The sequence below is a fragment of the Coptis chinensis genome, chromosome 6 (genome assembly GCF_015680905.1).
Source record: "Coptis chinensis isolate HL-2020 chromosome 6, ASM1568090v1, whole genome shotgun sequence".
NCBI classification, from domain to species: Eukaryota; Viridiplantae; Streptophyta; class Magnoliopsida; order Ranunculales; family Ranunculaceae; genus Coptis; species Coptis chinensis.
In genome coordinates, this window is record NC_141461.1 from 8042172 (window position 1) to 8103119 (window position 60948).

The following is a 60948-nucleotide window of genomic DNA, read 5'->3' on the forward strand; positions in this document are numbered from 1 at the left end:
GAATGGAAATTAGAATGTGAATGTGCATTTACAACCAAATTAAAACCTATAATAGGTAATTCTCTTTGCATTGGCTGCAATGTTTAACTCCTACATTGGTTGCAATGTGCGTTCGCGAAAATTCACCTCCCTCCAAGCCCGGTGATTACCAGAAAGGTGCATCCGCTCCTGTTGTAGTCTCCACTTTGTTTGCATATGCCACGCACGGTACCTTCCCTGTATTGAAAGCAGTTCCCGCTGCAACAAAATCGGTTTCCACCCATAAAGAATGCCAACTTCTTATTACTGCCTCCTTGGTGCTTTCCAATATAGCCGAGCATGTTGCAATATAATTTGCTGTGTTGTCAATTTTTCTGTTGTATACGAATAAGAATCTTTCACTGGAGTCTCTGAAGGTAGAACCCACCCCAGGTTGCCGGGTTGCCTTTTTCAGCCCGTCGGTGTTTATCTTAATGCAATCTCCAACAGTGGCGGTAGCAACCGGTTACAAGGCTTAATTCTGTCGAGGTCCCGCTTGAGGTCAAGGCCCCCCGAGTTTTCATGATGTGTTTATCATCGCGGGAATTATAAGTATACCCGTTAGATAGGTGAGCGGTTGTGTTAACATCGCATATATAAATTTCGGCGAAAAGGTATACTCTTTTTGGTGTGTCAAATGGCAACCATGCCACTTCAATTGCTGCCACCACAAATTACTTATGAGAGGAAGCTCTTCCCTTTCGCACATGCTTCTTTGAGGTTTCGAAAGTTTGCTGTGGTTTTGAATTTGCTTGAAATCCAATTCCAAATAACTTTGGCAAGGGGGCATGTCCACAGTAGATGTTCCAAGTCTTCCGTTTTTGACTGACAGATGCAACACTTTGACACTAAGTGAATGCCCTTCCTTCTTACTGCTTCCTGTATTGCAGCGCAGCCATGGCGTAACTTTCAGGCTATTGCAGAGAGTTGAGGGGTGAATAAAGGGTCTCTTGGAGAGTATAATCTTGGTAAGAAAACCCTTTTCCCAAAATTCAAATCTTAGTGCGCTCAGTACTTTGGTCACCAAGCTAGACGACAAACTACATGTTTTTCCGATAGGTAACAAAATCAAGCACAGTTTGGTACTAATGTACCATAGATAGTCACAATAGAAGTAAGTGAATACATTAAACAACGGCAGAAAATAATAAATTCTGAAAGTTTTACCAAGGAATATTTAAAGCATTGAAATCCTCATCAGTAAAGTACTTAAGACCAACCATATCAATCTGCAGAAGATGCACAACAGTTAATCAGTAAAAAATAACAACCGCTATAATGGTAAATGGTTTTGTATCGGCAGAAGGACATGGGGATAATTGAGAAGGTTGATATTGAGGAAAAGAATAGCTTGTAGGAACAGAGGGTTTAAGGGGTTGGATGAAATACCAGAAGAAACTAATTTGGTTTATGGATTTTTTGTTTTTTTTTTAAAAAAAATTTGATAAAGGTATGGAGCTTTTGGGTTTGAGAGAAACCGAAAGTATTAAGAGAGGTTTTTTTTTTCGATAACCAAAAGTATTAATAAGAGAGTTGGTTTGGGTTATTACGTCTTGTTATCCTGTTTTGGGTTTTAAGGGAGATAATAATAATTTTGATAAACACGAAGGAGAATTAAACAAACACAGGGAGGTGTTTCTAATTATTAGGGTCTCCTCTTTTTTAGGAACCACTAATATTGTTTGGGTTAGAAAATAGAGCAATATGGTGAGGAGAGAGAATGTGTTTGTTTTCAATCATCTGAACGCCTTGTTTTCAATCGGTCGCTACGGTTGGGTGTAAGTAACTCTCTCTATTCCATTCATTGTTAATTATTACTTTTGTTTTCGTACTTAATGATAAGATATATAATGATGCAGGATTGATGAATGTAAAGACCCTTGTGAAGAAGCTTTATCTGGTGCTAGAATGTTTCTCTCTTTTTTGGGTTTATCTCAATAAGTTCAATTTTCGTAGTTACTCCAAAAATATGATTTTTTTTCCCATAGGTTTTGTATTTTGCCACTTGCAAACGCATTCGTTAAAGCCGCTACTCAATCAGTAAGAATCAATTCACATTTCGTTATTTGCCACGGAAGTCTTTATTATTAACTTTCCTCATCCCGCTTTTAGATTAATCTTGCAGCTACATCCGCCGTCAAAGTGTTTGAAAGGCCAGATGAATTTTCACCCCAGGCATTACAAGCAAGTTTAAATTATCGGTTTCAGGACTTACTGTCATCATTACAGAAGCAGAATTTCAACCCTTTCAGTCCTAAAGGGAAATCTACACTACTCTCTAGTAGTTGCTTTTGAGCATGTCCATGTGGAGAAAAATGATTCACAAAGTGGCTCAAGTTATCATTGAAAAACACGGATTATGTATTTGAACTTGGTGTAATTCACAGAGCAATTTTAAGCTGTTTTTAGTTATGTACTTGATGACTTGTATGACGAGCTATTAGGAGATGAATCATCAGTCCCTAACTGGGACATCCCTTCTACTGTGCGCTTCCAGCTCTTCTGAATTATGAGAGAATGCGTGTTTGGCTTCTTCCAGAACTGAATCAACTGGTACATTTACATGGTTTACAGACGATATATCCTTGACTAGATTACAACTACAAATTGCAGTGTGATTTCCATAAAATTTAAGCAGATATTAAGAAATGCCAAAATGATCAGACGATAAAAATTCTTTGTAGGCGGCTACAAATGTTACAAATCTAAGTAGTATATTTCCTATTGATGAATACTAGAGTATCATTGTGCAATAACATCAGTTTAACTTACAAAGAAAAAGAAAAAGGCATTTCTAATTTAGGTTTTAAGTTGCAGATACCCCTAGAACTTTCATTTCTCATAATGAACAACTTTAAATCTTATTCTAATTATGCTTAACATCTTGATTAACTCCTGCTAAACGTGTATTAGACACTGCTTAATTAGAGTAATGGCCATAACAGCTTCAGTCTTTTTTTTTGGGTAAAAAAACAGCTTCAGTCGTTGCCCAACTCTAGTAATCTTGTACTTGCACACGCAAATGATATTATTTACTTCCAATGTTCAACTAAATTTGCAGTAAACAATTTATATTCTGTAAACTTATTGTACTTAATTAACATATGTATAACAAGTAGAATCATTATTAATTGGACGAATTCAAGGTACACAAGAGTGAAGATTATATTAGATTAGTAGGTTAATCTTTCTTTCTTTTATAACCAAAAAGAGTGGGGATTAATGGATTATATAATTATATTAGATTAGTTTTGATGCACAAACGGTACTACTCTATGTTTTTCTATTAAGCCATTAATAGAGGATACTACAATAATAACTGAGGAAATAGGCAGAACGACAGAGGTGGTGGAAATTATAATTCCAGAGAAAATTATCAGTTTAATAATGGTGGAAATTTCAGAGGCCACAGTCCTACAGAGGAGGTGATAATTACTACAAGGGACAAGGCATGAATAACAACTCAACTCAAGGGGTCAATTTCAACAGAATTCATATAATCATCAGGGTAACATGCCTATTTGTTACAAGACAGGACATCTTGCTATAAATTGCTATCACAGAATAAGTCATTCATATGCAGCATAATTCCTCCAGCAAAGCTTGCAATGTTAGCAAGCATAGCTGATGAGGGAGCTTCATCAAGTTATCAGAATTAGGATTCTTCATGTGTTGGTTATAACCCTTTCGCTGATGGTTCCAGTTCACTTCCTAATAACTATGGTGATTTTTCTTATGGTGCATCAAGGTCAAGTCATGTGGATTTGTGGACTATGATGATTTCTCTTATGGAGGTTTAGGGTTTAATCCACAAAGCTTTGCTTCAGACTTTCCTAATGCTCGAACAGCTAACTATGCATCTCAGGCTTTTAGCTCAGGATCTACACCTACTTGGTATGCAGACACTGGAGCTTAACATCACATTACATATGATATATCAAATATCTCAGCTCCTACATCTTACAAAGGAAAGGACAAAGTGTTGGTTGGCAGTGGTCAAGGTTTGAATATTCAAAACACAGGATCTTCTTTTGTTTATCCTACAAATTCAAAATCATGTTTCACTATGCATAATATCTTACATGTTCCACGAATCAAACACAACCTTCTATCTGTTCATAAGTTTGTCACAAACAACAATTGTTCTCTTACATTTTACTACCATGGCTTTATTGTCAAGGACAATGCAACACAGAGAATCCTTTTCAGAAGCTGAACAGAAAAAAAGGACTCTATCCATTCACTTTCACTTCACAACCTTCTACAATGTTGGCTTTATCCCTCACATGAGGAGGAAAGAATTTCAGCCTGCGCGGGAAAGCTTGAGCTCACCCTGCGCTTGGTTTTGGCTTGCTCGGAGCGCGACCTGCGCTCGTGCCTTGATGGACTTCCAGTAGAGTGAGCGCACCCTACGCTCGACTTGTGCTTGCTCGAGGCGCACCCCGCGCTCGAGTCTATTTTCAGAAGAAGTCTAATTTTGTGGACCGCGAGTTTGCAATAAGAGTTAGAATTTTTGGCAAAACCTAACACCCAGAAAACACACTAGAGGCAGCACAAAAGTCAGAGAAAACCCAATCTTGAAAGCTATCAAGATTGAGAGATAACATTTACAGAGAGACAGAGATAAGAGTGATCTAGTAAGATGAGAGACTGAAAGAAGAGATTGTAATCTTTCTTCCCACTTTATAAAGAACTAGCTCTTGTGGAAGTAGGCACCATTGGCCGAACCACGGTATATCTTTGTATTGTGGTATGCGTTTAATTCTGCTTTACATTATTATCTGTTGTTACTAGTTGTTTAGCGAGTTGGGCATGTTAACATAGGTTGTAGTTGATATTTAGAATTTGTCTAGAGTTGAATTGTGTTCAAATACAAGTTATTGATGTAGTGGGGGAATCGATTGGTATTGGTATAAACCCCAACAAGTGGTATCAGAGCTAGGTTCGATTAGCCTAGGGTATTATCCAAATCTTGGTCGGAAGGTGTTTGACAAAATTCCTGAGAGAAGATTTGAGTTTAAATAACTTGTAGAAATGGATCATTCCGTGAACACTCGCATGACGAGTCTGAATAGGAAGAACTACACCATTTAGAAAGCCAAGATGGAAGACTTGCTTTATTGCAAGGACTTGGCACAACCCATTGAGAATGGAGGAGAAAGACCGGAAACGGTTGCTGCAGCTGAGTGGAGCAAGCTTGACAGAAAAACAATTGGGTACATTCGACAGTGGATTGATAATAATGTCTTTCACCATGTATCCCAAGAGACAACAACTTTTGGCTTGTAGAAGAAACTCGAAGACCTTTATGAGAGGAAGTCAGGCAGAAACAAAGTGCTGGTCGTTAAGAAGTTTGCCGACACGAAATACCAAGAAGGTTCTTCAATGTCTGAGCATATTAACGAATTAAAGAATACCATCAATCACATGCATTTGATGAAGATTGATTTGGGAGACGAAGTTGAGGCTTTGTTTCTATTAGGCTCTCTACCCGAAAGTTGGGAGACATTAGCAGTCTCTCTACACGAAGCAGCCAAGGATGGAATCATTACCATGGAAATGGCTACCACGTCTTTGTTAAATGAGGAGACTAGAAGGAGTTCAAAAGGTAGCTCCTCATACTCAGAGATCCTTGTCACATATAAACGGGGGAGAGGTAGATACATAAAACCATCTCGTTCTAGAGATGATGACAGAAGTAAATCTAGAGGTGAAGCTAGAACTCCTAAGGTAGAGAGGCAATGTTACTATTGTGCCACCAAGGGCCACTTCAGATATGAGTGCAGAACACTGAAGAGGGATGAGAAGAATAACTGTGTTCATGAAGACATGGTGCAGAGGAACGAAAACACAGGCAGAGATACTACCGTACTAGCCAGCAACCTAGTCGGAATTGTGTCAGATTGTGGTGTGTGCTATCTTAGTACCTCATGTCAGGATACAGAGTGGGTGATAGATATAGGAGCATCCTATCACGTCACACCGCACATGGGATTCTTCACTACCTACATCTGTGGTGAATATGGTGAAGTGAGGATGAGTAACAGTGGCATCTCGAAGATTATAGGCATTGGTGATGTTCATGTAGAAACCAATGTCGGCTACACCTTAACACTCAAAGATGTAAGACATGTCCCTGACATTCGGCTAAGCCTAATTTCGGCTGGAAAGTTAGATGATGATGGCTTTGTAAACTCGTTTGGTAGCGGGTATGGAAACCGGCGAGAGGTTCCATTGTAGCGACCGAGGGAAAAAACTTTGCTCTCTTTACAAAACACAGGATAGTTTGTGTAAAGCAGAAGTGAATGCGGCAGAAGAAGAAGCTTCCTCCGAATTGTGGCACAAGAGACTGTGTCACATGGGCATAAAAGGGATGGAAGTTCTTGCTAAGCAAAAGGCCTTGCCAGACATTAAAGGTACACATTTAAATACATGTACTCATTGTTTGGTAGGAAAGCAACACATGGTGTCTTTCCAAAGGTTCCCGTCTCACAGAAAGGACAATGTCTTTGAACTAGTGCACATAGACTTATGTGGTCCTATAAAAGTGAAGTCCCACGGGGGAGCTTCATACTTCATGACCTTCATTGATGATGCGTCAAGAAAGATATATGCATATAGTATGAAGACAAAGGATGAAGTACTTGGCGTGTTTGAGAAATTCCACAACATGGTGGAAAGAGAGACTAGGAAGTTGTTGAAGTGTATTCACTCAGATAATACATTGGGCCGTTTGAAGAGTATTGCGAGAGTCATGGGATTCGTCATGAGCATTTTTCTGGGTTTTGGAGATGAAAAGTTTGGTTACAAACTCTATGATCCGATTAACAAGAAGGTAATCCGAAGTCAAGATGTTGTGTTCCTGGAAGACCAAACCATAGCAGACTTTGAGGAAGGTGAGAAGCTACATGCTTTCATCAATGATCTTGTTGATTCAGAACCAGAAGTTCCTTCTGTGGAACGTGCAAAAGGCATTGAGAATGCAGAGAAACCATGAGTTTGAAACTCATGATGAAAATCATATTGCTCATGATGGGATAGAACCTATTGGTATAAAAGATGCAGATGAGATGCATGAACCACCACCAGAGAAAGTAGAAGTGCATCCTCCTGAGGCACCAGCAGATGGGGCAAGGAGGTCAAACAGAAAGAGACTAGCTTCAACCAGGTATCCACCACATACGTACGTGCTACTATCGGATAGTGGAGAACCTATGTACTATCAAGAGGCACTTGAAGGTACAGACAAAGAAAAGTGGTTGAAGGCCATGCATGACGAGATGGATTCTTTGCATAAGAATCACACTTATGAGTTAGTTGAGAAACCACAAGGACGAAAAATTCTCAAGAATAAGTGGATATACAAAGTCAAGCATGAGGAGAACAATCCTCACCCAAGGCACAAAGCTTGCCTTGTTGTGAAGGGATTCGGTCAAAGGAAAGGGATTGAGTTTGATGAGATTTTCTCTCCTGTAGTGAAGATGACTTCTATCCGGGTGGTATTGGGTATGATCGCAAGTATGAACCTAGAGGTTGAGCAGCTAGATGTTAAGACAACTTTTCTTCATGGAGACCTTGAAGAAGATGTCTACATGGACCAACCATCGGGGTTTGAGGTCAAAGGCAAGGAACACCTAGTATGCAAGCTGATAAAAAGAGCTTGTATGGGTTGAAACAAGCATCGAGACAGTGGTACATAAAGTTTGATTCCTTTATGGCGAAGCAATGATACAAGAAGTCTGCTTCCGATCATTGTGTGTTTGTTCAGAGATTTCTAGATGGGGATTTCATAGTGTTATTGCTGTATGTGGATGATATGTTGATAGTTGGCCCAAACATCAACAAGATATCAAGCTGAAAAAAAGACTTGAGTAAGTCTTTTTTGAGATGAAGGATTTAAGGTCAAGCAAAGCAGATACTTGGGATACGGATCACTAGTGATAGAAAGAGTGGAAAGTTGTGGCTTTCTCAAGAAAGCTACATTGAGAAGGTGTTGAATAGATTCAACATGGATCAAGCGAAGCCAGTCAGTTGTCCGGTTGGTGGTCAGTTCTGCATGACCAAAGAGATGTGTCTAAAGGGTGAGCATGAGCATAGTCAGATGGAAAAGATTCCTTATGTATCCATAGTGGGCAGTTTAATGTATGCAATGGTGTGTACAAGACTAGATATTGCTTTCGCCGTGGGTGTTGTAAGCCGCTTTCTGTCAAATCCGGGGAGGGAGCATTGGGAAGGTGTTAAGTGGATATTGAGATATCCCAAGAGCACTTCTAAATAGTGTTTGTGCTTTGGTAGAAGTAAGCCTTTACTTGAAGGCTACACTGATGCAGACATGGCAGGTGATGTTGACTCGATGAAGTCCACCTCTGGTTATCTGATTACTTTTGCAGGGGGAGCAGTTTCTTGGCAATCAAAGTTGCAAAAGTATGTTGCCCTCTCCACTACAGAAGCCGAGTATATTGCAGCCACTGAGTGTTGCAAAGAGTTGCTATGGATGAAGAGGTTCTTCAACGAACTAGGGCTAAAGCAGAAACAAATTGTAGTTCTATGTTCTATGTGACAGTCAGAGCGCCATCCATTTGAGCAAGAATCCGAGTCAGAGCGCCTCCTAAGAGAATCTACTCTTCAACTCCACCAACTGGTAATCTATTACAACATTGAAAATATCAACGTGGTAGTGGTGCTCAACTGTAATACAATCATTCTGTTGGCAAGAACGACGTGTACCCATCATATGACGAGAGCTCATATTAGGAATATCAATGTCATGCTTCCTGCAAAAAGAAATCACATCCCCAAGGAAACTATCCCAACTTGTTTATCTAAACTTTTGAAAAAGCTCCTTCGTACTTGAGACTAAACCCATGGCATTTAGAATGTCTTGAGACTTCACTTGCAAGGTTTTACAAAGTACATTTGTGATTCCCATAGTCTTATGCAATAAATGAAACATAAAGACAAATTCAAAGTCTCTCATAACAACATAAGAACCCTTGGTTTCCCCATGCATGGTGTTACTATACCCATGCTTCATGATGAGTACAAGAACCGTACAAATTACATCATACATCTCCATCAAGATACAAATGGATTCATAGTGAGAACTCCATCGTGTTTCTCCAGCTCGTTGCAATGTACAAACTTGATTAGCACCTCATCCACTATTAAGCTCACCAATTGCTAACAAGTTTTCAATTTCCTTTTTTCGAGCTTTCTCCAACTCTTTCTTCCACTTAGGTGGAACATGGAGATTAGCAATGGATGCCAACTTTGAAAAGAATAACCAAACATTGGAAACATCTTTAGAAGCCGCAACTAATGCAAGTTGTAGTCGATGCACAAAACAATGCACATAATATGCATAAAGACACTTTTAAGAAATAGTAATTGTAATCCATTCCATTGACCACACATATTATTAGCACCATCATAACCTTGGCCTCTCATATTTCCAATAAGCAAATTCTTACTAGCAAGAACTTTGGAAATCTCTTTTTTCAAAGTTAATGCACAAATGTCTTCAACACCAACAATAGCAAAAACCCTCTCTAACAAAACCATCATGATTAATAAATCTTATAATAATTGCCATTTGCTCTCTCCGTGAATTATCTTGTGCTTCATGCACAAGGATACAAAACTTCGCATCACCAACATCCTCACGTACTTTCTTTCTCACATTTTCGACAAATATATGCAAAAAGTGCCTTTTGAAAATACCATGTGAGGTATACATGCCATTTCCAGAACAATTACCTACTATTTTGGCAATTTTCTTGTTCAATAATTTTGAAAACTCGAACATTGCAAGGAAGATTCCACAATTCTTTCATTTCTTTGACTCATCATGGCCTCTAAAAGAAAACCCTTGTAGTGCAAGCATCCGAATACATTGAACAACATTACGGAGTAAGATCCGATTATTTGCAATCGCTTCATTAGAAAGTGTATTGATAACACTGCCTATATGTCAAGAAGGATTCATTAGATTCTCATAATACAATGTTGCCGACCTATGTGGAGAACAAAGACCACCTTCATGTTTCAAAAAACAACATTGTTTCCCACTGTTAACTTTCCTCCAATTTTGAAACCCATCAATGGTAACCGGATGCTTCAGAGGATTTGTTTCAAAGAGAAGACAATAGAAACAATATGCTCTATCCTTGTAGAGTGAGTACTCTAGCCAAGGAAATAGTTTGTACCAATTAGCGTTGAATCGACGTCCTTGTTTTCCAAACATAGTCAATGGATAATCTTTTTCGTTCTCATGAGCCGGTCGACAAGGTCCCATTCTAAGATAAGCTACTCGGACTTCATCACGTTTGTTAAGCAGATATTCATATATAGCAATACCTTTACCCGGATCACGTTCAAATGGAGAAGTGACATCAACTTCCATAAGTGTAACATCTTGAGCTTTGGAAGAATGTTCAACTCCAACTCTTTGGACTCGAGAAGAAGGTTCAACTCTTTCAATTTCGACAACTTGAACTTTTGTGAACGTTGCTCATCCCCATCAAGTTTTGAAGTATTAAGAATAGATGTTGAAGTTTCGCCACTTTCCGATTTATCATCTTCTCGCTTATAGAACGATAGAAGAGTTAATGGTTTTTTGGGAGCTTGATGATGCGACATTGTAACCTAAGATATTAAATAATTATCAATATACAATACATAGAGAAAATAATTATCATTGGGCGTTATCACATTATCCACACAATCCAAAATTTCTAATGCATAAAAACAAAATCCAATTCAAACAAATAGCTAGTTCTATTGGTGTCACTAAATCCCTAGACAAATAAACGAATTCATATAAACAATTTAAATAAATTGGTGTCTTAACTAAACTAATGTCTAATGCACAAACATTTAAACAACTAAACAAGCTAAGTATCATAATAATTTAATAAATTGAGAATAATTAAACTAAAAATTTTACTTTATGAGAATAATAAGAGTTTGCAAAAGTCGAAGAAGTAAAGAACTGAAGAAAGGAATAAGCAATTTCTCCCAAAAGGCCAAGAGCAAGGAAGAAGAATCAAGAGTGTGAGATACTACCCGAGAGTTCAGACTTCAGAGTTACCCGAGAGTTTCTACTTTCTAAGGTTCTGTTCATTTAGTATTTCTAATTTCTAACTTTCTAAGTGACTGGGCTCATGGGCTAAGTGCCTAGAGAACTAAGTGTAAAGTGTCTAAGTGACTGGGCTCATGGGCTAAGTGCTTAAAGAACTAAGTGTAAAGTGTCTAAGTGACTGGGCTCAATGAGTCAATGGGCTGGGCTAAGTTTGTTGGCTTTCATTTTCTATTTTGTAACACTACTACTTTTTTTTTTGAAGAAAGCTTGGGTGTGCTGCAGCCCCCCCACCCCGGATCCGCCCCTGGGACCTTTACCTATATGTTCAGTTAGTGGTTGTAAATATTTTGCAACTATTATTGATGATTTTTCTAGGTTTTGTTGGATTATTCCTCTTACAACTAAATCTGATTTTTACAAGTTTTTTGTTTCATTCAAAATATACATTGAAAATCAACTAAACTCGAAATTGAAATGTATGAGACCTAACTGTGGAGGAGAGTTTATTAGTTATAAGTTTCAATCCTTTCTTACTTTTGGAGGTGTTCAAACATCAATTTTCTTGTGCCTACATGATAAGTGCTCAAAAAGTGTATTTTAACCCTCAATTATACCTCTTATTTTCCCCTCTTAGTGGACTAATTATGCTTGCAAGTTATGTTTTATGACTTTACAGGTGAAAAAGAGAGTTTTGTATAATATTAGAGTTAAAGGGTCAATTTGGAGCATTAAAGATCACATGGGAGCTTATGGATAATTATGGAGAAGGCCCAAAGTTCTAAAGCTATGAAAAGATAGGACTTGGACATGTTTTAAAACTTATTTGGAAGCCCAAGACAAATGAACCCACCCACAAAGAAATAACAAAAGATGAAGTAGAAAATGAAAACAAATCCATGGGTATGGTCTTGGACGCAAAATCCTGCAAAGAAAGAACAAAAGATGTAACATAAAAGGAAAACAGACCCATGCGTCTGGGACACATGGAATTACACTAGCACACATGAAACCGACCTACAACTACACATCTTCAATGTTTTTAGAAACAGAAGTTGGAATCGGAAGGAGGTCAATATGTAATAGGAAATTAGATGCAAAAACCCATGTTTTAGATGTTTATAGAGCTCATTGTAACCGCTATATAAGAAGCACCTCAGTGCCAGTTGTAATTGTCAATTCATATTCATTCTTCTAGCTTGTCTCCAGAACTTGAGGCAAAGAGAGGTTAATAATAAAAGATTCAGTTTTCACTAGCCAAGTCTTAATAAATGAATCTCCCTAGTATTATGTTCTTCTTTTCTTCATGTTCTTCCTTCTTCATAGAAGGCTAATCTTCTCCTTAAAGGGAGGAGATGAAGCCGGTGCTAGCTTATGGTTCGGTGATTCTTTTGGTTCATGGTGTTCTCCGATCAGGTTAGTTCTTTAAGTTTTTAGTTATTAGTCTCATTGCCTACATCAGGGGATGGAAGTATATAATAGGTTTAATTTTATGTTTTGCAATTTAATATTATGTTAGTCTTCTTTACATTTCTTCTAGTAGTATAGTTTTTTTATAGTTAGGGAAATATTTTTTGTGTTGCTCTAGAAAGGGTAGCTTAGTGGCTACCCAGGGAAAATATTCTTTGTGTTTGCTGTTGTATCACCTTTTCTCTCTCTTCTCTTCTTTTCTCTACCTCTCAGTCTCCACCTTTTCTTTTTCTCCTCTCTTTCTCTTTACATCTTTTTCTCTTTATACCCCGTCTCTTTTCATCCTAGATGTCCACCTGTCCCCTCATCTCTTGGTCTCCCTTTCCCCACGTGTAGTGTCTCCGCAACATACCTACAAGTCCGCGGACTGATCATGTACCATGCGCGTTCGCTGCTTATCTTGCATCAGGCTTATCCCACCCATGATCTACGATACGCCGGATTCTACCACCACATTTGCCTTAAGTGGTGATTCATTGAATGACTGCCTAATTGGGAAACACTCTTTGATGTTGCTATCGGTAATACATTGAATGGCTACCCGAGCTTACATGAAATGAAAGAAGATACTAATAGCATAAACATAGGAACAACTTTAAGTAGAAATATGATTAAAAATTTGTTCAACTTTATGGGTTTGACCCGTAATATTACTGCCTGTGGTTAATTCCTTCGTGTTTGTTCATCTCAAAATTTTAGTCTGGTGGTATATTCAGTGATATATTGCGGCTTGCCTCTTATCTCGGTGTTTCATCATAGTCCGATAGAAGTGTATCATCAGTTTTGCCCTACTAAAAATAGCTAGAAATTTTGTATCTAAGCACTTATGTTTCATTTATGATCTTCTTGTCTGACCGAGTTATCCAATTCAATTAGCTTTGTTTTAAGATCCGGATTTGAGATTGTTTAGAATGCAATTGAGCTTGTACTAACTGATTTATAGCTGTGCCTGGAAATGAATATTCTTAATGTGGTGACTAGTGAGTCAATTCAAATTCAGGAAGTGTCAATGAAGCTATATGATTAAGAACTTGTTCAGCTTTATGGGTTTGACCGTATATTACACGGGCTCATGGTTAATTTCTTCATGTTTGTTCATCTCAAAATTTCAGAATGCACTAGGTATACTGCATGTACTAAGACGACCACTGATTGTTGAAGGGTCTTTTCCTCCTCCAGGCTGATACAACAACAAACATTAATACCCAAAAAAAAAAATGGGGACACGAGGACTTGATCGGGGTCCTCGTATTCTCGCAGTGGGGCCTAGGACACTGCGAAGCCAACTTATTAGGCTACGTCTCCATCAGATTTTTGCAAATTAAATCATATATATCTAGACTCTAGACACGTTTTCCAAACCGATTTTTTAAAGGCCCAACTACACAAGTCCATTTGCTTTATTAGTCCTTCTCAAAACCACTGGGTAATTATCACAGGTCCATTTTCGCATGAGTTGCACAGTCAAACGGTGTTGCAACATTAAAAGGGGGTGCATAGTACAACTATTCAATAGTATATTCATTTTTCGGCGTTGTATAGAGCACATAGCACCTCTCTATCAACTTGATACTATACTGAATATCAACTTCTTGAACAATGATTCGTGGTGAAAAAAGTAAGAGGCTAGTAAATAGAATAGAAAATGTCTCCCTTTTCAATGTCCAGGGGTGAGCATCGTTAGCTACTACCATTATCTTGTGTCTTGAATGTGTTTTTTTATTGTTGTACATGTTTTTCTTTCCTGTCATATATTAGAACTGGTGTTCCTAGTATAACTGGTGTCATTTTCGCTGCCTTGGAAAATTCGGGGGCTAATGTTATATTGATATCTAAGGTACTCACTTTCCCTAATGGTCTATTTATTGGTTTTTGCCGTTTATCAAGATGTTTATTTCTTCAGACTCTTGTAGGCTAGCAGGAACACACAATGTGTTTTGCTGTTCATGAGAAGGATGTAACCGCTGTTGCTGAGGCTTTGGACTCTGGAAATCATCAAGACCTGGTTGCTTTGGGTCTAACAAAGGTATTTAGATGGACTTTACCCTGTGGTGACTCAGGTGGGGAGCATCATTGGATTAATTAACACCCCATTAAATGAATAGAGTCACCTTAGTAGGGATGAGGAGCAACCGGGGAACCATTGATTATAAAATGAAATAAATATGGGAGGGGAGTCAACAACTAAGTGGACCTCTCGGTGGGTGTTAAAGTGCTTTATAGAATTATATTGAAGTTTCCAATCTATTCATCTTCTCTAGAAGGATGGAAGTTGGTAGATGGGATTGTATCCTTGCATCGTGGTGTTAGAAATAACCTACATGATGATAGAATATTAAGGATCGGTGTGAGTAACATCGATCACACACACACACACACACACACACACACACACACACACACACACACACACACACACACACACACACACACACACACACACACACAGAGAGAGAGAGAGAGAGAGTAGTTTCTTCAAGTTAACACCAATGGTGTGTAGAACAATTTATATAGAGATGGAGACTTCACACACAACACCAATGGTGTGTAGAACAATTTATATAGAGATGGAGACACCTCTTCAAAGAGTTATGTCTTTTCCAAGCGAGATCTGTGTCTCTTCCAACAGTCACTTGTGTCTCTTCTAATGGACACATCTCTTCAAGAAGTTGTCTATTAGAAGAGACACACCCCTTCATACAAACCTACACATCTCTCTCTCTCTCTCTCTCTCTCTCTATATATATATATATAGTGTGGGAATAACCAACTCACATTATTCCAAATATGATCACATAGATCACTCATCAGTGCACCCATGGTCCAACATTTCCCACTTGATCTTATTTGAAATAAACATGAAATATTTTCTTTAGTTAATGATTCTTTGGTACCATAACTTATTCTATCATTAACTCTAATCCAACAAATAGATTGTCATCAGAACACAAATATTGGATTAATGTGTATACATATTACTTGTGCATTTGACCGCATCTTGTTCCATATACATTTATATGCAAGATGACTTCGACTCACTATATCTCAAGTGATTGGCATCGTAGTCCCATATAAGGTTACAGTCTAACACCTTAATACACTCGATGTCTTCAGCCATATACATCTTTAAATTGATGTACTGACCTACATCAAAACTTAGATCAAGTACTTCTTCATTGGTCTGCTATAGAAGTTCTTCCTTTATCACCTTATCGATGACTTAATATACACCACGTGCCTTGGGTAACTATCCAGCTTATTCTTAGTGCTTATATATATTCTTTGGACTTTACACTCATGATACTACAATATTACCCGGCTTTTCTTGCTGGTATCCTCTACCTTTTCTCCTAACCAATCTTTTATCTCTTATCAGGTAGAGTCCGCATCTTCCTTAGGTGTCCTTGGGGTACCTTCGAAGATACGCTTTGGTCCATGTAACTTAGATTAATTAGACATGTCTTAATCCCATTCTCGTTACATGTTCTCTGAATTTCTCCTGAGACAACCCCTTGGTCATTGGGCTGGCCACCATCTCTCCAGAGGGAATATAGTCAATTGTTATTTCACCCCTCTCCAATATATCCTGAATATAGTGATATTTAACATCAATATGTCTGCCTTTAGAGCTATTAGCTCAACTTTTTATCAAAAAGATAGCGAACTTATTGTCACAGTACATATTGACTGGCCTTGCTAGGTATACCAATCTTTAAACTATTGATAAAACGTTTTATCCATACAACATTTCCAACTGTTGAACTTCAGGCTATATATTCGGCTTCCATTGTATGTTTTTCCACACAACTTTGTTTCTTGCTCAACCAAGAAATTGTTGTTCCACCAAACATAAATATATGACCACTTGTGGATTTCTTATCGTCGACGTCTCTGCAAAGTCGCCGTCTGTGTATCCAACAAGTTCAAGGTCATCCAAGCCAAAACACTCATATGCATTGTGCCTTTTAAATATCTAAGTATTCGTTTTACTGCTTGCCAATGTGCCTTTCCAGGATTTGATTGGTACCTACTAACCAATCCTACTACATGACAAATATCTGGTCTAGTACTTGTCATTGCATACATGAGACTTCCAATAGCTCTGGCATAAGGGACATTTACCATTTCTTGTTCTTCCTCATCTGTACGTGGACACATCGTCTTACTCAAAGTAAGACCTTTACAAACAGGTGTACTTAATGGTTTGCAATTTTCCATTTTGAACCTCTTAAGTACTTCCCTTAGATATCGTCGTTCTTGATCAAAATACAACAACTTGGAGTCTCTATTTCTAGTGACCTTAATTCCGAGTATGTAGTTTGCCTCACCCATATATTTCATTTCAAATTTGGATCCCAAACGAGTATTTTGTAGTTTTCAACATATATTGGGAATTGGAAGCTAATAATATGTCATACGTAAAGTGACAAAATGGCAATTTGTCATGGTATTTCCATATGTAACCACAACGGTCCAAGGGATTTACTTCATATCCCATGCTAATGATTATTTAGTGAAATTTCAAATACCATTATCTTGCGGATTGCTTAAGTCCATATAAAGACTTCTTTAATTTGTAGACTTTTTCCTCTTGTCCCTTCAAGTTGAGTCATATAGATGTCTTCTTTTAAGTCTCCATTTAGGAATGTAGTTTTGACATCTAACTGGTGTAATTCAAGATCTAATCTTGCAACTATAGACATGAGGATTCTTTAGACGCAAATTTTTCCACTGGCAAATATGTGTCTCCAAAGTCTACTCCGGGTTGTTGAGTGAACCCTTTCACTACTAACCTTACTTTCAAGTTATCAAGAGTACCATCGCTCTTAAGCTTTTTCTTAAGAACCCACTTGAAATCAATGGATTTTCTACTTTGTGATAGTTCGGTTAGTTCCCAAACTTTATTAGTTTCTATTGAAGCTATTTCATCTTTCATTGCTTCAATCCATTGAGTTGCATTTTTAGATTCCATTGCCGCTGCAAAATCCTTTGGAGCATCTTCCAATGTTACTTTGACATTGTCATCTATTTGAAGAGCATAATAATTCTTAAATCTTATCGATGGTTCTCTTGTCCTCTTTCTAGTACTCCCACTATTTCCGAGATCACTCCCACTATTCTCAGGGTGTGAATCCCTTTGACAATTAGAGTAATTACTCCTCCCACTATTCACAGTCTGAGAGTAGTTATCAAGTGGGGTATTGTTCTCTTGAAGATCATTTTGTATATCTTCTTGTTCAATCGATAATTCTATTTGCTTTAGAGGAGTTATTTGGTTAGTAGTCTCCATGAAAACAACATCTCTGCTTTCAATCAATCCGCGATCTTTATGGAAGAATCTGTAACCACTTCCATTTTCAACATAGCCAATAAACTTGCATTCCCAAGTTTTATGGCTCAACTTATCCCTGTGAGGCTTAGGAATAAGTACATGCGCTTTGCACCCCCAAACTTTTAAATTTGAAATATCAGGTTTCAAACTTGTCCAACATTCAAACGGTGTAAGTACTTTTGACTTTGTTTTTACTCTATTTAGGATATATACCACAATAGAGAGAGCCTCTCCCCAAAAATGTAATGGCAAATCTGCATATGCCATCATTGATCTAGTCATATCCAATAGAGTTCTATTTAGGCAATTCCATTTTGTTGTGGACTATATGGCATTGTATAAACATGCCGCATACCATTATCCTTACAAAATGTGTGAAATGCTTCATACTCACCACCTCTATCACTATTCAAAATTTTTATTGGTCGTCCGAGTTGGGTTTCAACTTCTTTATTAAATTCCTTGAATTCTTGAGTTTTTCAAGTGCTTTAGACTTATATTTTAATAAATATATATAACCATACCTTGAATAATCATCCATGAAAGTTACAAAATATTCCATGCCTTTATGGGTTTTGGTTCTTAGAGGGCCACAAATATCAGAGTGTACAACTTCTAACAAGTCCTTAGACTTCCAATGTTTACGGAAAGATTTACGAGTCATCTTTCCTTTAAGACATGGTTCACATTGATTGAAGTCTATTTTATTCATACCAGGTATTAAACCCGACTTGCTCATACGAAGCAACTTATCTTTGTTAATGTGACCTAGTTGTAAATGCCACATATCCGAGTCAACATTAATTGAAACATGCATCTAATCAGAAGAAGCAATTTTATTGATATTTGTAATGAGATACATATTGTCAATTCTCACACCCTCAAACACAAACTCTTTCTCCTTGCGGACAATTACAGAACCAGACCCAAACATTACATTATTGAAACCCCTTTTGTGAAGCATAGAAACAGATATGAGATTTCTACGGATTTTTTGTGCAAATAACACATCCTTCAATATTACATCGACGCCTTCCAGTTGAATTTTGCACGTTCCTTCCCCCAGTACATCACAATATATGTTGTTGCCCATGTATATCTTATGATCTCTAGGATTTCTTGTTGTCATCATAGTGAAGCTTTCCTTGTTTTTAGCAATGTGGCGTGTTGCCCCTGCATCTATCCACCATTGTTCATTGGCGGAATCAGTAAGCAAGACTTTTGAGATTGTCATTTAAACTTCCTTACCTTTCTTTTTCACCCAACAATCCTTCTTGTAATGCCCTTTCTTCCCGCAGTTGAAGCATTTTATCTTTGGGTTCTTTCCACTTCTTTTTTATTTAGAACCCTTACCCTTCTTCTTCCACTTCTTGGAGTGTTTAGAAGAATCATTACCTTCTTCCTTCCTTTGGTTGTGATTTTGAACTATCAACAACCATTAAGCCTTCAGCACTCTTTGCTCTCCTATTTATTCTTTCTTCCTCTATGGCTAAGAGTGCAGGCAAGGTAATCATTGTTAATTGCTTTCCACTGCAAGCAAGGGAGGTTACTACATTATCCCATGATGGTGGAAGACTATTTAGGATTGTAGTAACTTGAATTCTATCTATTAAGGGGTGTCCAACATTTGACATTTCCTTAGCAAGTAATTCCATTTCAAGAACATGATCCACCACCTTGTCCCCTTCATTCATATGTTTCCAATTATAACGGTCTAACATTAACTGGATGTGAGTATCCGAAATGGGACCATATTTGGCTTCAAGGATTTCTTTTGCAGTTTCGTATTCTTCGTACAAAGGAATCAAACTGTCATTCATGCTAGCAAGTATGGAGGCCTTAGCAAGACTATTGCCGTCCCCCCATTTTTCCTTTGCCTTTGCTGGATTTTTAGGTTGATATTTGTCTTTTTGCTACGTTAGAGAATTGCTTCTCTTCTTTGGTGAAAGTGCGAATTCAAAGTTTTTCCTTACTCACGATCTTCGTGTTCATATAGTTGGAGTAAGGATTCGAACCAACCTAAAGCTTAGGACAAACTACAACTTGGTTATTTTACTCTTTAGGGAACTAGTGAGTAAGTTTAAATATGATTATATTAATACTAAATACTTGGTTTCTTTACTACACAAAAATTAAAAACATTAAGTTACAAAAATCATGCAACTAAGACACAATAAAATTTTACTAAAAACAAAGGTGGAGAGTTAATCCTCCTCATGTGAAGATAACATTTGTTATTTGATTTTAATAAGTTCATTATTATCTTCCTAGAACTCATAGACAAGTCCTAATAAAAGAAAACTTGATCCCTAACATATATGACTCATCTCTAAGCTTATACATGCTAGCATGTGGAACCAAAGCAATGACTTATCTCTAAGCTCATCACTTTGATCCCTAACTAGACACTACACCAACTATCATTTTGGGATAGGATGTAGGCCTAGTTGTTGTTCCTAAACAACTTACCAAACCAAACAACAAAGATTTTCCCTCACATGAGTTTTATTAACTCCCCAAAAAGGGTAAGTTAGCTCATGATCCTTGGGAGAACACTAAAACAAGTGTGAAATGTAAAGAGAGAGAGAGAGAGAGAGAGAGAGAGAGAGAGAGAGAGAGAGAGAAAAAAAAGAAAAAAACTATTTATTTATATACTCACTTACATGAAGAAGTGAGAATTTTTCAAGAGGAACACAAGGTTTCCTCCATTAAAACTATTACAAGCTATTTCTAACCAAAAATAAAAACTAAATAAAAATCTAAGACTAAGGAACTAAAATAATACAAGGTAAGGAAAATAAGTCAAGGGAGTAAATGGAGTGTCCCCCCCTTGTTTTGTTTTCTTCTCCATTTGAGAGAAATCTCATTTCCTCCCACGTGAAACATCAAACCACATTTACTTCATTTTATCCACCACATTAAAACAAAGTGACACCTTGCATTTTTTTTCACTATTAACACCTAATCTAATTAATTACATGCAAGGTGTCAACTTTGTACAAATAATTTGTCATTTTTGTCTTGACATGCTCCATGATTGATGACTCATCCAATCTTGCGGGCCCGCATAGTGGGTCCATGTGCAGTCCAGTGGGGATTCGGTCTTTGGGCAATTTTACAACTTCCCGCCTATGCGTAGAGTTCATCGCCCTGATTGTCTGAGCAGCTCACTTGTCGCATTCGGAGTCCTGGTTCAAGAGGTAGGAGCTTCGGAAGTTTGATGCTTCGTATGGATTTGGAAGAATTCATATATACGTGCTTCCCGTGCTTTATCACGGGTTTAACCAATATTTCCATGTTTCTTTTCGAATACCTGCAAAAAGTATGAAAACATATTTATTTAAGTGATTATTAAACACATAATTAACCAAATTTATATGTCTCAATTGGAGTTTCATAATACACTTTTGGGTGCTTATCACACTACCCCCCCAACAACACTTTGCTTGTCCTCGAAGCAAAGAAGAGACATAAAAAATAGATAAGTGGCCAAAATGTGTAGTCCTAACTAATTCTCGTTTCGTAGAGTGCGGTTGCATTGACCATATGCAACAAGACCTTAAACCACTAGGAATTTCCTAGTGGACAAGTTATAGCCTCGTGAGAGTTTTCTAGAGAAGATACTCACAAACTTCATTTATACTACAACGACTCAGTGATAAAAACTCGTTTCCTAAATTAATCTCAAATATCCATACATCTCCTTAGAAGGGAACGAGGATTGATTTCTTTGAAACTTAAGTTAATATGCATTCAATAATTAAAACATCTATATATGATAATGCATACAGTGAACTTGCATTGAAATGTACTAGCAGGGCCGTTTCTGGATCCTTTGGAGAGCGTACCTAAATGGGTTCTCACAGGTATGTGTCGAAACACAATTCCACTCAAAATTTTACCACTCAGGTTTTGTTAACTCCAGTGTGCAGTGAGCACACATTTCCTCACATCTCAATGACAGTTAGAGGAGTCGATGTCGATCAATCACGTCTACTACTTATTATCACACCACCCTACTCCTAATTGAGCTAAAGGTCTTTATTAGGTATTGTAGGGTTTAGGTGATAGTGTACAAGAAAATAGAAATGGATAATCAAAATTTATGAGTATGAGAGAATAGGGTCTTTAAGATATTTATACTAGAGAATTCCTTGTTTTCTTTCCTTCTTCTAACTGAGTTTTCCAACCTTGTTCTTAAGCCTCTGGATACTGATAATTTTTTTTTTATTTATTTATTTTTTTTTTTTTATTGCTTAAGAACATGATTCTATTTTTCTTTCCTAAAGCAAGTAATTGACTTTTATTTGGGACAAGTCTTTCTCTTTATTTTTTCACATTTCATCCTATTTCTCATACTCCTCACTTAGGTAGGTTCTTTTATTTGGTTTAATAGATGGGTAAGGAATTTTTGGTGAAAGTGAAAGGTTTGATGAAAGGTTCAGTGGAGTAACCAGCGGTAAAATTTGTAACAGGTAAGAATTTTTAGCTATGTCTATCCAAAGAATTGTGAAGGCCTAAATTCTCGCCTAGGGTTCGGGTGGTGATCAAGTAAGTAGACGCGTGATTTTCTCTAATCGGAAAAACTACTCCTCTGTGTCATCACACACAAATCACTCATGTCAAGGCTTTTTGTTAGATTCTCACAGGATTTATAGTTTAAGTAACTAACCGTTGGTTCCAGAAACTTATTGCTATGACAATCAATGATACTCAGTGCATGAATGTTCATGAAAAGATGTATAAACTATTGCATACATATTATCTTAAGTTTCTTAAAACAAATCCTAATTCGGATACTAATGTGAGATTTCTAGACAATTTTCATCATTGAAAAGGAAACAAGACTTTGTCACTAAGTACAATTATTAACAAGAAAATAAAAACTATATACAGGTTACAATATGCCTAATTTTTGCTACAGGTTTAAAAATACCCCCAAATAGAATGATGCTTAGTCCTCGAAGTATCAATAAATAAAGAGAGAAATTACCGAGAACCGTGGAGCAAAAATTAAGGCCGATTAACGAACAGAAAGGTTAGAGAACATAATATATTATTCATAAAGAAACAATAAAATGTTCAATAGCACACGAAACATAGCACACGGAATAATGAAAGACAATAGCACACGAAACATAATTTTTAGCTAGATATATGTACAATGACAAGCTCAAATTTACCATCCAGCGGGATGTGTAGGTCTGGCGTCCTCAATAAGGAAATGCATTTTCTTAGCATTGCACCAAAAGATAATAGTCTGCCAAATTTCTGCCCATTCTTTGTCTCCGGATTTCCTCAAATGTTTCTTCATATTTTCATCCTTCGGGTAACAACGAACATGCCTCAGGTACCGAGCGGGATGCTTCCATTGCCTAAACCTTAATGAACGAATAATTCTGTTTGCTGGGCACATAGAATCTACCTTGACCCAGTCATGAAAAGTAGCTGCAAACTGTGGGAAATGTGTCTTCATGATTCAACAAGCGGTTACAAGTAAAAGAATATACTGATCCTGAAAAGTGCTAGCTCGTTTCAGGTTGGAGATAACACAACCTAAGATGTTAAATAATGTATGACCTTGAGCGATGCAATGAAATACTACGCGAGCCTCATTGGCGATAGAAAAATGCCAATCTCCCATGATGTTCGGAGTACAAACAACATCGCAATCCCCATGTTCATGGTCATGCTTGCTAAGGGAATGGTGATGTCGCACCATGGCACATGGCCAGCTTCTTCTCGTTTAATCTCAAGACCATCACCATAAGTTTCGCGAAACACTTGCCACTGAAAGGAACGGTAAGAATTATGATAGATGTAATGCCATGATGGGGCGGTTATGGAAGATCCAAAGATCAAAGTTAGGGCGTTGTTTAGAAAAAATATGATGTGTGTCACCAACTAGGATTATGAACCCGTCTAAAGTAGAAGCCATGTGCATGATTGAATGCTGGTGTGTCCTCCATATTAGCATAAAAGTATGCGGCCAAACTCGGAGAATAAGTCTGGTCAGGTTGAAGAACTAGGGAAGACCACCCAATGTTAGTGATGTAGTCACGGAAGAGATGACCATAAGTATTGGAATCCATCATAGACTGAAAGGATTGCTTAGGAATGAGTTTTGGAGGTGTCATGTTTGATGAAGATGCAATGATTGATGAAGATGACATGGTGGATGAAGTAAAGAAATGGGCAATGAGAAAGGCAACTGGATGGATAAATGAGTATGGAAGAAAATAAACCCTCCTGTAATGACATTGAAAATCACATGTTAAAATTAGTTAGTAACTACGTAAATGATTCTAGCAAGCATTTCTTACAAAAGATGACACAAAGATAAGAACAAAATTAATAATACGACGAAAAACATAATAATATATGCGATTATTTATTTATTCACTTAATATTATTATTCCATTTTTATTCAATAAGAAAATCATGGATTATTATGATGCTACTGGAGACGCATATCGTGCACCACAGTGTTTAGTTCTTCAATTTGTTGTCTAAAGCCTGCAATTTGAATGTCCCCTTGGCTGGCAGAGAGTGTAGTTTGATTCTCCATTAGGAGAGCGTGATTTTGCAAGGACTGAGAATGATTTTCCAAGATTTCCTCCTATTCATCATCATGCATTGCTTGACGTTCTTAGAATTCCTTAAGAGTTGTAATGATGATATTTTGACGAGCGTATAGTTCCCGCATGCCGTGATGAAGAAATTGAATGCCTTCCATGGGATTAAAAAAATTTAGCATGACAATTTCATCAAAGAAATGGTCAGGGTTTGAGCTTGGGTCGTTCTATTCATCTGTCAGAGTATCAGGAGTCCAAAAATCAATGGAGTAGTCTGTTTGGAGTACACTAATATGTGCTATTTGAAGTGGTGTTTCTGGAGAAATTACTAGATAACCCCAACGCATCATAATTTGCGTGACTAAAGTGGGTAGAAGTAGAGGTGCTAACTTTCTTGTTTTCCTGGTGATCACGTTCCAGAGGTGTTGGATTAGACAAAAATCATCCCTTTGAGTCTGCAAAACCCAAAGTAGGTGAAGTTGAGACTTTGTGACTTCTGATTGGTGAGATGTACCTATCACATTGTGTCCCAACCAAAATGGAGCACAACTTCGTTGATTCTGTTTCAAAGGCGTTGAAGAACAACGTGATGTCTATTTCCCACTTCATGCATGAGATCACGGTAGCTCTTAGTAAAGTTTTGTGAAAATCAATTGATGACTCGGAAAAAGGAACTCACAGGAATTCATTGGGATCCAAGTATCTTGGGAGATAATTTCCCTAGTCAATTCCAATCGTTATCCATAAGCATTGAAGTAGAATTTTCCATTCTCAAGTCCTATAAATTAGTAGAACATCAAAACCAATTCTCGGGAATAACCAGCTGCTGAATGATATAGAAGATGTGTCCATCCCTGACGTACAATTTCGATGTCAAAATAAGGAGAAAACCGGCCATCTTCAAAAACCTTTAGGTAGTCTTTCTCAGACATTATTTTTCTTGGTTGATCCATTTGGTACTATTACGGAGGGAAGGATAGTGAAAATTGTTTGAAATGAGAATGGCTGAAAAGAAGAGATTTATAGCCAATCTATGAGTCTGTACATCTGGATTCCAAGTGTAGTTAATGACCCATGTGATTATGAACAGCAACAATGGGGATCCATAGTAAGTCTTGTCATGTTAGATTTCCAAAAATAATTAATGAGATGTTTCAATGTTAGAAAATACGGAGGAAAGTTTCACAGAGTAGTTAGACTTACACGTAATTTCAGAAATGATGATCAGACCTCAGTAATAGCATATGGATAGAATAATCAAGCTGCATGTGTGACAAGTGTTATGCGTACCTTGTAGTGTGCGCGATCTTCTCTTAACACCATGCGTATCGATTTAATTATTTTGGTGAGTTTTGGATGGTGTTTTCTTTGTTATGGTTTGTTTTATTATTATTTTTATTTATTTTTATTATTTTTTTAGAGGAAAAGACAACTAATATACACAAATATTTAATATGAAACTTCTCTATTTAATACGTAACCCGTACAAATGTGTGAGAATTATTTAACACACCATACTAATATACAAAACGACAAACGGAAAGAGAGATGTCGGTTACATAGATCTAGATGTTCTGGATCATGTTATGCATGAGTGACAGTAGAACAATGATAAACACTGTTATCACGAATACTGTGATAGCCCATTCGTGTTGCTCCTTTTCCCATCGCTCGATTGGATTCATTATGTTCAGGAAAATGAGAATTTGTGAAGAGTGAGAGAAGTGGATGAGTGAAAGTGGAAAAGGAGAGTTGTATTTATAATTAGAATTCTGACCGTTGGGCATCTAACCGTTTGGATCAGTCTGTTGGGTTCTGACCGTTGGGCTTTGAGAGTAGGCCCAATGCATCAAGGAACAAACTAATATATTAAGAAGTACAATAATTGCATAACATAAATAATTTCTCATTCAAACCGTCTGGAGATACAAAATTATGAGAAATCAAACGATATATAATTTTTTATCACTATAAAAATAAAAATGCAATGCATAAGGGCAATAAATGACATAGTCATTTCTAAGCCAATGGAAATAAACAACTATTGGGAATCCTCAGGGTTAGCAGAAGATGAACCAGAGTTTCTACTTCGTCGGCTACGACGAACACCTGGCTGAGCTGACTGGTTTGGAATGTGGCCCAAAGACTCTAGCAGTTGATCTTGGAATTGCTGCTGATTTGCCATCATCATTCTCTTGAAACGGCCTTGGTGATTACGCATTTCTTGCTAGAAGTCATTTTGGGAAGTAAGCAACTCTTCCTGACGAAGAAACATCCTGCGCATGCTGGTATTCATGTGTTTTAAAGCTTCCATGGGAGTGCTGATTCGGCGCATGATATCCTTATTAAAATAGTTGGGTGGTGAAGGAGGAGGAGGAGGTACGTTATCTCAATATCATCTCTAGCTACTGGGTCCCAGTGGTCCAGAACACAAGTCTCGAAAATTCCAAAATTCTCGAAAGACCTTGTTGGAATGAAAGGAGTAGCAGACTGGAATCCTAAGTTAAGCATAAGCTGAGTAACAAGTACATCAAGAGGAGTTGACCTGTTTGATGCAGTCGTAAGAACATGGCCCAGGAAATGGACCATACATAAAGTATTCTTCTTCTCCTGGAGGATCCATAGCAGGTGCAAGAATGTCTTGTTCACGTCAGACGTCTTTGAAGTTCTAATAACGTTGTAAACCAGCCATTAAGTGACGGCTAGTTGGTTTTGTTTGAGTGAGTGTTGGTACACGCAGTTCGAGCCATTATTGTACTCTCCCTCGAAACGTGTCAAATATTAAGTCCATCGTAGTCGGATACTCTGATAACAATAGGGTCGGACTATCTGAGTTTATCGAAATCTGTGTTGTATTCAATATTAACTCCAGCATGAGTTCACATTCCAACCCATCTGCCGTAATCGAAAATTCATCACCCCGGAAACCACCATTGTTGTAAAACTTTAAAACCAAATCTTCCGAGTAATTAGCCGGCACCTTGTGCAACAGATACTCCCACTCCCTATTTGCAATTTCATCATCGAAAAAGGGATGAAACATGCCCAAATCGAATAGATTTTTGAAATTCCTCTCAACTGTGATTCGTCTTCGTGCTGCCATAGAGGGGTCTAGATGATTTTATGAGGGTGGAAATTGCTAGGAGTGTTGGAGGAGATGGTGTCTTTGGAAGCGGGGTTTGAATTGGTGGAGTTGTGCTGCGTCTCGCTGGTGAGAATCAGGCCTGGGAAGCCGTGTCATGCCCCGAGACCCAACACACATCCCGAGGACGAGGAGTGAATCTCGAGGCCGACACCATCCCAATTCTAACGAAATTTCGACAGAGTTTCCTTTGTTTAATCGATATTTCGTATACAAAAACCTGTCATAACCCCTGGACATCCCATAATTCATCCTTCCAACCATATATATATCCAACAACCATATATACTACTCTTAACTTTAGATACTACAGGGATATGACGGTATATCTACAAAACAAAAGAGAACCGTTGCCAAATACATCGATTATTACATCAAAATGACCTAGCTCTCTATATATACAACAAAAGAAACTAGTCTCTCTCTATACAACCAAAAGAAAAGAGCTATGCTCTGTATATACAACAAAAGAATAAACTAGACTATCTCTATACAACCCAAAATATGAACTTGACTCTGTCCTCGTCAAGCATAAGGGAATCCTCCCAAATCCCCATAACCATCATCGCTAGGGTTAGGAAAAGCCTCCTCCACAACTGGCTCGTCTGAAATGTTAAGTAGGATGAGCAACAACTATGCCCAGTAGAAACGCACATAACCAATAAATAGTCTACTTATAGAAAACATTTAAAACATGCAGGGTTTCCATAAAAGTATTCAAATATCGTGACTATATATATATATATATATATATATATATATATATATATATATACATCACTAACTAGCAGAAATCATCTCGACATGCTTCATTGATATACAAAATAGAGTTTTTCACAATCATCATACAACTATTGTGGCCGCTGCATCCTATTAGAATGGTGAGGGTACGACTGGTACTCAGCCCCAGTCACAGGCAAATCTCGGTTCAGTACTTTCCAGTGTGAACCATGCACCGTTGTTTTCCTGATTTTACCGGCAGGGGTCTGAAATGCCGTTGTTGTTCGTGACACACAAAATCCCCAAAGCTTTTAGGGCTCGGTGGGCCTGTGACCCACGACCCCCATATACGGGCTATCACCTAACTTACGGTGGTCAACCGTTCGACGACGCAGACCGCTTAGGATCCCGACACACATCCGTGAGTGGACTAAACTCTTTACTCCTCGCCTAAACCTCATCGAGGTAACATGTAACCCCACACAAGCTAATCACCATACAAATAAGTGACACGCATAAAGCATGGTTATCTAGAAAAGTAGAAAGGAATTCCCGACTACATCCATTGATGCATCCCTTTAAAGGTGGCCCACCACCTCGAAAGGTGTACACCACGCTTGGAATCTAGAGTTTAACGTCTCTCTCGAAATTTCGACAACAGTTCCTTCTTTATAGAATTCACAATTCCTTTTCTAAATCCCTCGTGAAAAGCATAGTAATATCTATATATATACTCAGATAACGTTATTTCCAAATACTATAGATACATATTTAGTTTTTTTTTTAAAACTTAGTTTCAGATGTGTGAGTTCCTGGATTTCCCACAATTGAGTAAACGCAACCTATGACTCCCAAATGGGCCAGTCATAGTAAATGACAACCGATGATTCCCAAACGGCGAATCATCGTAAATAACAACCACCATCCCTGGGACAATCCAGAACATCGCACATAGTTACAAACAACCGGGTAATCCTTACCCGCATTACAAAATCCATCTCTCTGTCTCCTTACTGAGACAAGAGACGAGAACCTTTCCCCAAACCAGTTTTGCTATTTTAATAAAGAAAATAAATCCCCGCTACCCCGATTTCGCAAACTCATTTTTCACACAAAAGCTATCCGTATATTTAGTTTATATCGCGGAAAAATACAAATGCAAAACATGAATACCATATATACATGCATGGTTGATACGCAAACTATCTCTTAACAATTTAAACAAATCAAATCATGCATGGAAATAAGCATGCTATATATTGGTATGTAGGTTCCTACCTTAGCAAGCTCCGTTCTCCTCAAGCCCACTTAACCAAATCGAGTCCACTTAACCGAATCCACTCGAATTCACTCCTATAACATCATATATATACGTCGGTCGTTAGAGTTTATCAAACTAACGAGGAAATTCTTATCTAATGTAAGTCGAGAAGAAATCTCGACGCCAAGAATTTGGTTTCATAGTTAACAGAGATACATGCCATTGCTAGCACTGTTCCTCTGACAGGGCTCTGTAGTCATTTACAGCCACTGTAGGACCTTATGCCCACACCACTCCTATCCATTCCAATTTTCCAACTACGACTACTTCTACACCCCTTCGATTCATATTAATCTATTCACAAACTAGGTGTGTGTTCCTTCTCCTTCACTCAATGATCGACATGATCTTAAACAAGCCTAGAACCAACATCAATTCTCTAAAATAGATTGAATATACTAAAATCCTTACCAAATCGGTAGAATAGCTCCTTAGCTTTCGGTTCCACCAATTTTCGCTCACTCTAGCTTCTCCTCCACCAATTTCGCAAGCTCTACATCTCCAAACAAGCTACTGCCGAATACAACACCACCCCATATCAATTATCTCTCATCAATTACAACCAATTAAATCGAAATCGAGTTTACACTATCGATTTGAGAGGAATTAACTCACCTGTAGCTGCGATTTCACTTCGGTACGCTGGAAATTCGAACTCCCACACTTGAGGTTATGGTTTCTAAGGATTGGGTGTGAAGAATTCTTGGTTTGAATCGATGGAATTGGGCGAATTTGGATTTTCTCTCTCTTAGGTTTTGAAATTGGCGAATTGGGGAAAATTTTGGGTGCGATTTGGTTCTGTGCGATTTTTGTTTTGTGCGATTTCTAATTCCTTTGCTAAATGACCGTCTTACCCCTTACCTTGTAATTTAGCCTCAAACAAGGTTTTTAATCTCCCACTCTCGCGTGCAATGCCCAAGTTTGCGCACGCAATACCGAAATTACGACGCTGTCGTCGAATGACTTGTCCAGTTTTAAAGTTTCCGGTTTACAGGCGACAGACTCTTATTGACTATGCAAGTATTTAATTATGCGCACGCGAATTTACCCGGTATCGAATTATTTTATCACGTATTATTTATCTTCTTTTCGATTTTTCAAATATTCTAAGTAGCCAGTTATATGAAACCTTAGAATTTTTCGAGAGGTTTTCCTGAACTAACTTGGTTTTCTCGGTCGGTGTTAAATAAATTTACGTTACGCCGGGCTAACCGCCTATCCGACCGCCCAAGACGTAATCCCCTAAAGGTTCAAGTGTCTTTTACTAATTTACCCTTAATAATAATTCAGGACTTTATATCCTACCCTCCTTAAAAGAAAATTTCGTCCTCGAAATTAAATCATACCTTAGTTCTCGAACAATTCTGGATATTGTTGCCTCATATCGGCTTCTTTCTCCCATGTTGCTTCCTCCACGTTGTGATTTCTCCATAAGACCTTTACCAATGGAATGACCTTTGATCTCAATCTCTTCTCTCTGGTATCTAGGATTTGAACTGGCCCTTCCGGATAGGTAATGTCTTCTTCTAACTCCAACGATTCCAAATCGACAACATGGAGGGGATCCGGCTCATACTTGCGTAGCATCGAAATATGGAACACGTTATGGACACGTGATAACCTTTTCGGTAACTCAAGCCTATACGCCAACTCCGAGATCTTCTGAATAATCGGAAAAGGTCCCACATATCTCGGTGCAAGTTTCCCTTTCATCCCGAACCTCTGAATGCCCTTCTTCGGAGATACTTTCAAGAATACCCTGTCACCTTCATAAAATTCCAAGGGACGTCTACGCCTATCTGCATAGCTTTTTTGACAACTCTGGGCTGTGAGCAACCGATTCTGTATCACTCTAATCTTCTCGGTGGTGTCACTAACCATCTCTGACCCCAACATAATACTATCTCCGGTTTCAGTCCGGTGAGAGAGGTTTCGCAAGGTCTACCATACAACGCTTCAACGGTGCCATACCAATACTAGATTGGTAACTGTTATTGTAAGCAAACTCAGCCAACGCCAAATGAGTCTTCCAACTACCACCAAAATCAAGGACGCAAGCCCGAAGCATATCTTCGATGATTTGAATGACTCTTTCCGATTGCCCATCGGTTTGCGGATGAAATGTTGTACTGAATTTCAATTTGGTTCCCAATTCCCTTTGAAGACTTCTCCAAAATGAACCGTAAATTGAGTACCTCTATCTGAAATTATCGATAATGGTGCCCCATGCAACCTCAGCATCTCTGACATGTAGATTCTACTTAACTTTTTAGCAGAGTAAGTAGTCTTCATAGGTATGAAATGGGCAGACTTGGTCAGCCTATCAACAATGACCCATATAGAATCCATTCCCTCACTGGTCCTCGGTAACCCGGATACAAAATCCATGATTATATTCTCCCACTTCCATTCCGGAATCTCCAAAGGTTTAAGAAGACTAGGTGGTCTATGGTGTTCAGCTTTCACCTGTTGGCATGTGGCACACTTCTTAACATATTCCGCAATGTGCCGCTTCATTCCCGGCCACCAAAACTGACGACGCAGATCTCTATACATTTTGGTACCGCCAGGATGAATGGTATACTTCGATCTATGTGCTTCCCTCAAGATATCATTCCTCAGAGAGTGATCAAATGGTACCCAAATTCTTCCTCTGAATCTGATACTTTCGTCTCCGTGTTTTTCCCAATCGACATCCTCGGCATTCTCCACATATCCTCGGTACCTAGGTCCATCCTTCGATGTATTCTGGGCATTCACAATCTCCTGGACTAAGGTGTTTTCTGCCATCACTGTCATCTGTGCTAAATAATAGCACTTCTGAGGATCTCCACTTCCATTTCCCGTGATTTCAAAACCATAAGAAGCAGCAGACTCCAGCAATTGCCACTCCTTCATCATCATCTGAGCACAAACATGTTCTCGCTTTCTACTCAATGCATCGGCAACTACATTTGCTTTACCCGGATGGTATTGCAATGAGAATGTATAGTCCTCCATGTACTCAACCCATCTCCTCTGCCTCATATTCAAATCTTTCTGCGAGAACAAGTACTTGAGGCTCTTGTGATCAGAGAATATCTCAAATCTTTCACCATACACATAATGTCTCCAGATCTTTAAGGCATGAATAATCGCAGCTAACTCCAAGTCATGAGTAGGATAATTCTTCTCATGGGCATTCAATTGTCTTGACGCATACGCTATCACTTGGCCTTCTTGCATTAAGACACATCCTAACCCGGTGTTAGAGGCATCAGTATAAATCACATAACTCTTCTCAGGATCTGGAATGGTCAAAACTGGCGCTGTTATCAATCGCGTCTTTAGCTCTTGGAAAGCTTTTTCGCATGCCTCCGTCCATTCAAACTTCACATCCTTTTGCGTCAATCTAGTTAAGGACGATGCTATGCTAGAGAATCCTTCTACAAAACGACGGTAATAACCTGCCAATCCCAAGAAGCTTCTGATTTCCGTCGCTGACGTCGGTCTCGGCCAATTATTCACTGCCTCTATCTTTGAACGATCAACTTTTATTCCATTCTCCAATACAACATGCCCTAAAAACTTCATCTCATTCAACCAGAACTCACACTTGCTAAACTTGGCATAAAGCTGATGATCAACTAAGGTTTGGAGAACAATCCTCAAGTGTTCCTTATGTTCAAATTTCTAGTCTTGGAATAAATCAAGATGTCATCTATAAATACGATAACAAATTAATCTAAGTATTTCCACATCACTTTCGGTGCATGAGATCCATAAAGGCAGGTGGTGGCGATTTGTCAAACCCGAATGGTAACACCAAAAACTCAAAATGCCCTAACCGTGTTCGGAAAGCTGTCTTCTTTATATCTTCTTCTCGAATTCTCATCTGATGGTAGCCTGTTCTGAGATCTATCTTCAAGAAATACTTGGCACCCCTTAACTGATCGAATAAGTCATTGATCCTAGGCAACGGATATTTGTTCTTGATAGTCACATTATTCAGCTTCCGATAATCCACACATAGCCGAAAAGACCCATCTTTCTTCTTCACAAATAACACCGGTGCTCCCCAAGGTGTCGGCTTTCCCTTATAAACCCCAATCTTTTCAATTCATCTAATTGGGACTTGAGTTCTCTCATTTCGAGAGGAGCCATTCGATAGGGAATCATCGAAATAGGCGACGTTCCCGGCATTAGGTTTATGACAAAATCTATCTCACGCCAGGGAGGCAATCCCGGCAATGTATCTGGGAACACTGCCGCAAACTCACGGACCACGGGAACAAGCTCGGAAGATTCGAACTTCGGCCCTTGGAGACTAAGACCAGCTAACAATCCGTATCTATCAGACTTGGCCTTCACAACCCGAGATACCGTATTTCTAATCCCCTTAAACACAACCTCAGGCTACCCCGGTACTCTAAAAGTCACCGTTTTTGCAAAACAATCTACATGGGCATGATATTTTCCTAACAAATCCATCCCTACTATGATATCGAAATCTTTTAGGTCCATCACCGTTAGATCAACTACCATCTCACTTTCACCTATCTTTATTACATAATGGTGACACACTTTGAAGAACATAGTTTTCTTTCCCAAAGGAGTGGATAAAAAATAAGCTTTCTCCAAGTGTTAACTACATCCAAACCAAGAATTTCCACCATATTTTTAGCAATGAAAGAATGAGTAGCACCCGTATCAAACAAGATATGCACCTTATGTGTAAACAGACATATCATACCTTCAACCACTTGATCGGTAGAGCTGATATCTGCCCCCATCGCATTATATACCGTGGCTTCCTCTTGGACTGATGCAGGATCCACAACTTCTTCCTCTGGCACTAGATAATACACCTTGCCATGTGGTCTCGCTTCCACCCCCGAATTGGACTTGGGACAAAACCGATATGCCCAAATTTCACCGCAACTATAACAAACCACACTCTCCCCTCGACCGTGTACTTGTGGTATTACAGATTGCAATCTAGCTTCGACCACGAGGCCTCAAATTCTGACCGGTGATCCGGTCGAGAAGGAGCAGTACCCTCGGTGCCATCTCGTGATCCACTCATCGGTCTCATGAATCGGTAGACTCGTGCTGGCCTAACCACATTCAAACCCCTATGTACAGCTGGTGCCCTCCACTGTTTTGCCTGCTGGATGACCGGCCTATACATCTGTTGCGACCCGAAACCACTACCTTGATAAACCTACCTCTTTCCCATATCCTGTCTGCCCTGAAATGTCAACTGTCTTACCCTTCTAACCTCTTGCCTCTGGAGCAATAACTGATCATCAACTCTTTCAATGCCTTGAGCCCTTCTCACAGCCTCAGCATAAGAATCGATCTGAAGGACCGACATCTTGCTCTGCATATACGGTTTCAGCCCGTCAATAAATTTCCTAGCCTTAGCTTTTTCTGTGGAAATCAACTCTTTCCCGTATCGTGAAAGAACAGTGAATTTCTCTTCGTACTATCCCACGGTCATGTTTCCTTGTTCCAATTTGAGGAATTTCATTCGCTTCTTAGCTCTCGCCGCCTCGATAACATACCTCAAAAGGAAGAGTTCCTCAAATTTAGCCCAAGTCATAGGAAACGTCTCAACATCCTTAACACTGATCCACCAGTGTTTGGCTTCACCTCTAAGCATGAAGGCAGCCAAAGTAACCCGTTCCACATCAGTACACATCATGGAGTCTAGCATACTCGACATGTCTAACAACCAGTCTTCGACTACTTTAACCTCAGAAGATCCCACAAATTCAGGTGGACGTAACCTGATGAAATTTGCAAGCAGAAAACCTGATTGACTTTGCACTGGTGGCCTGAACTCCTTAACTCCCCTACGGTTGGCGATACCGAAATTATGACGCTGTCGTCGAATGACTTGTCCAGTTTTAAAGTTTCCGGTTTACAGGCGACAGACTCTTATTGACTATGCAAGTATTTAATTATGCGCACGCGAATTTACCCAGTATCGAATTATTTTATCACGTATTATTTATCTTCTTTTCGATTTTTCAAATATTCTAAGTAGCCAGTTATATGAAACCTTAGAATTTTTCGAGAGGTTTTCCTGAACTAACTTGGTTTTCTCGGTCGGTGTTAAATAAATTTACGTTACGTCAGGCTAACCGTCTATCCGACTGGCCCAGTACGTAATCGCCCCTAAGGTTCAAGTGTCTTTTACTAATTTACCCTTAATAATAATTCAGGACTTTACAAGCCGCGTGCGCGAGTTGAGTGGGAGGGGGACCAAGATCCGATTTGGAAGAAAAGTGAGGGGCTGACGCGTGGTGTGCCCTGCGGTTTTGTTTTGTGACCAGATCCGTGATTTTGGATCAAGTCCAATTTTTGGCCCAAGCCCAAATGATTTCCAGAAATTCCCCTTATGTCCCGAAATGTTCTGAAATTTCAAACGTAGAATTTCGATTCATTTTAACTCCAAATTGAACGAATGAGATATCAAAACGATCGGCATTAAAAATGTCATCCACTGGAATATGGCATAATCACAATCAAACATTTTTTTTTTATTTTATTTGGGGGGTTTGAATCTTGGAAAAACAGGACGCAAACCCCCATTTTTTTTAAGGAAGTTTATTTATTTACAAATTTTATATACAAATGTACAAGGGGAGATGAACGTGTTAACAACATCGGATTTCAAGAAGAAAATCATTACTGTAAAATCAGGCAACTGTCATGTCGGCTCTGGGACGAACCCAATCCAGCGAGATTGTGGCTTAACCTTTATGTTTTGGGGGCCTAGGGTTAGGACGGTACCATCCCTGACCAATGTGCAATGGTCTAATAATAATATTACCCTTAGTACATATGGTATAACCTCAAACCGCCCCGAACTATCATCAAATAGAAAACTATTCGGGGTTGGCCTAGTGAAATCCATGGCTCGTGTGAACGGAGGACCATCCGATGTTGCATATCACGACTCTCTTTGTGCACAACACTTAGTGCAAAGGTGAAAATAAAAGGCACGAGTATAAACAAGTTGAGTCTTTTAACGTCAAATCCTCAAGACTAATGTGAGTCTTTTAACGTTAGATCCTCAAGACGAATGTGAGTCTTTTAACGTCAGATCCTCAAGACGAATCCCAACCTGTGGGAGCAACGGGACGACGACAAAGTTTATCCTGCTGAGCTAGTGTCAGACAATAATATACCTTATAACGGCTCATATCGGATAGTAGATCAAGACCTGGACAGAAAGGTGTTTAACAATTCATACACCACCCCATCCTTTTCGCCCGTCGCTTTCGAGCAAAAGTACTATGACCATTACCTATTCGAGATGGGTGATATTTACACCAAATGATGAGCTGAAGTTCACGAGGAAAAGAATAGAAAAGGGAAGAGAAGGAAGGAGTTGAAATTTTTGGTACCCATTGTTTACCGTAAGCACGCTTTGCTTTCGATTAACGTAAGACATTTATACTCAGTTATGAAGTAGAGTTTTTGTGGACTAAGGTTTCAGCGCTTGCAACCACACACTCTAGGGATTTTTAGAAAAGAAATAGAAGAGGGCCCGACTACCCTAATGGCATACTTTCCCTATTTATATCACATGGAAAGAAGTACACTAGTGAATTTATTAGTCTATGTAGACTGGATCTTTGAGAAGAGTCTCTTCGACATCTGGAAAGCGCAACTCATGATAATATTTTACACGTTGGCCATTTACTTGAAATTCGCTTTCATCATTTTCGTTTTTCAAAGATATAGCCCCATAAAGGGGTGACAGCAGAGACAATGAAAGGACCAGACCATCGAGTTTTAAATTTTCCTGGAAAAATGTGTAATCTTGAGTTGTACAACAAAACTTTTTGACCAACTTTGAAATCTTTTCTCAATATGTGCTTGTCATGCACTCTTTTCATGTTGGCTTTATAAGATTTCGAGAGATCATAGGCATCACTCCGAATTTCCTTGAGCTCATTTAACTGCAATTTTCTCTTTGCGCCTACCGCATTAGTATTATAATTGAGGCTTTTAATGGCCCATAGAGCATGATCCTCAAGTTCAACCGGCAGGTGACAAGGTTTTCCAAAAACGAGGCGATAAGGAGACATCCCTATAGTGTCTTAAAAGTCGCTCAGATGCCCACAAGGCATCGATAATCGTAGAGACCGATCTTTTCTAGATGGATTAACAGTTTTTCCAAAATGGATTTGATCTCTCTATTAGAGACTTTTACTTGGCCATCGGTTTGAGGATGATAATGGAGTTGCCACTTTGTGCGCGCGTGACTCCATATTTCTTTACTAATGATTCAAAAATTTTATTACGAAAATGTTTTCCCCATCACTAATAATAGTTTTTGGAACGCCAAATCGAGAAAAATATTTTCTTTTACTTAAAAAAGCGACAGGTTTATGATCATTAGCACGACATGCCAATGCCTCAATCCATTTTGACACGTGAGTCGATTTGCTACCGGTATGTAAAGGAAACCATGAGAATTTGGAAAGGGATCCATGAAGTCGATGCCCCATATATCAAAGATTTCCACAATTAAAATGGAATTTAAGTGCATCATATTACGTTGAGTAATCGTCCCTAGTCACTGGCAGGTGGTTGCATGCTTTGCAATGCTCATGTGCATCTCTAAAACAATGTTGGCCAATAAAATCCACATTGTAGAACCCCCGGCGCCGCTTTTTTACCACTAAAATGACCATCACAAGATTGTTCATGGCGTAAGGATAACACGCCATTGTGTTTCCAATGGGAATGCAACGATGGATTAGTTGGTGAACAATACTTGAAGAGGTAGGGATCATCCCAGAAATAAAATTCACAGTGGATAAGAACTTTTTTCGGTCATTACGAGACCAAGATGAAGGGACTTCCTCGGTAACTAAGTAATTTACTATGTCAGCGTACCAAGGGGATGAAAAAATGGAATATAAGTATTCATCCGGAAAGGAATCACAGATAGGTTCGGTATCAGTATCAATATCACTGACAAGTCTTGATAAATGGTCTGCAACCACATTTTCGCAACCTTTTTTATCTCTAATTTCTAGAGTAAATTCTTGCAAGAAGAGAATCCAGCGGATCAACCTCTGTTTTGCATCTTTTTTCGATAATAGGTAACGAAGCGCCGTATGGTCAGTGTAGACAATTGTGGAAGAACCCACTAGGTAAGGATGAAACTTATCCAAGGCATATACAACGGCGAGAAACTCTTTCTTAGTGGTTGTATAGTTACGTTGAGCTTCATTAAGGGTTTTACTCGCGTAGTAAATGACAATTGACTTATCTTCTCGGCGTTGCCATAGTACAGTTCTAATAGCATAGTCACTCGCGTCACACATTAATTCAAAAGGTTTAGAACAATCAGGTGGTTGAATTATGGGAGCGGTAGTTAAGGCGGATTTTAAAATCTCAAAAGCTTGTTTGCAAGCTCGAATCAAATGTTATGAATCCTCCAAAATCTCCACCTTTGATGAACAGACATCCAGTAAGACAAGTGGATTATGATAATAGAAGAGAGTTTTCTAGTAGAGGCAACCGTTCAGAGTCACGCTACTTTGGTCAGAGGCTTCAACTAACCGCTTCCATATGATGTTGACGAGTCAAATGTTATGTATCCTCCAAAATCTCCACCTCTAGTGAACAGACAGCCAGTAAGACAAGTTGTTTCTGAAAATGGAAGAGGGTTTTCTGGTAGAGGCAACCATTCAGAGCCACGCTACTTTGGTCAGACTAGGTCACACCCCGAAGGTAGGCGAAGAATGCGGGTGAGTTTGGGCACCTGATGGTGTATCTGGTCGAAGTATACGCCAACAACCTGTTACAATTATTATTTTTTCTTTTTGTGCTACTTGTGCTTGAACAGTTACATATATAGCTTCCTGTATTGGATGTCCATTTGATGCATTTAACTGTTAATTCTAATCATTATGAAGAGATGAAGAAATGACGAGTGAAAAAGAAGTTTGAGGCATTTCTAGTGCAAGGAATGCGCGTCAAATAGTTCGTTTGGTCCCTTCCTTTTGTGTCCCAAAGCTTAGATAACTGCAATCGAGAGTATCCTGTTTCTTGTTAATGCCTGTCAATAATTTGTTACAGCTAAATATCTACAACTACAATAATTTATTAGCATAATTTTCCTGCTGCAATCTATTTGCTTAATAGTTTTGTTTTTGGTAACTCATTTGCTTAATAGTTAATACAAGGTGCGGACGTAGTCGTGGAAAATGTGTCATCTGTTTCAGGACGTATTTAAGCCAGAGTCTACAGAACGTATCAGGCTATCAGTGCACTCCAAGTTCCAATTGTGATATGGTTAGGGCGAAAATTAATCTCTGGAATACCAATAAAACATTAATTTACATGTTCTTTTCAGTTTTTCAATCCCTCAAATCACAGCGATACTGTTAAGGGACTTGTCATTATAATTTAGTGCAATCTTTTCACTAAGAATTATCATACAAAGAGTTCTTCCAGGCCCTCCTTTCCATGTCACAGCTCTGAAGTTTTGTACAAGACTTGTTCACGGGAAGGAGCTCTGAAATTATCAAGGCTATGTTTTTCCTGGCAAATATAACCTCTCCTTGTGGACTGCTCCCCTTATGTACTAGCCATAGTTGAGTGTGTTTTTGTAAGATTTATATTTGATACAGGTTATTCGATATTTTATTTTTAATAGAAAGTTGAGGATGTTTGATAATTGTTACCACTAGCTTTTAAGCCCGAACTACGGTCGGGCCTGTTATATTGATAGTTAATGATCCAAAAGCCCAAAGTTCATTTGAAAAAATAATACATGTACATTGATTGTTAATGTTAATAAATAATATATGTATTGATTTGATTTTTGAATTATAACTCTTTACTTTTAAATAAATAATAAACAATTTCATGTATAATTGATTTTTGGTTTTAAAATTATTTTTGCTTTTTAAACCCAAATAACGTAGTCTTTTGTTTGATTTTAATGCATAAGCCCATTTGTTAACCTTCGGGCAAAAGATGTGCTGCATATGATAGAGAAGTTATTCCACGTTAGCGACTTCAAATCAAAAGCTAATTTAATAAAAATAACTAAAAATCAGGATGCAAGCAGATCAAAATACAACCCTGACCTAATAGAGATGTAATCATGTATGCAAGTGAATCTGTGAATCCTTTTCAACTCCACAAACAAATCAAGATGAACAAAGATGAGTCCAAGTAAATTTGATTAATGAATTTCCTTATGGTAACGCTTCTCTCTTCAAGAATTTACTATCTTTTCTCTTCGTGATCTACATTTGGCATCGAAGGTAAGTCTGAGGGCATTATAACATGTATGTTTGCACGTCAAATATATCCACTGGTTTCCTAAATCCTGATAAACAAAAGTTCGGATTTTCTGCTACAACACCAAGTGCTATCCAATGATAATGAAACCATAGCATCCATATCAAAACTAAGAAGCTATATTCACCAAAAATGCATCTCTGACATGACTGGTCATACACTTCACTAAGCATCTAGCTCAAATAATCAAAGGAAACAAAAATAACCTTTGGAGATACCTATGATTTGAAACTGTTTTACAGAAGCAATAACAAGGTGGGGATCATCGATTCCATAATTAATTGGCTCCACATTGTAGAAAATCAAATGCTCTTAAGCATTAAGATATTGGACAAAATTTGCAATGACTGTGAACTCACATTGATTAAATCTAGAAATGCGAGTTTCATACAATGAGTACAAATGCTTTTCCAAATCCAAAGAGCACCAACCTTAATATTGATAGTGCTAGCTAAATTTTGGATTTGGGTATGTTTAAGCAATCTGCAAACAACCAAGAAACACGGTAATGTATGTATAAGGCTATAAGCATTTGAAGTATCAAAAGTGTTCCAAGTTCAAACTTCAACTGCAAACCATTTAGCAAAGCAATCCAATAGAAATCTAGAGCTCTCCTTGCCAAATTTTCAAACATCTTTTATCTATACTAATAAAATACAATGAAAACATTGCTTCAACCATGATTTAGTCACAAACATGACCATCCTTATCAATTTGGCTGCGTTATAAGTAAGATTAGAGGAGCCCAACATTTTTTTAGAACTTGGACACCAAGCGCCATGCGAGAAGTACACGGACTTGCTACATGAATTTGTTTTATTCACCAATTACGATTACAACCAATGATGTAGAGTATTAATTACAACCACCATATAGTTTTAGGTAAATAAAGTGTTCCAAGCTTTGGATACGAATCAAAACCGCTTCCAATACTTGAATGGCGAAGATCGCCACCCTTGATTGGATATCCCAAATTCTACAGACTAAATCCAATCTACGTCTAGGCTAAGAGATAAATTACATATCTAAGAGGTAATATTTGGGTTGTCCCAAATTCTCAAGGCCTTATGCAAAACGTGACCCTCATTCTCCAGTTTCAACTCCAATCATCAGTTGGTGCTAGCTTCATTGAACCTGGAGGATCATCAGAAGACCCACGCCCCAACTATTTTCTTAAAGGACGACGACAGTGTTAACAGGCTTGTTACCCGTAAGCTACTTGAAAAGTTGGGTTGCCATGTCTCACTTTTGAATTTCGCCTTAACCGCTGCTAGGCTAGTAAGAAACGGATTCTAAAAGCCAAGGTTTTAGCCTATGTTCTCTTTCTCTGCTCAAGAGTGGTCAGTCCCCTATAAAAGCTCACTGTAGAAACAACACACATTCTGTTAGAAGCCTATGAATAAAGAACGGTCATGAAACAATGAACAATAAATAGATATAAGCAAACATTTATGATAAGGTGATGCCTTTGTTGATATTAATGATGTTTTATCATGATGGAGATTCGAGATGTACCTGCCAAAGATGTCTAGCCTAACCACAGAGTTTGCTGGAATGCCAATGTCATCCCAGTAAGCACTAACAAAGAGAACTTCGGCAAATCGAGAGAGGGCCCATCCCAAAACTGTAAAATGAAACTCAATCTAGAGCTACATCAGTATATAAAGCAGAAAAGAAAAAGACAATAGATCATTTATAAAGAAATTGTGGGATGTTCCTTTTGTACCTCATGATTAGTTTCCATTCCAACCTTCTTTGCTTTGACATCAAGTGAATCTGAGAACTTAACCGACATTAATGATAGCAAAAAGTGGTTATGTCCGGGCTATATGGCTGATAACAAATGGCAAGAAAAACTTGGCAAAGCTTCAAGAATAGATCTCAGTATCAAATTCCAAAAATATAGTGCTAAATTTTAAAAAGTACATGATTTTCACAAACAATTCAAATTAAGCCCAATAAGTACCTGACATTGTCCAACAAAGACTAATATAAAAAAGAGCAATAATTCAATAAAGTAATCACAATAAATCCAGATACTAAGAATGCAAAAGAACTAAATGAATGCACGCGACTACCATTTTATTAGCTCACTTTTTAACATTTTTGCAAATTATGTTGCTTTTCAAGTCAACCATGATATAAAGAATTAACAGTGGCAATTTGCCTTCAAAGTTCCTCAACAATGGCCAATGGGGATTACATTTTGAAAGAACAACTAATGAGAAATAATTACCTTAAATAGATATACTGCTTTCAAAGGATTCCAGGGGTGGTTCACCATTGATGAAAGAGAAACCATGAAAACTTGCTAGAAGAGGTTGAAAGACTAAAAGCTGACACGCCTTGTGATTCTGGTCATACTGGAGAAGGTCAGTGTAAGAATTATTCAGAAAGCCAAGGCTTTAGCGTAAATCCCATGAACTCATGTTCATGTGCACTTTTACATCTACTTCAGCGGTTAAGACATCCACATCTAACAAAGAAACAAAGAAAACTATTTAATAAAACATTCCCAATGCTAAAATTTATTCTTTTCACCATTTATTAAAGTTGAATAATTCGTTAGTCTACGGAATTCCAAGAAACTATTGCCAAGGAAAGATTAAGAATGGTCTTTTAACTCATTTAACCCTATAGACTAAATAGAAATAACCCGTTTAACCCTGAGATGGTCTTTTAATGTTATTTCTCAATTACATTACTGCTTTAATGGCGAATTACATTAGTGCTTTAATGGTCGAAGATATCATATATTAACAATAATCATTTATGTTGGTCTTTTGAATTCTAATCTATGGGTAGCGAAATGAGGCATATAATCATTGCAAACATAATAAGATTGATTGACAAACTGTTTTTACTATTAGAATATGGGAAAATAGTAGAACAATCACATAAAAATACAAAGTACAGTTAGTTGAGGAAAAATCAATGTCAAACAACTTTTCTTGTGCTTGTATTGAAAAATTTTATAGATAATTGATTAATTTCCATAAAGCCAAAATGAGGAAGAACGTGTTGTGAAGAATCCAAAATAGTTTTGAAGCAAGTATTATTAGGAAATTGAAAACTGACACACAAACTCATGTACTGAAATTGAAATAGTCAATAATGGAAAGGAATAATATGAAATGGGACAATATATATCTGGAGAGCCAAAAGGGATTCATTCTGCATGAGGAGCCATACAAACACACAATCCAATAGAAAGCCTAGGTTTTCAAATTATGAAAAATCAAAAGTAGAAAGCACATATTGCATCTCCTAGTTATGGAATGGGAATTCATGATACAACTTTCACTAAATATGAAACAATAACTGCATTACCTAAGATAAAGTAAGCTTCCTTCAAGGTTGATTTGCATTTGTGCATTAGGCACTTACATGTTCTTCTTTCGACTTTCGTAGTAGTTTCTCATGATGCAAATAAAGCAGCCCTCCAAATCCAAGTATTCTATCAGTTTGTTCACTTTTTTGCAATCAATTTGATCCTTTATTTCACTTTATGAAAAAGAGCATCAAGTAGAGGTGAACATACAAGTTAAAACATCTTTGTGGTAGCAAAGACTTCTATTCGGGTGAACATATCAATTAGAGCATCTTTGTGGTAGCAAGGACTTCTATTTGGGTGAACATACCAATTAGAGCATCTTTGTGGATCACACTGAATCAACATAAAATTGTTAGAGTTACATGAGTCTAGTATTATGATTACACGTAAAATGAAATGACTTGAAGCTATTAACATAATATGAACACACTTACTTTCTATGACTTTTGACATTTTTATATATAGTGTTATAATCTCTTGTGAGTTAGGTACTTGTCCAGTAAGTATAGGAACTGCAAAACCTTCTCAGTTATAATCTTCTTGTCAGTCTTCTCTTGACCTTCACCAGTGCAACTACGCTTACTTGCAAGCGTATTCAACAATTTTAGCATCTCTTGAATTGGGGTTCTAACCATTAGACTTCTATAAGCATCATTATCAGATTAATAAAATGGTGCACATGCTTGAATTGGGGTTCTAACCATTAGACTTCTATAAGCATCATTATCAGATTAATAAAATGGTGACATGATTAACATATATATTTTTTTTTTTGGTGGAAAAACTAACATCCTTTATTATTTATCAACCCCTCGGGATACATAAATAAACCCTCAACAAATAAAAGTCAAAGAAAATATTATCTATCGTATTAAAATATTATCAGAGTAAAGTAAAAGCAAAGTCAAAGGAAAATGTATCGGTTAATCATGTAATGTAATAAAAATAAGTCAAAGAAAAGCTCATCCAACGCCATGCTAGCGAGTATGATCTTTTACTTGGGAAAAAATTTCAAACTACTTTGAACCATCTAATAGCCACAATCAAATTAAATTAATGACTGATAATTAGCAGTCATAGTTAAATTAATGAATTGATAGCATGCCCTATGAAGCACGAACACTCCTCTATGGGCAACGTATCCATGTCGGACACATATCAGACACCGACACTCCCCGACACGTGTCCGATACTCGATTTGGAGTGTCGGATTTATTAATTAATTTTTAGAATTTCTGACACTCCATGGACACGCTAGGGACACATGGGGACAAATCTACATTTTATTCCTATTTTTTAAAAAGTGATTAAAATACTTAAAAGAATACACAACTTGGGTAGGGGTTTTATTTCACTCTTGAAATAAGAAAAATGAGGCACAATGCACTCCACTCACGCTTTGATGATTGCCAAGTCCTTTTTATATATATTTGTTACAAATCTTCTGTAATTCTTATTTCTTTCTTTGGCATTAACTTGCATTATTGGACATGTATGTTGTTGTTTAATATTTTAGAGTTGGACATCTTCAAAACTAGTGTTCATATTTTGATTAAAATTTGGTGGAGAATGTTAAATTTCAATTATATATATATGAGCATATGGCTATAATGTGCGCATAAGAATGTGGGTGTATCCCTCCTATATATATATAATTCTTTTTAACGTGTCCATGACGTATCCGTGTCCTCCTTTTTTGAATTATGTTGTGTTTGCGTGTCCGTGTCGTGTCGTATCCATGTCAGTGTCCGTGCTTCATAGAGCATGCCCTCAAAGCTACAACTTACTCACTATTTTGAGTAGTTATACCCTTCCCTATCCTAGCAGCTAGATGGTAGCTCTTCTTCTTTCTTGTCAGTCTAACGTAACTCAAGCTAAGATCAAAGTGAATGATACTTTTAGAAGTTGGTGTGCAAATTAGGAGCTTTGTTTGAACTTCGGTTGATTTGCTTCCCCTAGTGTCTTCTAGTCTTAGTAGTTTCCCTTCCTTATCCTAGCAACTAAATGGTATTAGCTCTTCTTTTAGAAGTTGGTGTGCAAATTAGAGAGCTAGTTCAGAACTTAGTTGGCTGCTTCCCCTAGTGTTTTCTAGTCTGAGTAGTTACCCTTCCCTATCCTAGCAGCTAGATGGCAGCTATTTTTCCTTCTTGTCAGTCTAATGCAATTATGCAACTACTGGTAGTTTGGTAGTTGAGTAAGGGTAGTGCAGCTCGGTCCCCCTTTAAAAATAGGTATCAATCCAGTAGAAGAGAACCAAGTGGCTATCGTAGCTTATTAGTCTGAAAGTAAGTCCCTACTTTGCTGCCCAGTGAGGCGAGCTTTCTTTAAGAAGCTTCTCCTTCAGGTGTACAATATAAGTAAGTAGGATTCTCTTGTAGCTTTTATCCCTGCCCATCAATGAAAATCAATATGAAAGTGGATTGATTGAGTGTTCTATTAGAAAAGGACATTCGGTAGACCCAATATCTATCAGTACTCGCGATTTTGGGAGCATAAGAGAGCCAAGCGGCTATCCTAGCTTATTAGTATGGAAGTAAGCCCCTACTTTGTTGCTGCCAAAGAGGCGATTTTTTAAGAAGCTCCCCCCAGTACAAATATAAGTAAGTAGGATTCTCTTGTAGCTTTCTTCCCAGCTCGTCAATGAAAATCGATATGAAGTGGATTGATTGAGTGCTCTATTAGAAAAGGCCATTTGGTAGACCCAATATCTATCAGTACTCGCAATATTGGGAGTACCCAGGGAAATCATAAGGCCTCTACATTGAGGAAAAACCTGTTCTGTGTCTAGCTCTGTCTAGAGGTGCTACTTTTTAGTCTGTCTTATGATCCCTACTCCTAAGATGGAATAACTAACGCGGACGAAGGAGGAGCTATACATTATTACTTTTTGTAGTTGGTTTCCATTATGCTTATACAATGTTAGATATCTCTTACTGTTTTCAAAGTTTTGAAATTCAATATTGAAATATACGCACAATATAAGTATGAGTTGGTTTAAGGAGAAAACTCTAATTACGAAATTGCATTTAATTTCCTCGTTTAGTTACCGTACAAATAATATGACTACCTCTCAACATTAACTGAAGAACGGAACATAGCAGAATGCAGCATAGCAAAATATTGGAGGCAACTTAGTGGTCAAGACCATTGGAGGGGTCCATTGAACCCTCTCGCAAACGAAATGCGGCCATATATACCTCCTTCACTATGCCACTTACTCTCCATCTATGGTTGGTTTACAAACCAACGTCTGAAGTACAAACTAACTGCATAGCAATTAAAAGTGTCTATATAATGACTTGTACTAAACAATGAAAGAATCAGCTGCTTTGGACAATAATATGAAATCATTCAAAAGCGGATTCAGTTACAAACAATCACCGAACAAATAAAAAACAAATCTATTACAAATCCAACTAATGGAATAATCAGAAAGAGATAAAAGGAAAGAAAAAAAATCTTACGTTGGAATGTTTGTTTTGCTCTACTTGCGAACCTCCATTATTCTTCGTAAATTATTTATTTACTTTTGGGATCAACCTCCATTTTTGGAGAAGAAAGATCACTTCTTTTTAGACGAAGAAAATAAAGAAGAAAAAGAGGGAATTGAAGAGTTTCATTATTAATGAAACTTTGCCCCTCCCCGTGTTTGCATTAGTTTATATTATTTTAATCTTTGATGCTCTATTCTTTCTAGAAATTACAACCCACCACTTTTTAGTATTGGTTGTGAGCATCACACCCTAAAAAAAACATAGCATATTAGTATATACTCCAATTAATATTATTCTCCAGTTATAACTCGTCTACCGAAGTCGCAACTTAACAATCACATTTAGGCTGGTCTTAATATGAAGGCTTCCATAAACAGCCACATTATAAATTTAAAATCACAAATTTCATACCTTCAGATATGCTAACAATCAATGGAAATAAATCTAAAACAAAAATAAAATATATGAACACCATCACACTGTGCAATTTCTAATGGCCAAACTTAGATATCGCTTTGACCAACCAAGTCATCCTAATAGTTCATTTGGCACATTAGTCCAGCCAAGTCCACAATTCTTCAACATCAAAAGAAAACAATCATACTCAATCTATAACGTGCTGCTAATGCTAAATTAATCCAAGACGATGGAAGATGATGTAAGATTTTATAGTACACAATGATTCTCCTTTTAACTGTTTAATAATCAAAGAAAAAAAATTAACATAATCAATTGAGGGGTCTAATTTAACAACCAAAGTTAAAGGTGAAGAAAGTAGGGATTTAATCAATTGTGTACCTGAATCTTTTCTCTCCCAATTAAAACAATAGTAATGGTGGCATGCATGGAAATCAATATATAAAACATCGACAATCTTCGATTTGGTGATTAGTGCATTGATTAGCTAATGATTTGGTGCATTGATAGCTTATATGACAATACGACATTGGTACAAATACACTCAGAAATAATCCAAGCCCTGAATTGAAATTGGATATATGACAAATAAAAAAAGGACTCGGAAAATCAACAAAGGACTCAAATGAAAAAAAGGCAAACAAAATTCAGAAATGAATAATTCTCATTGTAAAGGTACTAACTCTTATAGAAAGAAAGAGGACCTGGAGTGTATTGGACTTGGGAAAATGAGGCCCCAGGAAAGAGAGAACACATGAAAGTGTTTGCATGCCCTTTGTTATCATGAAGAGATTGCACCTTTTGAACCAAAAATACCTGAAAAGTGCAATGCTTTAGTAAGTTAGTAACATATAATTCAAAGTTAAAACTAAATTATTGAATGAAATATTTAATTAATATATAAAAAAAAAAATCGGCATTTGGACCTTAGAGAGGAGAATTCTTGCTCCAACATGTTTGTTATCCAAGCCAAATGTATTATCAGACTCATCAACACCAAGTGTTTGTCCATTAACTTGAATATACTTCAAATAAGTTGATTTTTAGTTGCTTTGTGCAACCATGCAGCACCCCATAACAACTCATCGTATCCTTCAATAAATTGAAAAACTAATCAGAACAAAACCCTTCAAAAACTACATTCAATAAACTATGGATGGATAGCTGCTTACTTGGTAACCATAATAAGAGCAGTAAAATGGGCAGACATATGATTTTAAACCATCACTATAAGCTCCTATGTACTTATCAGAGGATCCACATACCTATGAAGCCCACATTGAAATTCAACTTATAATGAGTAAAGTTTTAAAGAAAGTCAAAAACAGAACAAAAAAAAACATAGAGAAAGAAAAGACATTTTTTCTTACACCGATAGCTTTTCTGCTCAGAAGCCTGGAGTAAGAGGGATCAGTTTTCCTAAAGACAAATGAAGCAGTTGCTAGTGTTGTAGCAGTTTCAGCAGCTACATATGACCCAAGACTAATTTTGTCTATCTTGAATATTGATCTTCATGTATCCATATCTTCTGGTCTCTCTCAGCAAGCATGGTCCTTATTAGCATCACCAACCTGCCCAACATAATTGTCCAACAGAAAACTTAGTTCCTTAATAAATAAATAAAAAACATTGAGCACAAAATAAATTTCAAACTGGGGAGAAATTTTCCATTTTTAGGACAAAATTGTTCACAAAAAAACCACATTTACTTCAAGATTTGAAAAGTAGAGCAGTGTGGAAAATGTGGAAATGAGAATAGTAGAGTTTATGACTATTTAGTACCACAAACTTTCACTCTTTTTCCTAAATGGTACCCGAACTTTGTTTCTCACTTATTCGTATCACGAAGTTTCAATTTGTTTCAATTTAGTACCTCAGTTAAATTTCCATCCAATTCCGTCCAATTTCACTAATGGCGTTAGCACTATTTACACAACACTATTCATATGAACAGTGTTTTCACTGTTCACGTGAACAATGTTTTTTCAAAAATCAAATTTTGAAAAATAAAAAAACACTATTCACGTGAATATTTTTTTTGTAAGAATCTTAAAAATAAATTCTTGAATGAAAAATAATTAAAAAACACTATTCACGTGAACAATGTTTTTACTATTCACGTGAATAGTTTTTTTTTAAAGATTGATTAAAGATTATTACACAAAAAAAAAAAACGTCCACGTGAATAGTAAACACTGTTCATGTGAATAGTAAACACTGTTCATGTGAATAGTATTTTTTATTATTTTTCATTAAAGAGTTTATTTTTAAGATTCTAAAAAAAAAACTATTCATGTGAATAGTGTTTTTTTGTTGTTCAAAATTTGATTTTTGGAAAAACATTGTTCACGGAATAGTGCTGTGTGAATAGTGTTGTGTGAATAGTGCTAACGCCGCCGTTAATGAAATTGGACGGAATTGGATGGAAAATTAACTGAGGTACTAAATTGAAACAAATTAAAACTTCGAGGTACGAATAGGCAAGAAACAAAATTCGGGTACCATTTAGGAAAAAAAGCGAAAGTTCGTGGTACTAAATAGTCATAAACTCAAATGAGAAAAGAGTTAAAACCCTAACATAAATGGTTCCAGGATAAGCAATAGCAGTGAGAAGATAATCAGTAGCCCAACGAATAGCTTCTTTTGCATTATGCTACTCACTCTTCATCAAACCCCCAAACTCAAGAACACTCCAAGGAAGCATAGTAGTAGTGAATACCATAGGCAAACCAAACTTCACATTATCCCCTATTCGTACCTCAAAAATTAGGAAGGAACAAAAATAGATTACACATGAAGTTCTAAATTGCAATTCCACGCTTGGGACCTTACAACAAATTCTCTCTTATTTTAATATCTGGTTCAAACCAACAAAAGTTCTCCTGTTTGGGCATTGGCCATATACATCCCACTTTTTGCCAACTCCATACACAAACTTTACACAAATTAAAATTCAGTTACCAAAATTGGCATCCGTGCATACATGCTTGCTGGGGCTTATTGAAAAATCTATTGCGGGTGCCACCAACTAACTGGGGGTAGTGAACTGAAAACCACAATTATGAACATGTGAGAAATCGCACTATGATGTTTAACGAACCTGCTGACCAGCAACAATGTTTCTTCGGCGCCGATAGTAAGCACATATTCGTTTGCGATTTCATTCTCGTTCAAGGGCTCGTTGTTCATCAGCCATTTGTCGCCATCTCCTAGCTTATTGACGAACACGGTCATGTTCTCTGCGCAAAGAGAGTTATTCTTCAGTCATGTGATGGGGGTGAATTCTTTGTTGCTTTCGCTGTTATTGTCGTGACCCAAGTGTTGACATGGTCATTTGTATGTGAAGGGTTGTCCATGTTCGACTGATTTGAATCACACGGTGGTCAATAGAATGCATTCAACTCATTTTAAACAACAACAATAATAATAAGACTATCCTCAAGGTTAACACTATCCTCTCAATTAAATGTACAATATTTTTTGCCAATGGAATTTTTTTTTTGTTCAATCATGGAAGCAATATGTGCACGTTTGTGAGTAGAGGAACTTCATCTAGTTTTTTTTATTGCATAGCCTAAAGTAAAATATCGACACATTGTGAGTAACTCAGTATTTAATTAGTTACATGTCATGAATATGATAAACGAGTCGATCAAAAACTTCATATCTAACTATTAATACACAAAATATAGTCAGACTATAGATGAAAAAGCATAAACAAACTCCCAAGTTCATATATCAAAGTGTAACATTCACAATCAGCATACAAATATTTGCAACATAACCAAATGAGACACCTAAAAACACTTCTCAAAACAGATAAAAACAACACCTGAGTCTCATTGCATTCAAATCAGCCTTTAGCGACGCAGAAATCGATGCCATAGCCTGCACATGACCATTACAAAACATAATCAATCATACACTCCTTAAACACTAAATTTTAAGCACCCCCAATTGTTTATAAGACCCAACTAAAAATCAAAGAAAAAAAAAATTATTGTTTTTTAGCTGAAGGGCATGAAATTCTTTGTTTTTGGCTGAATTATTGTTTTTTTGGTTAAAAAGCTGATGTGTCCAGATTTGAGGAAAAAGGGATGACGATGTGGTTTCTTGGGAGCATTCTCAATTACTCAATATTAATGGTCTTTGAAAAAAAAAACTAATGAGATGAAACATAAAACGAAGTCGGCAAATCAAATCTTACTGAACTTTTACTATTTCAGTGTTATATCGAAGAGTTAATATGTTAATATTTGTGGAAGTGTGCTTCGATTCTCTAATTTCAAAATGGGACAACCAAAAACCAAAAAAACGGAAATTCTCAGTTCATACCATAAGCAAAAATCAATAAAACGTAAATATTGGTCACGACTACTCCATGTATTTTTTTGGTTTGAGAAGACAGCAGTACCATAAGAACACAACACTACTACTCAGTATTTCATCATACAACATCTCAGCTTATAAGCAATTGGATTGCTTGGATCACAACATATATATTATAGATTGAAAGAGAAATTTTTTTTATCATGGAGAGAATGGAATTCTACACTACAATTGGCAGATTTTTCACCTTTGGATTTTCAGAAGAAAATCTAATCTATTACTGAATACTTTGCAAGTTTACTAAAATAAAGGATACTATACTTGGTACTCTGGTAGGCTGTGGTGCTGGTGGCAGAGAAGTCATCAAAGCCGTTGTTTTGGTTGAGGAAGAATTGATTTTGGCGAAGGAGGAAGTGCTACTGGATTTCAAGAAGAACAAAGCAAAAGGAAGTCTTTTTGGGCTTTCAGAGACGAACTTTACGAAGAAATAGGGAAGAAGAAGATATAGATGTCGGCGTTTTTCCTTCTTTTTGGGTTTTCTTTCTTTTTTGGGTTATTAATTATGGAGAATAATTGAAAATATGAAAATAGCTAGGGTGTGGATTTTTTTTTTTTTTTTTTGCCGAATGATTGTTTTTCCTCAAAAAAGCTGACGTGTATGTCTGCATTAGAGGAATTTAGACTTTGGTCCTAACCATAGTTGGTTTATTAGGGTTTAGTCCAGAAAAGCTTGAATATTAGGGTTTAGTCCTAGTTTTGGTTTTTGACCGCTAGTCAACTGAGTTGACTGTGGTCAATCAGTTTGTATTTTTGAAATGACAATAATACCCCTCGCGTGCAATATCACGTGCTTCTATTTTATCAAATTTATTCGACACGTGTCGACATCTGACTTCGACTTTTGATGTGACCGTCGATCTTAAATTTGCGCATCTCGAGAATACAGATGAATACTGAAAGAGATAAATCCATTGGTTGTATTAATTATAATCTTTCTTTCGTGATCAACAACTGCAATACCTTGGATAATACATTCATCTTGGATGAGCACATCCGGAGGTTGAGGAAGTGGGGACCATTCACCAGAATGAACGTCGTATACCTCATCCCAAGGGTTTGGAATTGGATCACATTCCATATCAGATGCAAATACATATATCTTGTTACCAACAGTTTCTACTGCTTGAGAATCAACTCTCTCATGAACCATCGACTCACTTTTCACCCGAACCACGAATCGGTAGTGTCACATAAATGGACATCATCCTTTGTACCAGTGTAATAATTATCCTTACTTGTATAACCTCCAAATAGAAATATTCTAGACCCGTATGCGGCAGAGGCAAAAAATTTGGGAGTTGAGGATCCAAAGCATTTCGAAACAGAATGAGAGTGTCTCTTTCAAGAACACCTAGTTTTATTTTTCGAGCCATTATCATCACCGGGATCGGTTCGAACCAAACAAATTGATCTGGCTTTGTTTTGAAACCAACATATAAATATAAATTCTTGTTCACATCATCATCAGCAGTAGTATCCTTCTCGACAAGAGGATTTCCTGATAAAGAGGTTGTATCCTTCTCGACAAGCTCGAGTTGTGCTTTTTCCCTTTTTAACGCTTTACTCTTCTGACCCATCTCCGTCTCTCTTTCTTTCTTGCCCCTCAGACCAAATGCCGATCAATTTACTTTATCATTCTGGATTTGGATTTTTTCTTTTTTCTTTTTTCTGTAATGGGCCGAATCGTATAGTTGGCTAAATCTGTATAGTTGACACGTGTTGAATAAATTTGATAAAATAGAAGCACATGATATTGCACGCGAGGGTATTATTGTCATTTTGAAAATACAAGCTGATTGACTACAGTCAACTCAGTTGACTGGCGGTCAAAAACCAAAACTAGGACTAAACCCTAATATTCAAGTTTTTCTGGATCAAACCCTAATAAACCAACTATGGTTAGGACCAAAGTCTAAATACCCCTAAAAATAAGCGTCTTCTTTCCTTTGCATTGCAAAGAATAAAACCCATGATAAAAAACTAAGGAAAAAATACGCTGAAAATCAAAGTATATATTAACTAATTTGCTGTAATGGGGTATTCAGTATACATTTGAATGATTTTTGTGCATAACTAATTGTTATTGTTTGTTAGTGCAGGAGAGTTTGCAATTGAGAAGCTTATACACGCCTTAAGGGAGGATGACGATGGGGTGAGGTTTCACCACCCCCCATACTATGTTTTCTCTTGTAGTTGTACTTAATACTGAGATGTTGTCCTGATGCAGGAGTGCCCAAGCGAGTTTTAGTTTTTGAAAAATGTAGCAGATAAACTTGGTTACGAGGTAAGGACCTTCACACTCCATGATATCTCAGACTAGAATGGTGATAAAAACGCAATTGACCGACCTTCACACTCCATGACATATCAGACTATAATGATGCTAAAAACACAATTGACCTTCTTAAGGGGAAGTGTGAATCCCCTCCCCCCTCTTTAGTTTAAGTGGGCAAGCCTATTTTATGAGATCAGTAACTCGGCAGTGCTGGCGGGGTTCGAACCCCAGACCTCTGGTATCGCCACCCAAAGGTTTTACCAACTAAGCTAGTTGGCACCTTCGTGAATCCTTATTTCATGCCTTGGAACTCCATTTATTATGATTCCTATTTAGACGTGAGATGATCTTCTTTGTTCGTCTGAACTTAAATTAGTTTACTTTGTTTCCGCAATCCAGGTAAAAATGGTGCGAATTACAGAAAGGATTGTGAATACATACTATGCTAGAATATTTTTCTGCAAGGTAGGGGTAACTCATCCTCGAATTCATAGGACAGGACTGCTGTTCTGTTTTCTCTGTTTATAATAGCATTAGCAACTTACTTGTAAGTGAAAGGTCTTTTATCTTTATATCATGGTTTTCATAATCTGCAGCCTGGGGAAAAAGCTATGTTAACTGCAGATGCACGTCCATCAGATGCCATAAATGTTGCAAAAGATGCAAGGTAGTATTAACACGGTCGTTTCAAGAGAGTTTTCTTAAAAAAATTATTAAGAGCATTTTCTTTTCTCTGTGAAGTTTCTTTTAACTGAACTATCATATGCAGGTACCTATTTATATGAACAAGCAAATTGTCTTGACAGATGCAATTGTTTATGGAACACAAAGAGGAAAAAATGCAAAATCAGTATATGATGTATCATTGGACAGGTATCATTCGTGTTTCGGTTGCTCATAGCGATTAAGTTCGTAAGATGCATTTTGACCTAGTGTTTTCTAAGTCACTTGCATACAGCTTCGTTTGTGGGCAGGGACTTCTCCCTTTGCCAAACACCTAGACTAGGCTAGCTCATTTATTTCCTTTCTTTCTTCAAGATGTTTCATACACTTAATCCTTTAGTTCCCCCTCCAGTTCCTTTTTGATTTAGTCACTCTTCTTCAAATCTGGTTCAGTCATGGGCTGTACAAGGTATGAAGGTGGACTGGGATAGGTGAAAATCGGATTTTATGTTCCAGAATCAAACTGGTTACTTTTTTTAAAATATCATTAGCGGCAGTATGAGACATAGTTTAATATTTTCTCATTTCCGGGGAGGCTAATATCATGGGAGTGAATATTAAATATTTACTCACTAAAATGAGATTCTGGTATATTAATTCTAGGAGTTGTGGAATGATCAATTTGTGTTCAATAAGAATACTGCTGTTTTGCTACTTAAATTGCCGTTTCTTTTATTATTTCTCTCTTAGTGAGCTCCTTTGTAACTAATATCATCCAATACCAATACACAATAAAGTCTTGTAGGTAGAAGCCTTCCATGTTTCATTTTCAGCAAAAAATGTTTGAAATATATAGTATAACAATTTGTAGCACTTGGTTAAAAGGGAAGCAGAAGAACTAGTTCTACTGCTCGAATATGATGTGGAGATGACATCTGTAGATAAACTGAATGATATATAATTCAGATAGCCTCCATGCTTACATTCGATTCCTAGAGATTAGAAGTCATATTCCACTGATGATATTAATTTCTGTAACTGGGCGTTTTTGAATTGAACCATTCTATCCATTAGTGTTGCTTTAGAAGAGACACATCAGTTGTAGTTGACCAAATAATTTAGACCAAGAATGTTGCGCATGCGGCCAACTTAGTCCGCTTTCAGCAATATTTTCCTTAAATTAGCATGGATTAGCATAAAGAGATTGTCCCATATGTTTCTATACGAATACGAGTTTCAAGTAAAAGAAAAACAATGTATATAGCTTGTGTTCATGTTCTCAAAGGAATATGACCACAATTGTCTTTCATCTCACGGAACAGATGTTGGTAGAAGTTGGCCTGGGCTTTTTTACCTGCTGTTCTTCGTTTTGCTGTTTAGGTTTAATACCCAATGTTTTAAGCCACGAGTTTATGTCTTGTTCAGTGCTGAGGAAGGCACGGATTTACTTGCAGAGGAACTTCATTTGATTAGGAGTTTGTATACAGCTATCACAGAGGAAAGATATCAAGATGCAGGTACTTGAAATAACATATCAATTTACATTTCTTAGTGTTCATTATGTTGGGGCAAATACTTATCAGAACAATTTGCTTTATCTTGTCTGATTATTTATTTTACCCCTTTTTTAAATAAAAGATGAGCTATTCTTGTATTTCCTTACTGATGTGATTCCTGTTTCTTCTAGTGATTTTGAGGGACAAACTCACAAAGCTTCAAACACCCAGATATGAATTTTAACTGGTTTCGGAGGTACACCCTTACCCTATATAAAAAGACAGTAGACTATTCACTTTTTTCATTTTAAAACTATGGCGAGTAAATTGTGTATTTTCAAGTTCTCTCAAGTCTGAATTAGTGATGCATAATCATACAATTCTTAAGTCATAAGTTATTTCAGTAAAGTTGTAAACAAGTTGGTAGTGCTCGAAGCCATCTATCAGAAGTGCTTACTATAGTTATTAATAGCCATTGATTGTATTACAGCCTTCAGGGGTCTCTCATTTTTGTTTTAAATGTCTGCGTATTGTTAAGCATATGTTATATTTGTTATCAAGCGTGACAGTAGTTAGGACTTTAGGCATTGTTTTATGCAGCTAATAGATGATGCTTACTTTGACCTTTGCATACATGTTTATGCGTCACAGGTTTTATACGGTTGTATTTTCCCAGGAATAGGATCCATACAAATAGCGAACAATATCAGCAAACTGTACAAGCATGGAATGTATAGTACTTATAAATAGAAACGTTTCGCATATGTGGATCTGATGTATCCTCTTGAACTTTCTGTCAGCTATTACTTCCACAACGCAGTAGTCAGTAGAAGATAGTACTTGTATATTTCTAATATATCTATTAAGGCTCGTGATTAAAGGATGCACATTTGCAGATAATGCAACCACGTCGGCCAGCAGTTTTTTTCTTTTGTTTTTTGTTGTTTTCTTTGTTTTTCTGTATAACCATATTCTGCTGATATAAGAAGAGGTGAGCACAAGGATTTCCATTACAAAAAGGTACCTCGAGGTCCATCAGGATGATTTCAGAGCTGATTGCTATTGGATGATCCAGAAATTATGAAAATTGTCTACAAACAACAGTTCACTGCGGTTTCCGACATAATAAAAATAGGATTTTATTTGGAAGATGACTCTTATTTTAGTCTGTAGATTATATAAATAGAAGTTTAGGTCTACATGTGATGAGATAACATAAAATAAAGGAGAATAGCTTGAGCCGCCTAGGAGGAAAACTAGTGTTGATCTCTACAAGCTGCATTGGATTCTAGCATCAAAGGAGCAAGGCAAGTACCGATTTGTTGTGCTACTTTTCTACCTCTAGAATTATTGGTATAGTCAAGCCAGTGGTGTACTGGTGTTGGTTTCGTATGCTTATCATGTATGGTGCGTACTGTGTAGTTGGGCCGTAATTTGCATATATGCATATCAATCTTTTGTTCGCATGTTTACTAGTTTTGTCAATCTTTTGTTTGCATGTTTACTAGTTTTGTCAATCTTGTATGAAGTATGAACTGACCGTATTTGGTCTGCCACACCTCTATACAGCAGAGCCAGGGGGGTCCAGGGTACGCCCCGGCTCACCCTGAATTTTGGATGAAAAAGTACTACTTTTCACGCCTGAAATTCTCCACTTCATTAAGCCTTGAGCATTTCTAAATTGTCAATATTACCCTATTTAGAGTAAAATAGAGTAAAGGCTTATGTTATATCTGCTATTCTGCTAAGGGTCTAAGAGTAGTTTCCACTTTATATTAGTTAGTAGAGCTCTCTGAACCAGCCCACATGGGTTGTACACTTACTTCAACTGAAGAGAAATATAATCATTTGGTATTGCTATTGTAAGTTTCTCATATTATATGTAAGCATGCTTCTCCAACCATCAGAAGCCTCATGGCATTTCATTTACCTTTCATATAGGGAGAGAAAAAAAAAATGGCAGAGAAATGAGAGATTAGACAAATAGATGCTCCTTATTATTGAAAATTAAATCAATTAACAAAACAAACAATATAATGAACTAAGTTTTATTTGTAATTCAAATTTGAAAATTATATTTCCTAAACTATAATAGATTTTGATTTTTAAAAATTGAAATTATAAACTAAAAATTGTTTGTTTGTATAACAAGAGTAATAAAAAGCAAATAAATAAAAATAAAATAATGGATTGAAAATATTAAACTAAGAGAAACAAGAAAAATATGTGTGGCGTCTAATTGAGTAAATTTATAGTGCTAGTCGGCTCACCATGGAATAAATTTCTGGCTCTACCACTGCCTCCATGTTTTCATGTTATTTAAATTTTTTTTTTAGTAGAGTTAGGTCATTGCATGCTTTTGTACCTCTTTCTATTTTTGTACTTGTGTCCATATTTACATCCTTAATTAGATAGACAATCATATGAGTTTAGTATACCTTCATTGTTGTTGACCCTTCATTCTTGTTGACCCTAAGGTTGTGTTTGTTTAGTGGCAAATTTCTAGTGGGAAAATATTAAATTTGCCAGTGTTTTTCCACTAGAGCTTTGGCATGCTAATGTGTAGTAGGAAAATTTCAGTTTGCTAGTGTTTGTTTGCAAAAATTTCTAGTGAGAAAATATGGGATTGGCCAGTTTTGCTAGTGTTTGTTTACATAGTTTTTTTTTCCTATGGGAAATAATATTTCAACTTTTTGGAAATATATATATATTTTTTTTCAAACTCAATGAAGTCTAAAACTAAAACTAAAATACAAAATACAAAATACAAAATAAATAAAATTAAAAACAATGTAACTCAACATTAAAAGTAATAGTATGTCTTTTGAAACAACCATAAAATAAAGTCAAAGTACAATAGATCTTAACAGCCATTGTTATCCAAACACATAAAATTGTGCCTTGGATAAATTCTATTTCTATATTTTTTCATACTCGGATCACGTGCTATGGCTTGATCCCAAACCTCGTTGCTAGCTATGATCTTCTGTTCTTCATAACTCCATTCAAACCCCTGTTGCATAGTTACACTAGTAATATCGCATGCCATCCATTGTAAGGTCTTCACTCGGGTGAGTTATATGACTAATAGTCAAGTTGATACCAAATGCAAATGTGTTTTAGAGTGTTTCTTTTGCACACTTTTTTTTATATTGGAAGAAATTTGTTCTCATTCTTATAACCTAGAAATAACTCGATATGAAATATATCGATAAGAACATTGTCCATCTCATTTGTCCATCGCATTGTCATATCTAATTAATAAGCATACAAATGAAGTTAATATACATAAAACAATGATGAGTTAAGAAAGTGAACCGCCAACATACTAACTCAAGCATAAAAATTTGAAAGTGAACCGCCAACATTCTCTGAATCCTTCACTAGCTTGTACGCTTTCTATAACTCATCTGCCTCAAAATGCATATCAACTACACAACTATAATGCTCGTCTTTTGGTTTTATCCCAAAATCACGATCATAGACTCAAAACACTCAGCCCCAGACTCACATAGCCAGTCCCGTCCCACAACTGACCCCTCTTCAAACCCCGAAACAATTTCATGCAGCGCACCAAGCAGCAAGAGGCAGCACACACCTAACTCCACCACACACACACGCCTACACCACACTCCACCAAAAATCGCAGCAGCACACACACACTACCGGGATTTACTTTGAAGGAGCCTACCCGCTTCAAGCGTGGATAGAGCCATTCTATTTGATTACCACGTAGCACTCATTTATTACTTTCTTAATAAATGACTTAACAGGCAACACCTGTCTAAACTTTAAACTAAACTCTTTTCTCTCTATTACAAAAAAAAAATTCTCTCTTTTCCCTTTTTATTCCTTTATTAAACTTTTCTCTCTATTTCCTGCTTTTTTAAGGAAACATTTAAT

General features: G+C 37.2%; 2 protein-coding genes, 3 long non-coding RNA genes and 2 pseudogenes across 7 annotated transcripts; 2 read left to right on the forward strand and 5 right to left on the reverse strand.

Moving 5' to 3' along the window:
* Positions 1 to 1714: 1714 nt before the first annotated feature.
* Positions 1715 to 2591, forward strand: LOC147491226 (uncharacterized). The gene is made up of 3 exons (XR_015199046.1): positions 1715 to 1796; positions 1878 to 2058; positions 2131 to 2591. It is a non-coding gene; the product is annotated as an uncharacterized LOC147491226 (long non-coding RNA).
* Positions 2592 to 9988: 7397 nt separating this feature from the next.
* LOC147491227 (uncharacterized) lies at positions 9989 to 10420 on the reverse strand. The gene has a single exon (XM_086567206.1). The coding sequence runs from the start codon at positions 10418 to 10420 to the stop codon at positions 9989 to 9991; it is 432 nt and encodes a 143-aa protein (XP_086423332.1).
* An 8294-nt stretch (positions 10421 to 18714) lies between these two features.
* Positions 18715 to 19131, reverse strand: LOC147491228 (uncharacterized). Its single transcript, XM_086567207.1, has one exon. It carries the CDS (start codon positions 19129 to 19131, stop codon positions 18715 to 18717), a length of 417 nt encoding a protein of 138 aa, XP_086423333.1.
* Positions 19132 to 42587: 23456 nt separating this feature from the next.
* Positions 42588 to 43866, reverse strand: LOC147491229 (uncharacterized). Its single transcript, XR_015200342.1, has 3 exons — positions 43214 to 43866; positions 42704 to 42753; positions 42588 to 42620 (listed from the first exon to the last, which is right to left on the reverse strand). It is a non-coding gene; the product is annotated as an uncharacterized LOC147491229 (long non-coding RNA).
* Positions 43867 to 48653: 4787 nt separating this feature from the next.
* LOC147491230 (endoglucanase 17-like) lies at positions 48654 to 51017 on the reverse strand (annotated as a pseudogene). Its single transcript, XR_015199407.1, has 8 exons — positions 51014 to 51017; positions 50884 to 50970; positions 49932 to 49993; positions 49593 to 49793; positions 49395 to 49487; positions 49149 to 49303; positions 48906 to 49038; positions 48654 to 48784 (listed from the first exon to the last, which is right to left on the reverse strand). The product of XR_015199407.1 is annotated as an endoglucanase 17-like (transcript).
* Positions 51018 to 51024: 7 nt separating this feature from the next.
* LOC147491231 (uncharacterized) lies at positions 51025 to 53221 on the reverse strand. Its single transcript, XR_015198560.1, has 3 exons — positions 52873 to 53221; positions 52055 to 52110; positions 51025 to 51584 (listed from the first exon to the last, which is right to left on the reverse strand). It is a non-coding gene; the product is annotated as an uncharacterized LOC147491231 (long non-coding RNA).
* A 1422-nt stretch (positions 53222 to 54643) lies between these two features.
* Positions 54644 to 58064, forward strand: LOC147491232 (bifunctional nuclease 2-like; annotated as a pseudogene). The gene is made up of 9 exons (XR_015199408.1): positions 54644 to 54648; positions 54706 to 54763; positions 54839 to 54895; positions 55286 to 55397; positions 55483 to 55553; positions 55656 to 55759; positions 56975 to 57066; positions 57237 to 57301; positions 57697 to 58064. The product of XR_015199408.1 is annotated as a bifunctional nuclease 2-like (transcript).
* Positions 58065 to 60948: the final 2884 nt, after the last annotated feature.

Coding starts and splice junctions, on each gene's coding strand:
- LOC147491227 (XM_086567206.1), bottom strand. CDS start 10,420: ATGGAAGTTGATGTCACTTCTCCATTTGAACGTGATCCGGGTAAAGGT.
- LOC147491228 (XM_086567207.1), bottom strand. CDS start 19,131: ATGACAATCTCAAAAGTCTTGCTTACTGATTCCGCCAATGAACAATGG.